Genomic DNA, 72,089 nt, shown 5'->3' with positions numbered 1-72,089 from the left:
TGGGTTAGAATTAGGGCTTTTACTATCTCTTTTTTATGGGCCTTTGTTACTCATGGGGAAAAAATTGTAATAAAATCATTTTGAATGGACCTGAAGCCAATAAAATTACAAAACTTTAGAGGCAAGAGGGCCCTTTAGAGCATTTTTACCAGTTAGTGGAGGACAATGACAATTGAAGAGAAAGAGTAACAAAATTTCCCTCACTATTCACTCAGGTCTACATGTTTGGAAGGAGGAAAGACAAGGGCAAGGGCGATTACTATTCATAAACATTTTTTTTTTTTAATATTCTCTTCGTCTTATCCCCACATATCATTATCGCCGTAGATTTTTGAGTAATTTTAGACGTTTAATTTGTAAGTGTGTTGGACTTTGTAAGAATTTTGAAGTGTGAACTTTGTAAGTTTTTTTAATTTTTTGGAGTTAGATTAATCCTAGCTGTTGAATTGAACAATTTTTTGAAATCAAAGGCTCACAAAGAGCCACGTGGGTGGAGAAGTGGGAGACGTGGTGAACATCTTACGAGTTGGAACAACTCTGGGCTTCACATGGGGTTGGAGGGAGGGGGCTCGCTTGCTGGGCTTCAAGTAGGGCACAAGCCTTTGCAATTGTTGAAGGGTAGCTACCCTTGAAGTTGCCTTCAACCCAATTGCTTCCTATTTTGTGGACTGGTGGAGGAGTTTTTTTTTTGGTGAAGGGCAACTTAACCTAATTGCTCTGGTGGAGGAGTTTTGTTTTTGGTGAAGGACAACTCAGCCCAATTGCCCGTGCAGTTGAGTGACTGGTGGAGATGCTCTTAACGCTGGGCTATAACTATCAGATAATTTCTATTGTTTGGGTGTAGGATTCAAAGATTTGTATTTGGCTGTCTTGTGTTTTTATAACCAAAGCAAGAGATATAGGTTTAGGGTTTACCATCAAAACGACCATACACCACCTAAATTTGAACTCTTGATGTCTTCCAAATATCATATGGCCATTGACAAATTTTTTTTATCATTTTTAATTTTACTATTATTAAGTAGTCCTACTTAGTAGGATAAGACTTTGTTATTATTGTTGTACTATTATTAAGCGGAGGAAGGAGAGTTCAAAACTATTACATTAATTTTGGGGAGGGGAGACTTCGAAACTATTACATGAGAAGGTTTTTCAGCCAATTATCTCAAGAGATGTTTGTTTGAATATGTAATATTTAGACAGGCCAGGGGTTTGCTATCCCCAATTTGTGTGTCTCATTGATGTCTCATTCTTAATTTTTTGACACATGTTCCTCTATTTAACTTTAAATTTAATATTGTTAAATTGCATAAAATTTAATTAAAAAAATAAAAAAAAACTAAAAAATAAATACCACATTGCTGAATAAACCTTTCAGTAACCTCCCCCAAATCTCGCACTGCAGCCACCAACCCCATCTTTCCAACTATGCATTTCGGCCATGGGGCTCTTCCTCATCGGGGTGAAGCTTTCTCTCTCTCTCTCTCTCTCTCTCTCTCTCTCTCTCTCTCTCGCTTTTCCAGCAAAGTTGTATCAACATTCTTCGCTGTCGTCACTTATCGATCGATTAGATATTCCTAAATTTTAAACTTCACTACCTATTTGCCGGCTGTGATGAGATGGATCGATCACATATCGATCAATTAGAAATTCCCAAATTTCAACTTCAAACTTCACACGTTTTGACGAGATCGATAGATCATCAGGAATTGAAGAGAGACAAAGGAAAGGAAATAAAGCATCGCCGACTGTGAGGAGCAACATGGCAGCGATGGGGTTGTGCTGTTGCAGTGATCGGCGGCGATGGGGTTGTGAAGTTGCAGTGGATGGTTATGAATAGGGGTGGGCACAGCCAGGTTCGTTCTGGTTCTACCCTCAAACTGGAATTGGAATTGGAACATTTCAACGGTTTGATTCAGTGCGATTCCGTTCAAATTTATTACTAAAATCGTACCGTTTGGTTCATAATGGTTCTTGTTCGGTTCGTGTTGATTTACGGTTCTAACCAAAATTATATATATATATTTATTTATTTCTTTTCTAATTTTCTACATTAAATACCAAACACATATTTCTACCACAAATTCAAGCAAATTTGAGTTTCTACCACTAAATCTACAAGATTTGTGATCGAAAAATAAATAGTGTATATATAAATATAAATCAAAAGATAGAAAGTCTCAGATTACGATCAAAGTGTATATCTTAAACTAAAACTGAAGTGTACATAATGCTTAATATAATGGAAAAGAATTGAGAAAAATAAAGTAGGGGGAGAGAGGGATAAAACAATAAGGATAAATTAGAATTAGATGCTTCATTTTAGATTTTTCTAAATTAAACATTTGTTACTTTTCAATTTTTGATTAAAGTGCTTTTACTTTTAATTAAACTTTATATTCAAGGTATATTCTTAATTTAAGTATTTTATAAATTCTTTTAAATACATTTCTATGTAAAAAAAAAATGTACTCAATAATATTAATTAATTTATTGCTATTTTTATGGAATCTCATCCCTTCCTCAATTTAAGGATTCAATTATATCTACTGGGGTTCAAGATTAATTGGATGAAATATAGTTTTTCAATTTCCAACTCAACATTTTATGTAGATTATAAAAAACAAGAGTTCGTTTATTTAAAATTGAGATATAGACTAGACTGCCTAATTTCATGCAACTAAAAATAAATTTGAATTTTTTAATAACTACTTATAGTGGAAACATGAACTAAGAGTTTTCACATTTTTATTTTTATTTAAAATGAGTCCTTATTCCAATAATTAATTATTAAGAGTTGAAAAAATATTTTTTAGTGCAATGTTTTAATATGAAAAGTTATTTATTTTTTTTTGGGTTACACAACTTACACATAACGTACCACAAGTGACACAATCCGACCTAGAATGTCCACTAGGACCCCAAATCGAGTTGTGTTCGCCGATACCTGGAAGGTGACGAAGCCATAAAGTGTGATAGTGTATAAAATGTGAATAAATTTGAACCTAAAAGTGTCTAAATACCAGAGTGCGCTACGAGTGGGAGGGAACCCATTTCACACGCGATGTCAGAGCATAAGTAAAGTACAGTAGTGTGGGTAAGAATCATACCCTTAAAAGTAGCCACCAATACTAAGATTAGCCATATATCCTTGTCGATACGAACTCAGCAGTTAAAACCTGAAGGGGTACAAAACAAAAAGTGTGAGTAAGCAGTAAAACCAAGCTTCCCAAAACTATTACCTTTCTATCAGTAATAACCCCTCACTATAATTCCCTTATCGTTTTCTATAGGACAGTACAACATATATATATATATATATATATATATATATATATATATATATCCATCTATGCTCAAAAATGGCCAAAACCACGAGTATGCCATGTCCATAGACTCTACAATGCATTAACAAGTAGGCCAAATGAACTTAATCGATATAAAATGATACATTAGCCGCAATCACCTAATGTGACCCGTACGACTGTACTTATATCTCATCAATCATCCCTGCACACGAGTCGGAACCACCTCTAGTGGTCTGTACGACAGGACTGAGTGTAAATAAGTACGCTCAAGTGCTACGATCACGTGAAGACTGTGCAAATAATCGCGGGTCACCTACGAGTCGAAACCACCTATAGTGGTCTGTACGACAGGCCTGTGCACCTACCTTGAGTCCAAGGTGAGCGTAAGGTGCGGGAGGTGAACATCACGTGAAGGAATGTGCCCTGATCGCGGGTGGGAGCACTAACACCGAGGTGCAAGTTTATGAGCTCTCAATGCATCTCAATATAACATATGCAACTCATGGCAACCAGTACGACAGTATCGGAGTTGCCTAACACATAAATGTAGTCATGCTATAACTCAATCGATTCAACTAATACCATAAACTCACCTGAACTTACCTAGGTGTCCTGCGTTCACCTTTGCACTTGAAAGCATTCCCAATAATTATATGCAAGTAATATACATATGGATATAATGAAGGGAAATCTATGAGATTCATGTGGGATTTCTAGTGACTAGCATGCATATACAATTCAAAATTTATATACGAAAGCAACGGAAGCATGTCATACATTTTATCAAAGCTATAGTCATGCAAATCCCCTTCAAGATGCATAGGTTTATATAAGATGCATCAAAACAAAATTTAGAAGAAGAACAAACTAGAGGTTTAGTTTTATACCTCTTGATCTAGATCTTAGACCAAGGATGGACCACCTTCAAGATCTTTGCTCCTCAAACTCCTTGAGCCTAGCCTCCCTCCTTGCTTCCTCCACTTTGTAAAGTAAGTGCTCCTAGGTTCTCTTCAAGTTTCCAAAGATATGAAAACCTCTAAAGATCCTCACCCACTTTGTAATGAGAAAGATGAAGGAATAACCAAACGGGTGTATAGATGATTAGTTAAATCACCCCCTTGGTGGCCGGCCCTTTGTGTTCAAGAGAGAGAGCTTTTCTTTTCTCTTTTGTTGTTTTAAAACACATCAAACCCTTATGAACTTTGTGTTATAAAGTTCCTTTTATAGACAAAAGAAACAAGTCAACATTTTAACCTATCTCTCCCTTGGTGGCCGGCCATATGTGTTTGGTTTGGGCTTTGGGCTTTTAATTATTTCAAGTCATCCAATGCTTGAATAAAAGCCCAATGGGTTTTGGCCCAATGGGCCTAATTAAACCCGAACGTTTCTTTAAGCCCAAAACGATCTTTATCGCTTTTATGATTTCTTTAGACTTTCTAAATTAATCAAAACACTTAATTAATCCAATTAATTATTTCCTTCATCCATTAGTTACTCACTACAAGAGTGTATTGGTGAACAATCTTTTAGGTTCTAATTAGCAAGGCAGTGAGGTGATTGGCACCAATCCAATTGATTATCCAATCACTTAGTGAATTAAAACTTACTTTTAATTCACCTTCCTTTTGATGACTACATTTAATCATCTAGAAGAACTCACAAGCCATGAGTGACATCTAACCATATATCATGGCTACCCAAGCTAATGTAGAAGTTATTCGGAGAACCTATTCAGTTGGAATTACAATGTAATTCGATCCTTCTCTAAAACAATACTCTCAATCACATTACTAGGGTATGGATTTACAATGTCAAACCCCTAATGTGATTATTCCTTCTTATACGATTCATTTGAGACGTATAGGAACGCTTTCCTTTATTACGCTCGATACTTCGGCCGAAGATTCCCGAATCATATCTTATATCTTAGAGTATTCATCCTCTCTTATCGAGGATTAGAGATTCCTTGTTGTGCATTCACTTGCCTTCATGGCTAAGTGGCTTAACCCCAACGATGCCTTGGACACTCGCGAACGGAATGACTTTAACATAATCAAAGATTAAGTACTTAACCACAAGACAACGACGATGCCTCAGGTCAAAGGATTACTTACATTATTCCAACCATTAGAGTTACTTGCTTGACATGTGAGTAGACCTCCATGCAAGTACTCTCGTTCGATTGTGTTCAGTGAACTCATTCCCTTAATGAGCACCTACATGCTTGTCTTAGTGTCGCTACACGAATGGGATGAGACTTTCCATCCTTCCAATTGAAGCGGACATAGTATGTACCGGTCTATGGATTGTCAGTATCCCTCCGACAATCCTTATGACCAGGAACCTTTTTGGACATGATGGTTATGAGAAGAAGGTCTCTGTAATCTAACATCATTAGGTTACTTCTTCCATCGATCCATTGTCCATGGATTCACTATTTAGGACATATTTTGTTCATTGAGATAGTCCTAATTAGTATCTTTGCCTTCCGATGTATAAGAGTCATATATACATCAATTCATTGTCCTGAAAGGTTTCTTCCAAAGATTGACTTTCAGGGCATATTTCCAACATATAAATGATGCAATCTAATACTCAACCACGTCGTAGCATTTTCAATTATATACAATACGGTGTGAAATGTACAATCAATAACGCCCTACTCCCGAACTACTTATTTTCAGGGATAATTATCCATGACAACCCAATTAACACTAATTTAACTAATTAATTCACAAAACTAAAACTTGCGTTTACCAATTTCCTTCGCATTACTCAATTTCCCAAATAAGGCTTTTGTCTCAAATATATTATGGCTGCATCTAACATCTTGTTAGACTGCCTACGTACCCTAAACAGGGATCAACCCATTCGTAGTTCATATAGTACTTTAAACATTCACAATAATTATATGATATGCCTAATCAATTTAAACGTGTCGATAGAACTCTCCACAATATGTACGATAAAAAGGAAAAGATCCACTCACTTGGAGTCCACGTTATGATTCTCTTGCGCACGCATCAAGGCGTCCTGAATGATTGGTGCCTGTGACCAATTATCGAATCACATCTCAGAACTCTTATCAGTAGAATACGTAATTCACATAAAACACAACCTCAAGGGCATTCTAAAATAGTTTGAGACCCATTGACCACAAGTCAACAGTCGATCAAAGATCGACAGTAGGGTCTACAACCCTATACAACTGGACCCAGAAGATCCGCATATCAGATTTCCAATCCGCAACTCCCAAAGATCCACAATATGCTTCTAGAATAACATATTAAAATTTCATTACGATCCAACGGTCGGATCTTTGCCAATTGCCTAAAACAAGTGGCCGTGAACATTTATTTTACTAACTTACAAATCCAATTCAGGAAGATCCATACATCGGATTCCTGATCGATAAATTTCTATGATCTTTAAATATTACGTATTATAATGTATCCACATTTTTATCAAGTAACGTATTGTAACGAATTTAGGTTCCAACAATTAACCTACGTCATTCAAATAACAAAACTGAATTCAAGACATTCGACATAGCCTAAAAATAGCATTGGCGGCCCACTGGCCACGCGCCACCGCGCCTCGCCGGAAAATCCAACTATTTCCAAAAATTCTCAAACTTCACAGAAACGAAGATCTCAGTGAGTAGAGTAACTTTCATACCTGCCATGAAGTCCAAAAGTGGACGGAAGATGGTTGATTTTGCCCACAAAGCCGGCGGGTGCCTAAAACTTCCCGGTGTCGATTCGTCTTCTACAGTGGTCCAACGGGGTCAAGGTTGGTTGGGTTTTTCTCCTGGGATGATGGGCTACAAAGCCCAAGTGGTGGCATCGGCCATCACTTTGCCGATTTGCCGGAAAATCAAAAAGCGTGCCCGGAGCACCGAGAGAACCGCCAACTTTCGTGGCCTCAAACCACCACATACCGTGGTTAATCAAGGTGGTCCTTGGGTGGGTTTTGTAGAGGGGAATGAGAGCTTCAAGATGGTGGTGGTGGCGTTGAAAAACTCCATCGGAGTTGGCCGGAATCGGCCTTGGAAAATGGGTAGTCACACAGGTCGGGCACGGGTGCACGAGAAGCTTTCCCATATTTTTTTTTTTCTTTCTTTTCTGATTGGGTCTCACCCTCTCCCTCTAATTTTAATTGGTTCCTTCCTAATTGTGCCTAAAATCTGATTGGCCACTTTCCCACAAGATGGGAATTCAAATAATTAATAACTAAACTTTAAATAACCATTTTCAAACGTCCATAACTATATCGTTATAATCCGGACTCGCAAACGGTTTTCGCCTATGCGTTCACACCAACGAGTACTACGATAATATGTTAAACGAATAAGTCATACGTCTCTCTAAATGATGATCAACATAAGTCAGAATATTTGTCTCTATGGCATTTTCGTAAATTCACGTTTTTAAAATAAAATAAAAACGTAAAATTTGGAACAGGTTGTCACAACAAGTTTTGTACGTACCAAAATAAGAATAATACAACGTACTAATAACTTGGTACGTACTAAATAAAGAATTGCATAACGTACCAAAAGCAATATTTTATAACGTACCAAAATACTAATACGTATCCAGATTAAATTTATATAACGTACCAATAACGTACCAAATAATTGGTACGTTATATTTAATATATCTGTTTGGTACGTTATATTTAATATATGTGCATGTTATATTTCATAATTGTATGTTAATAGGATGTTTATGTGTTTTTAGAATTTAAAACAGTAAATTATTTGAATAAGAAAAATTCATTTTGAACGAATTATGATAAGATAAGATAGGATGTTTGTGGTGATTTTAGAATATTTGTGATATTATTTTCTGAACTAGTTGGTTAATTAAATACAATAAAAATCATAATTTTTAATTAAAAATTAGTAGAAGAATGTTTGATCAAAATTTTAAAAGTTATAGATGTTTGATTAAAAAAATTCATATTTGAGGCATCTATATCAAAATGCCCCAAACAACAAAGGAGGGGAGACAAGTGAAGAAAAATATTGGGCTTATGCACATAGCCTTCTTGGAAAAATGTCTTATTTATCTCAAAAGTGGTTCGGTCTGGTTTCTCCTGCTTTTAATATTTCCACTTCGGAACCAGAACTAATTTGAGACGGTTTGGTTCGATTTTTGTTTTAGTTTTTTACTTTTCTGGTCAACGCAGTTTTTTACCCTTTTTTATCATGGTTTGATTCAGTTTTCCAGTTCGGCAGTTTTTATGCCCACCCCTGGTTATGGAGTGATGGTTTTTATTTTCTTTATTTTTTAGTTTTTTAATTAGTATATGCAAAGTTAATAGTGTTAAATTAATAGAAAATTTGATGTTAGATTACACATTGATTATAGTACTTAGACTATATATGTTTAACTTCTTTTAATTATAAATGAGAAAACATTTCAAAAAATATTAGTGGTACAAAAAAAATGCAAATACATAAATATATGAAAATTGATTGGTTTACCTAAATGTCTGTACCGAAATATACATCAAAAAGTTAAATGCATGTACCGAAATATATTAAATAAATTAATGTACCTAAATGAAGAATAGAATTAAATACATAACCATATGTGAACACATGGATATTTACTATTTTAGAAAGAAAAAAAAAAGTTCAATAAAACCTCAAAAAATAAGTTACATACGAAGTGATTAAATGTATGTTTACCTGAATATTGAGTCAAGAGACTATTTTTAGATTATAGTCTTACGCAAGGTTTTATTTAAAAGAAAGATTCTAAAAAATGCTATACGATAGTTGAGCGTGTCACATCCTGGCCCGGGGGGATCATTTCCCGGGCCCGCTCCACCACCGTAGCACGATATTGTCCACTTTGGGCTCCGACCACGCCCTCACGGTTTTGTTTCTGGGAACTCACACGAGAACTTCCCGATGGGTCACCTATCCTGGGAATGTTTTCGCACGCTACTTGCTTAACTTCGGAGTTCCAATGGAACCCGAAGTCTGTGAGCTCCCAAAAGACCTCGTGCTAGGTAAAGATGGGAATATACATTTAAGGATCACTCCCTTGGGCGATGTGGGATGTCACAATCCACCCCCCTTAGGGGCCCGACGTCCTCGTCGACACACCACGGCCAGGGTTAGGCTCTGAAACCAAATTGTCACGTCCCAGCAAGGGACGGATCACTTCCCGGGCCCACTCCACCACCGTAGCATGATATTGTCCGCTTTGGGCTCCGACCATGCCCTTACAGTTTTGTTTTTGGGAACTCATACGAGAACTTCCCAATGGGTCACCCATTTTGGGAGTGCTCTCGTGCACTACTCGCTTAACTTCGGAGTTCCCATGGAACCCAAAGCCAGTGAGCTCCCAAAAGGCCTCGTGCTAGGTAGAGATGAGAATATACATATAAGGATCACACCCCTGGGCGATGTGGGATGTCACAATCCACCCTCCTTAGGAGCCCGACGTCCTCGTCGACACACCACGACCAGGGTTAGGCTTTAATACCAAATTGTCACATCCCGACCCGGGCGGGACTACTTCTCGGGCCCGATTCCACTGTAGTACGATATTGTCCGCTTTGGGCCCCCAACACACCCTCACGGTTTTGTTTCTGGGAACTCACACGAGAACTTCCCAATGGGTCACCCATCATGAGAGTGCTCTCGCGCGCTACTCGCTTAACTTCGGAGTTCTAATGAAACCTGAAGCCAGTGAGCTCCCAAAAGGCTTCGTGCTAGGTAGGGATGAGAATATACATATAAGGATCACACCCTTAGGCGATATGGGATGTCACAATCCTAATTGTCACATCCCGGCCCTGGCTGGACCACTTCCGGGGCCCGACTCCACCGTAGCACGATATTGTTCGCTTTGGGCCCCTAGTACACCCTTACGGTTTTGTTTCTGGGAATTCACACGAGAACTTCCCAGTGGGTCACCCATCATGGGAGTGTTCTCGGGGGCTACTCGCTTAACTTTGAAGTTCCAACGGAACCCGAAGCCAGTGAGCTCCCAAAAGGCCTCGTGCTAGGTAGGGATGAGAATATACATATAAGGATCACATCCTTGGGCGATGTGGGATGTCACAATCCACCCCCCTTAGGGGCCCAACGTCCTTGTCAGCACACCAAGGCCAGGGTTAGGCTCTGATACCAAATTGTCACATCCTGGCCCAGGGCGGACCACTTCCCTGGCCCGCTCCACCACCGTAGCACGATATTGTCCGCTTTGAGCCCCGACCACGCCCTCACAGTTTTGTTTCTGGGAACTCACACGAGAACTTCCCGATGGGTCACCCATCCTGGGAATGCTTTCGCGCGCTACTAGCTTAACTTCGGAGTTCCCATGGAACCCGAAGCTAGTGAGCTCCCAAAAGGCCTCGTGCTACGTAAAGATGGGAATATACATTTAAGGATCACTCCCCTGGGTGATGTGGGATCTTACAATCCACCCCCTTAAGGGCCCAACGTCCTCGTCGGCACACCACGACCAGGGTTAGGCTCTGATACCAAATTGTCACATCCCGGCCCGAGGGGGACCATTTCCCGGGCCTGCTCCACCACCGTAGCACGATATTGTCTGCTTTGGGCCCCGACCACACTCTCACGGTTTTGTTTCTGGGAACTCACACGAGAACTTCCCGATGGGTCACCCATCCTGGGAATGCTCTCGCGCACTACTCTCTTAACTTCGGAGTTCCCATGGAATCCGAAGCCAGTGAGCTCCCAAAATGCCTTGTGCTAGGTAAAGATGGGAATATACATTTAAGGATCACTTCCTTGGGCGATGTGGGATCTTACAAAACGGGTGTCTAGGCGGGTTTAAGCAGGGCTAGGTGGGTGTTTGGGTAGGCAAGACGGACGCCTAAGCATGTATATGTGCTATTTTTTAATTTTCATATACCTAGGAATTAATCGGAGCGGTTGTTAGCTGCCTAGCACCTAGGCGAGAATTTTTAGAATAGTGTTTAAAAGTAATTTTTTTCCAAGAATTTAAATGAAGTGTTCTATATATTGTATTCAATCGGAGACTCAACACGATGTCACCGGTTTATTCATTTTCACAGGAATCCAACAGATTTGTCTCATATATTTTTGCATATATGGGCTATCTTCATCTGTCCCCATCATGTGGCTATCAATAAGGGATTCCATACTTTTACAATTTGGGACCCAATATTTCATACCTTTACGTGTAATGTTCAGTAAAGAGGATACATGTAGAGCTCCTTTGTTTCTCAGTCGGCTAGGTCTCAGTCATAACCTCCACTTCCTTTTTCCAGTTCTAATATCCTTCCTAGGTCGTCTCAAATTTCCATCAATACTTCATTACCTTATCTTTTTTCATCACTCACTCATAAGATTCCACAATCCATATACAACCGCATCAATTCCTTAATGCTTAAGGCCTAAAAGAAAACAAAAACCAGTTAAGTAATGGGGTCTTGAAACGAACCAACTTAATGGCTGTGTTATGTGGTGAGGCCAACATGTAGATAATGTTTCTGTTAATGGGCATATCTACAACTTGCTTGCATTACTTTAAAATATTAAAGGAAGTAGTTTCGAAACAAGTATTTCAATTTTCAGAAAACTAAAATAGTTATCAAAGGAACTAGTTTTTATTTTGTGTCTTTCCTTATGCAATTTTTCGACATCTCTACCACAATCCTTCCTTCATCTCTCATTAACTTTTGAAATCCCTCTATCACTAGTACAAAAGTGAAAACCAAAAATTAAAAACAAAATGTTTATCAAATAGGGTTTCTCTTATTATCTGCAATTTTCACACTGGTTGATCTAACATAGCACAGCACAACACCATCTTGAGTCCTTCACTCATGCATTTCACTTCATGCACTCCTCAGCACCTCCTTACATATACCAAAAAGTTTCGGTTCATTAATCCTGGCACACCATCTTATTCCATTTCTCCTTTAGTCCTTGACTCAAGCCTAGTAGTTTTCATGCAAAATTATGCATCAATAGTCAAACTTATTATAGTATTGAAAGTACCTGCTAGCTGTCATCAAATACGGATACTTTTTGCCCTAATTCTGCACCGATCTCATTTGTTCTATCAGGGCGGGACGAGAGAGAGAGAGAGAGAGAGAGAGAGAGAGAGTATAGCTGATGAAGAAATGATCTTGATGGCATTTCACTCAAAATAATTGATGTCCAAAACTAAAACAGATGACAGATACTACTGACCATCGAAGTACAAGTACAGATTTTTACAGGAATAACATAATTCATATTCGACTGAATGAGCGACGATACATTGGTTGACCATTATTATGTCACTTTGAGGGCCATATAGGGTATCATATTTTTCTCCAACAAACACTACTCAATGGCTGACAAGACCTCAACACATTAATTCATCACCACTTATATCTCAGCTACCAACTTTCTACGAATCAACTTATATTAGCAAACCTGTATACTTAATTCATACTATTACTTTTTGTTATTGATTAATTTGTTTGTAGATCCAACAAATTAAACCTCATATTATAATTATAATATTTTCTGTTCTTCTAACTTTGTAGAGTGCTAACAGTACTACTTAAGTTCTCATCTCAAAGAAAAACCTACCATCACTATCTTTTTGTTTTCTTTTAAGAATTTATCTGAATTGAACTGATTTTTTCTTCTTTTCCTTTGAATTACTTTTGTGAGCTAGAAGCCCAGAAATACAACTATTACTCTATGTATATATATGTCCATTTTCTGTTTTTCATATTCTATGCATAAATATATATATAGAGAGAGAGAGAGAGAGAGAACCCCCCCCCTTTATAGATGCTGATAGACTCATCCATGCACTATCATACTGATTTAACCCCAACTAAGATTGCTTTAGTTCTTAAAATAATGTGGTTTTCGGCAATTAGGCCCAACAATCACATGAACCTGTCGAGTGGGTGACTGTTAAATATATCATGGACTACAGTAAATCGAAACCCATATGATATAAATTCCACCTGCTTTTTGACAGTAATGAGGTAATTTATAACACTTTTGTACGATTCCAAACATGTTATTATTGATTAATATTGAGGGTTGCATATGATCTCTAGAGACATTATCAGATTCACAACTAATATAATTGCATACGATTTCAAACATTGTTTTATTAGATTAACTGAGAGTTGCATACGATTTCAAATATGGTTTTATTAGATTCACAACTAATATATCGCTTTATAGACATTGATGATTAATCCATAGCATTCGCTTTATTGTAGTAGTGATGCTAGCTCTTCCGGTGCGATTTCAAATATAGTTTATTGGTTTTGTTAAAATTGATTTTGTTAACTTATATATATATATATATATATATATATATATATATATATATGTATGTATGTATAATGATATATTTAAACTAAAGGGTGGGTGAATAAATTAGTTTCGAACTCATTATCCAAAATATTCGAACTTAAGTCCTATCATTTATAATTGAAGAGTAATATCAATAAATCTTAATACTAAATGACATTTTTAACCTGTTAATTAAATGCATATCTATCAATTTCAATCAAATGCGGGGGAAACTAAAGTTACTAAACAAGTCAAGTGATTAATTAAGTTTTTTCGTCGGAAAAAAAAAAAGTGATTAAGTTTCTATGTAATCATATACCACTAATTCCAAATTATGCTAAAGATTGATTTCAAAGGCTAATCAAGCCCACTTGATCTTGACATTCAACCAACTTAAGCAACTGTTTGTAAGTAATTTTTTGGGAATTGCTATTATTAGCATTCCAAAAATTTAATTATGTACTCTAAATTTTTTATATTCTGAAAAAAAAAATAAAAATAAAACTCTTACAAGGAGTGTACAATTAGATTTTTGGAATGGCAATAGTAGTTCTCTAATTTTTTTTTTCTGCTTTTCAATATGTTAACTACTTTTACTAATTACATGAAGATTACAAATTAACAAAATTTATATCGTGCTTGCTTATCTATCAACTTCGTTGAATGTGGTTTAGAAGTGTACAACATTTCATTTTTTTTCAAGCCAAATTATATGTGTGAATTGTTAAAAAAACTGAGGTCTAATTGCTATATTTAATTACACAAAAATTGAAGAAATACTCATGCAATATAATATCAAATTTATGCATACACATTTGACGTGTAAGAAAAACAATTACTTTCCCAAAGCGTTCATAATTAAGGTAACAATTTGAGGATAGTCCTACAATTACAAGTAAATAGTTCATCATTTATAAAAAATAAAAAAAAGGAAATAGTTCATCACTATTTTCCCTTCAACTTAAACATTTTTTTCCCCAAACCCTTAACAAAACAAATGCTAATAGCTGTGAGGATCTGAATTTCAAAGTCCCTCACGGAGGGTTAAAATTTTTGGATGGTCATATAAGGGAATGGATCACTCTCTCTAATGTCAAATAATTTTAGGGTTGAATCAACTTCATTCATCGTGTCAATTCATGGTATCAAGTCTATCCACATGTGAAGTCCAACATCCACTTTTGTTGTATATGAGAATATAAAGTTCAAAGTCCCACGTCAAAGAATTGAGAAACATTACATAAACTTATAAGTTCTTAGGTCACTACCTATTGAATGAATGCTTGAACAACTGTTTATTCATGATTGAGCGTTTCAATAAAAGAGCAATTAACTATGGATGGATCATGAAAGGTATTACATGGAAACTATTAGACAATCCCATACATATACCATCACCATGCAACAAGGGCAATTACTCAATCCATCGGAAGCCGTCCCTTTCTAACCTAAATTATTATGCACCATACGATTAAAGTAGATTTATACAAATCACTAAAGAAAACAAATGACAAATTAGGTATGATGCATCATCATCATCATCGTCAACATCCAAAAATATGCACAAAGATTTCACACATAATTTGTTTATATATATTAGCTAGGGTTCTCTTTCTTTCTCCTATATATCTCTAACTTTAGACAAGCAGATCTTGAAATTGTCAAACTAAGCTGCAGCCATGAGTAGAGGTGGGAGCTATGGTGGGGGACAAAGCTCATTGGGATATTTGTTCGGCTCAGATGATCAGCAACAAAGTCCACCTCCAACCGCTAAGCCGGTAATACCACCATATGGCATCGATAGATTCGATTCTAGCACTGAATTTAAGCCTCCAGATACGCCTGCTAACTCTTCAGAAAAACATAAAATTTCCAACAACTATCACAGAGCTGATGGCCAAAATTCTGGGAACTTCTTAACTGTAAGCTCTCATGTTTTATAACTTATTTTGGGAATTCAACTCTTTCCAGCTATAGCTTACATATTATAAATTTATAATGTATTTTTCTACCAAATGATATATATTCAGGATCGTCCGACAACAAAAGTTAAATCAGCTCCTGGTGGAGATTCATCACTTGGGTACTTGTTTGGAGATAAGTGATGTGGTTCTCTTTAATTTCTCCCACTTCTACCTAATATATATATTTGATTGTGAGTTGGGAGAAATTCAGAAAAAAAAAAACTTGTATAATAAGAGGGATTTATCAGTCCTCATAAGTGTGAGATTTGCAAGGGTTTCAATTTATCTGCTTTATATTTGGGGGCCGGAAACACGAAGACGAAGATGAAGTACTGGGTATACAACTACAAAAAATGTACGTTTGAATGATTTCCCCTTACGATGGAATTTATTAGCTAGGTTAGTCTATGTATATTTGAGTTTGCTAAGTTTGTCTACATATATATGAGAATATGATTTTATGTTTTCTTTGGGTGTTTGAATTCTGATATGGATTATATGTAGAATTGTTTATCTATCATACTTTGGCCAGATTTGGAAACATGAACATGACTCCGTTTGGGGTTTCGTTACCATATTTTCCGACCACTATTCTTACTAAAATCGAATTGGTACTCCTTTTTATTTTCTTTTCCTTAGTTTCTGTATTAACTGCTTTTTCCTTACCAACTGATGGAAATTTAGCTCATGATTTGGTCTCTCTGCGTCTTCCAATTATGGCTCTGAATTCTCATACTATAAAAAACTTCTAGTAATTTAATTTATATTGATTACTAATTTATGTGTGTTTTTGTTTAATTCATGGTCATGGAAACAAAAAATTATTTGTTTCCACATACATTAATTGAGTTACTCTCACGTCGATGGTTAAAACTTTTTTGCAGACAACTTATCTTGTCTTATTACAATTTGTGTTGAATCATGAAACTTGAATAAACTACTACGTACTGTTACTTATCTCTCCCTTGATTATTTTTTCGTTTCTTAATATTATCGTGGAAACTGAAAATTTGTGCCGGCAACCAACGTTCCCTTATATTCTGCATGTCCTTTGAATGTTCGACATAAACCAAACTCTTATAGATAAGTAGCATTTTGTCTATCGGATCATCATCATCTTATATTGTCATAAGTAGGTTAGGTAACGGTTATTTCTTTGTCTATGTACTTCTCACCCTCTCCATATGATTGAAGAAGATAGGTAACCCTACGAAGAAGGTTAAAAACAGTTTAAAAATTGTGCTTTAATTTGCCAAATTCTCTAACCAAAGTGATGCTTAATTTTATGTTTCATTTTCCAAATCGTGGAAAATGAATGTCTGCAATCACTTGCTTAGTTAAATCAAACTTGCTGGTACCGCTGCTATTTGCTAGGTAAGGAAACATAACTTTCAACCAGATTTCAATTTGTTATTGCATGAATATATCGTATATGTGGCTTCAAGCGTATTACCTGATTAACAAATAACATGTTCACATGTGATTGCTGTTTGTTCTTGTTTAACCCTTGATCTAACTTAATATTAATTCATATTCCAGCCTCCCTCGCCACTAGATACAAGGGCGAATTTGATGAAGGGCTACGTGCCCCCCTAAGTATTTTGGATTAAAGAAAAAAAAAAAATATATATATATATATATATATATATATATATAATTTTAAGTAATTTGTCAAAATAACTACCTTCAAAATATCGCTTTTTCAATTTTTTTTTTTTTGGTGAAACAGACGAGTTCGACAAAAACTAAGCAACATTGGCATTTTTCTAATGCAACTCTATCACTCAATCCTCATTGAAGACCACCAATAGAAAAATGTATATTTTTTTAGCGAAATAACACCGTTTTTCAATTAAGTTTAAAGTTAGTCGTTGTTTCTTAAAATAATAAAAGGGTCATCAATCCTCCCTTTTCCCAATTCTCTTATAAATTTGAGCTCCGGCCCTATACCTATATGATACAGTATTTGTTTGACCTATAACAGTATTGACCTAAAGACACAAGAGGACTAAAGAGCGGAATATACGCACACAATGGTATGGGTCAACCAAATGCTCGACGAAATGCCTCATCAAAAACATTGGAAATTTTTTTTTTGGGACGCAACGAAGAGAGTCATGCATAGGTCACTGCTTAATTAGTTATGTCTCCAGTGAGCTAACTTTCTAGATTCGCTCCTGACTAGATACGCAATTGTTGTTGTCTTTGCATGCTCAGTTTACAGGAATTCTGGTAGCAGAATGCCATGTTTCCTGACATTACAATAAAAAAGGAAAAAAAAGGGCTCTCCAAATACTTAAGCAAACAAATCCTGGGATCATTAGTAGGGCTGGGTTCGGTTTTTTTCGGTTCGGTTTTTTCTCAAAACCGAAACCGAACCGAAATTTCGGTTCGGTTCGGTTCGGTTCAAATTTTTTTCGGTTTTTTTCGGTTCGGTTTTTTTCGGTTCGGTTTCGGTTTTTTTCGGTTTTTTTTTTTTTTTTTTTTTTTTTCTTTCTCCCTCCAAAATTATTAAAAAAAAAAAGGAAATATAAAAGTTCACATTCATATTAATAGGCTAGGCGGAATGAAAAATAAGGAGGAGGAGGGTTAGGGTTGTTTTGTTAAAAAGATTAAAAAATTAAAAAAAATCTCACAAATCCTGGAGGCATGAGGGTTCGAACCCATGCCTCCATGCTTGTAAAGTTTCACTGAAACCAACTTGGCAACAGGTTCTGTTTTGTTATGATTGTATGACTAAACTATTTATAAATATTCAAAAAAATTATATATATATATATATCGGTTCGGTTCGGTTCGGTTCGGTTTCCGAGCCTCAAAAACCGAAACCGAACCGGTCAAATTCGGTTCGGTTCGGTTTGACAATTTCGGTTCGGTTTTTTTTTCGGTTCGGTTTTTTTCGGTCTCGGTCTGGTTCGGTTTTCGGTTTTTTTCGGTTTTCGGTTTTTTGAACCCACCCCTAATCATTAGCTACGTAAATGTACAATTATATGATTTATATTCATATGTTTTAAACTTAAAACTTCTTTAACAGAAATTGATTGTTTTATCTTCCAATATCTTCAATTCGCTCATATATACAATTAATCACTTCAATATCATATACAATTATAATCTTACTTTACAAGGCTCGATATTACTGATCTCTGATTGTAAAGTATCCTCAACTATATACCTTTCACTCTAAAACTGTTTACTAGGCATCATCTTGCCTTGTTACTGATCTCTGATTGGTTTCTAAGAAAAAAAGTTACTTAATTTTTTTAATTTGATCATGAATTATATGTTTGGCTTTGTAAGTTAAATTTCTAAGTTTTATTGTCTTACAATCAATTAAAAAATATTGAATATCAAAGGGTTATTCTATTATTCTTTTTATGATATAAGTAATATCTTACACTAAAATCATCTAAACTACAAAAAAAAAAAAAAAAAAAAAAAAAAAGGTTCTTTGGTTAAGCGCAAATCTGTAGACAATGAACTTTAGAATTAACATCCATTGCCTTTTTCGAGATATTTTTTTGAAATAGGCCACGAGCATTCAATTTTTTTAAAGAAGAATTTTAATATATAAAATTATACCAATTTTGTTGTAAAAATTGTGGAACTGTATGCCCACATGCTTTAGCTAATAGTGAGGAAGACTTGAGAATAGTTGTGTTGTTGTTGATATATGAGGTTTTTCAAAAGACAATCATTTCATTTTTGTAAACCTTCACGGATGTGGCTCTATATAAAGAGCACTCTGTGTGTGATCATAATACACAGCAAGAAAAGAAGTGAAAGCAATAATATCAGTATCCCTCCCTTCCTCTCTTTACCTGCAATCCTTTTGTGTTATAGTTACGAAACTAAACAGTGTGATATTTTGCATTTGCTTCGCCCCTGTCCCTAGAAAATGTTATCTCTCTAACTTTCGTCTATTTATAACACATTATCAGTACGACTCTCTAACCTTAACCAGTTCTCATCTCCCTTCGCCGAAAAAAGCTTCCTCCAAGGATTTTAATGTTCTTCTTCCTCATCTGCCTCACCTGCTTGATGTACCCTCACCAAGATCTGCTAGCACCATGTCTCCTCCTAGTTCTCAATGAAGGAAGATTTGTGAAAAACAAGTTCATTTGAGCAACATCAACAACATGCAAGTAACAATTAAAAGGCGGAATCATGTTTATATGCACTCAAAAACAAAACTTAACCCATGAACTTCAAAGCCTAGTAGATAGGTGAACCAAGACTCAACTCAAAACAAAGTGAGTTGAGAAATCAATACCTTTGTAGATTCCTCTTTGCATAAGCAAAGGCTAATCACCCAAAGAGAGGGCCTTCATTCCTTGCATCTTAGATCCATGGATTTGGATGGATGAAAAGGTTTCTCCAAGTTCCCAAAATTGAGAACCTCTAAGTCTCCACACCAAGGCATATATTGTAGAAGAAATGAGTGACCTAGAGGAAGTAAGATTGCTAGATGTTTTCCTCAAGGGTGGCCGGCCATTTCTAGAGAGAAAGGAGAGTTTGTGTTTCTCCAATTTCCCCAAAAAAAACCCTTAATGAATTTTGGCTATAAAGTCATACTTATTCCTTAATTCATTTGAGTGGCAAACTTGTAAATAAGTCCAAAACCACTCCTTCTTTAACATGAGATTTATTGGGCTATTTGGGCCTTTGTGAATCATTATTCATTAAGTTGTCACACAACTTAAGTCAATGGATTTGACGTTCGAAGCCCATTGGGCCTTAAGGTCCAAAACTATCCCGAGGTCTTTTAACGAACTTATTCGTTTGATTAATAATCATATTAATTAATCCTTGCCATAAATAATTAAACCATTTAATTATTCTTACTCATCTCCGTTGAATCTTCAATCTCTACCTTACACGGTGTACGATCCATTAGGTTCCTTTTAGCGAGGCAGTGGGCGATTCAAACTCTTTCAAATCGATTGTGAATTGGAACTTACTTTCAATTCTCCCGTTAGTGATAATACACTTTTAGGGCTTCCACAAATCATGGTTGACGCCTAGCAGCATGTCATGGTTACCCAAGCTAATCAGAAGAGGTGGAGAACCTATTCAGTTTTAGGATTACAAATGCAATACGGTCTTTCTCTAATACAATACTCTTGACCACATTGTTTGGTTTGATAGTTTATTCATGTCTACTATCCAATGTGAGTCTTGTGCTTATATGATTACCTTGAATGTGATTTGGAACACATTCCTAAATTTCATTCATACTTTGGCCAAAGATTCTTAATCATATCATAGAGTATTCTCCCTCAAACAGTTTGAAGGTTAGAGATCCCTTGTTGCGCATTCACTTGCCTCCATGGCTAAGTGGCTTAACCCCAACGATGCCGTGGACACCCTCCTGATGGAGTGACTTTGACATAATCAAAGATTAAGGACCTAACCACAAGACAACTGTGATGCCTCAGGTCAAAAGACTAATTTGCATTATCCCAACCATGAGTTCTCATGTGACATGAATATGAGAACTCTTCGTTGATCGTGTTCAGTGAACTCATTCTCTATTGAGCACCTACGTACTTGTCTTGATGTCACACACACCAATGACTCGAGACTAGTCACTCTCCCTGAGAGAAGACATAGCACGTACTGATCTTAACGGACTGTCAATGCCCAATTGACAATCCTATGATCAGGAACGTTTAGGATGTGTCAACGAAAGAATGGTCTCATGAATCTAACTTCTTTTAGATCGCATTCTTCCAATCACATATTCCTTGGACTTATCGTTTAAGCATATAACATTTATATGAGACGGCTCAAACAATAATCTTTGCCCTTTACATTTAAACTACATTAGTTTAACTTTGTGAAATGTCCGTAAAGTATCATCATATGATTGGTTTTAGGGCACATTTCCAACAATCTCCCACTTGCACTAGAGCCAATCAGCTTGGTTATCAGTGATGATACCTCTTCTGTAATTCATTTCATAAATGGCTGAGTAGTAGGCCTAAACAAGATGGATATCTATATGTTATCCATAGAAGCAACTTTGAGAATAACGACGTCACCATTATTCATGATTCCTAATCATGTGGTTCAGTCTCTCATTTGAGTTCGGACCTTGATGAGACCTTGATTCCCTGGCTTGAGCTATCGCCCCATTAGTGTCATACACTTTCTGGTTGGAACTGAATAGAGAGTTCATAAATGAACTTTCCCATCCAAACAACATTGTTGTAAACTTCTATATGGCAATATATTTTGCATTCATAATGGAACACACTAAGGTCATTACTTTAATGTTTCCATCCAAATACCTTTTAGTCATAATAAAGAGATATCTGTTTATCTCTTCATTCATAATGAAGAAATATCCAATGATGGATTAGATTCATAATCTAATACATTTACGCTTCCATTACGTTACTCTAATTCTTTCTCAATTATTGAGTAATATATCCTTTAGTATTTCTCAAATACTTAAGGACTCATGATGCGAGAATTATACGCACACAAATTAAACTCTCTTTTCGTCAAATTGTAGTATATGTATAAGTAGGGATCGTTCTGGACCGGGGATTAGGAGGGATTGTTAATCACTTGGATTTGACTCAAAAACGTAAAAACGTAATATAAAACACTAAACTAGACTCAAAGAATGTAAAACTAAACTTTAAAACACTAAAACAAACCAAAAGACTCAAACAGTACCCAAAGCACTCGAAACTGCCTTAAAATCACTTTCTGGGCAGTTTTGAGCACCTTGAGTACTTTGGACGAATTTGGGAAACAAAATGAAACAAAACACTTATAAACACAAACTAAATGTATTTCTAACTAATCTAACACTTTAAAATAAATGGGGGATTGGTTTTGGATGAATTTAAACTAAATGCACAGATTCTAATTAAAACAAATTATAAAAACGAAATTGATAAAATAGAATGATGAAAAACTAGTTAGAGGGTTCCTTCTCCACACATGAACATAAGCATATAATTTGACTCCCAGTTATGACTTCAACAAACGATGAATGACAATGCTCCAAGTTAATTAAGTTCCGCTTAAATTAACCTTCAGATTTCCCTAGATTCATTGGATTGAATGGGATACGCATTACAACCAAATTATTCCTAATCAAAGTCCCTAACCATGGAATACGCATGATAGAGACATTCAACAAAGATCATTGAGTTCAACGGAAATCATAAACATCGACTAGGCATTCATAACTATGGAATACGCATGTTAATCCAGCCTAGGGTTTACTAAACACAATCGTGACTAGCGATCTTTACTACTAATGAATATAAGTTCATAACGATTAGGTGAAATTTCCTTATATCCTAGCATCAAGTTTAGGCATGCAAATTAAGTGTCGACCCTCAACCCACATACATAAACAAGTTCTTAATCAAAATAGAAAAGTAAACCACATCTAAAGTTCATGAATTCATAACTGGAGTAAATCAAATCATAACCAACATATGTCCATGGCTTCAAATTCGCCTCTAACTAAAAAGAAATTAGTTCCACATGTTTAACATAATTGAACAACAAGTTAAATTAAACATGGAAACAGAAACAAAAGAAGAAAGAATAAATTGATGGAATTGAATGGATGGAAAGTTAGCTACGGGGTTCATCTCCACATATGTTATACTTGCATAATAAAACGATTTCCAATTGCGTTTCAATAAACCATTAATTCTCAATACTCCAAGTTAATTAGATCCGCTTAAATTAACTTTCAAATCTTCCTAACGTTATTGAATTGGATGATTGCATACGACAACCCAAAACATTCCCCACAAGTCCCCTACATGATTGCATAATAGAGATACAAGCAAAAATCATTACGCTCTATGAAAATTATAAGTGTTAACGAGGCATTCGTTACTATGGAATACGCATGAAACTTATGCCAAGAATTCGTTTAACGCGATTGTTTATAAGCAACCTCCACTACTTGTGAATATAAGTTCGTAACTATTAGGTGAAACTCACTTATATTCTAGCGTCATATTCATGCATGAAAATTAAGTGTGCACTCTCAATAAACATACATAAATAAGTTATCAATCAAACGGTTAAACGAATTGAATCCACAACTTACGAAACGCAATTAGAAGTAATCAAATCAAAATGCAAGCATAAACATATATTTCGAATTACCCCCTAGCCAAGGGGGTTTTAGTTCCTCATGGTACAAAACAAAGAGAATCAAAGAAACACCTAAACATTCCAACAACTCAAACTTGAATTGTATGAACGTTTAGGCCCTCTTCTCTTCCATTCCTCATTCGTACAAAACAAAGAGTATTGAAATTAAACATTGAAATCAAAGAAACACCTAAACATTCCAACAACTCAAACTTGAATTGTATGAACGTTTAGGCCCTCTTATCTTCCTCTTCGTTGTAGCACAAGGTCTAAGGATAGTTTGATGGTGTGAATGGTTTGGGGAGTGGTGGAGGAATGGAAGAGAAGTGGTGGAAATGGAAGGATGGTGTTTGGATTGTAAGGGAGACTCACGGCACAAAGGGGGAAGTGTTTGTGGTATGTACAATGGAATGGAAGTGTTTGTGACTGAAATGTGTATGAATCAGTATGAATGCAATGGATGCTTATTTATAGGTGAAATGGGGGGAACATGACAGCTAGGAGGGAATGTGGCTGCATGTTTGAATGATTAAAGGATGCATGTGGGTTGGAATTGCATGTGCAATGAATATGTGGCTGCATGTGCAAGGGGACAATCTGAAAATGCATGTGAAAGCATGTGTTAGCTGCAATGATGAAATGGATGGGAGTGCATGTGGCTTAATTAATTAAAGGGAGTGCATGTGCAATGTTTTAAAGGATGGAATGCATGTGAATATGATGGAAATCTGATGGGAACTCACGGCAATGATGGTGTTTGTTTGAATGATTAAAGGGACATGTGGGTTGGAAATGATCAAGGAAATGCATGTGAGTGACAACTAGATATGTTGATGAATGCATGTGGAATTTTTGTGGTGAGTGAATGTGCACGGCAATGAGTGAATGTGGTGGTGAATGTGGCTGATTTGATTTATGGAAGATGCATGTGGATTAAAGGTGAGTGAATGATTATGGAATGCAATCTGAAATGGGAGATGGAATGAAGGTGTTTTGCAAGTGAATTAAAGAGTAAATTCATGTGAATTAAAGAGTGAATGCATGTGCAATGACAGCTAGGTTGAATATGCATGTGGAATGGCTGATTTATTTGAAGATGCATGTGCAATGAAGTGGAATGACAGCTAGGTTATGATGATGAATGCATGTGGCTGATTTAATTGAATAGGAAAGCATGTGGATTTAATGGTTTAAAGGGTGAATGCATGTGGATGCATGTGTTGATGAATGGGATTGTGGAGATGCACGATTTTGGGAGAGAATGGTGTGAATGCATGGCATGATTGGGATTAGGAAAGGTTTAAATGTCCTAAAACTAAAGGGAACAAGGTTCCAACACTTTGGTCTTCAATTAGGTCTTCAATTTCGTCCAACACTTTGGCTCCAAGCATAAGCTATCCATCCTTAGCCCAAAAGTGCTCCAAAAGTCTCCAAAATGCATCTTTTTGCTCCTTTAGCCCTTTGGACCTACAAACACACGAAAATAGCTTAAAGTACTAAAATAACTAAAGAAACATAACGTAAATGCACGAGAACAAGCCATTTAAGTCGCATGAATATGCTCCTATCAACTCACTTGACAGTTGCCATGGTTCTGATCCTGGGCTTGCACTGATATTGTCTTGTACCTTTCTAGGTACATCTTATATCAATGTTTTTCATACAATATGAAATACATAAATCACCTTTCTGCTTATGCATAAAGGATTCTATTTACGCATTATTTCTTTGGGAGTGAAAGGGTACATTCCCTTTGAGAAGAACAACTTCCTAGTCTCACTAGAATTGTCATTCTAATTGCAGTTTATCATCAAATGAGAAACTTCCTAGCATCTCTTGTCTATTTTAGGGATTGATATAATCCAATTATATCTTGAAATATATCATTATAGATTTCCATTCCATTATATAGACTATATCTCCCATATACATTCTATCGTTATAGAATAACTTTAACGAAGAAGTACTCTTTTCATTTCCAAAAATTAATATATCATATATATATATATATATATATTTAAATTTAGGAATACGATTAACTCCCACTAATCTTTTGTAAACCTAGTAAACAAAAGATTCATTTACATCTTTATGAGAAATCAAACAATTGATCTTTTCTCATAAGACGCTTATAGCTCCCACTAGCTTGCTAAGATCCATGATAGATGGATCTCTACAACTAACCTGTCTTGTGATTTATAGTTTTAGACATATATTATCAAGACTATCTTAATAATGGTTTCGGAAACCCATATTATGTCCAAACATTAAATCACCATTTAGTTGTAGCTAGCAATCTTCGAATTAATTGAAACTAAGACTACGTCAAAGATGGTTTCTTCAAAGTCAACCATTCTCTTTGAGTGTAGTCACCTTAAGCTACCAATTAGCTGTGAAGGTTTCATTATTTCGGGTCAAATGGTACTTTACCATTTCCTTGAGTATATATCGTATATACACTCAATGTAGTCATAAGGATTTTCATTCTTATTTCTTTCGAATTAAGAGGTGCAACTCTATGACATAGTCATAAAGTTCAAACCATTCAACTGAGACGGTTTATAAATCCTTCTGGACTACCTTGGAGCTTGTGGTATAGGAACTAGGTTGTCTTAGATGTATATATCATATATATATGGGTAATTGATAATGTCCAACGAACTAAATCTTATTCATGTTCATTCTTCTCCTAATGGAGAAATTCATTATCTTACGATGCTACTTTCCTTGATATTTTTCAAGGAAATTAATCTAAAGTGTTACTTTTTCCTTGGATCAAATCTAAGGAGGTAAATACTTTAGACGTCTTACTCATCTACTTACATTTATTGAATTCTTTGAAACCTTTTGCAAAGTATTCGGACTTGTGTTTATTCAAAATAAACTATAGTCCAACCGAGAGTGATCTTCGGTGAATGTCATACAACATGAGTAGTATTATGTTGTGGACAAGTGCCACTAACATCTAAGTGAATTAACCTCAACAACTTTGTGATTCTTTCTTCTTTCCAAAAGAATAAAGATTCAAACATTTCGCCTCTATAAAATTTTAACAAGAAGGTATTGGATCCGGATCTAACGATCCAAAGCATCCATCTATGACCAACTCGTAACTTATGTTTTAGAGGTATCACAACTCAGTTGGGATTAGTCACTACCTTGCAACCTTTTGGGTTTTAAGCATCATCGTATTCTAAACAGTTAAACTACCACATCATCTCTACTATAGAGACAACCAATTAAATTACAATAATCTAATTATTGATTAATAAAGAACAATGTTTTGTCAAACAAAACATTTATCCATCTCTACTATAGTGACGGATTTAAGTTCCTTAAAATTGGAATGTAAAGACAATGTTTAGTATTTTCCAATTTCTTTGGTAGTTCATATGAGGAAGTAAGTACAATCCGCTTTCGCAGAGATCTATATTTTATTCACTTTCCGAATGTGAAGTACTTTCTCTTCTCTCATTAATCTTCTACTTTTTATTAGCACACTTTTACAACAATTGTAAAACATAGTTACTAATACGGAATCAAGCATTCAAGTAGAAGAACCAACTGTTTTGAACTATTTCAAGAACATATTACAACACCTTCGAAAGATGTGTTCTTGACACTTGCAAGACATTTCTTGCAAATACCCCTTCCAATGTCCATCCTTTCATAAAGAAAGTTTGTTCCCTTGGAGTTATTTTGCCTTCTTCATTTGACTTCTCCTTTGACTACAATAGTCATGGTCCCTAAACTCCCACTATCTCTTTTGAAACTTATTTCAATTGTGTTATACACATCAAACAATTTGGAGAGTGTGTGGTTATTGTTCACTATATAGTTTACAATAAACTTAGTGAACCATTAGGATAGGGACACAAAGGTGAAGTCCTTGCCTAATTTCCGTCTTGTTAAGTGGTTTAACACTTCAACACTCAATGATTCAAAATCATCATAAGTCCATGTTGATGGACTATTTTTGTCAACCAACCATTATGTTCTAAACATAATTTCAAACTTTCAAGAGTTGTTCAAGGCAACTCTCATTTCTTCATACAACAATTTGTATTTGAAGAATTATGACATTAAAAGTGTTGTCCTTCTCATGTTAGACTTATCTAACATATTCTTCCAATGATACATCATCAATAGGAAGATTGTGAGGATGAGACTACTTAGTTACATCTACAAGCCATTAAAGACAATCTATGGGATTGTAGAACTAAGTCCGGAAATTAAAGCATTCGGCTTTTCTTTGTCAAGTTTTAGATAGCATTTGCAAATATATTGGTAAACAAATACATAACGAATATAAATTGATTGATTTTAAGCCATCTGATTCGGGTATTTAAATCAAATAGCACCACCCACTATTTTTGGCAAATTCCATATCCCTCATCGGAATTCGAGAGTTTTGTTGAACTCTTAGCGGGGCATGGGAGACTCACCATTACCAAGCCCACCTCAGAATTATATCATGTTGGTTAGCAAAAATAATGATGAGAGAATAACACTTTAGTCATTTACAACTCTTGTAATTACCCATCTAGTTTGGCCTCTAGAGAATGAATGCCTCAGAATTATATCATGTTGGCACCATTGCACTTAGTTAAGTTATTCCCACCATGCTTAGTTTATGTAGAGGTTCAAGCATAACCTCAGAATTATATCATGTTGGTCATACTCGTTGTCTACACTGACCTCATCATATGTTTATGGACTCCTCCTGGATGTAAGCACATACTTTGAACTTCCCCATTATAGGGTGAAGCCGGTGTACAAGTCACAAACGATTGGAGCCCACCATGGTGGAAGGCCTACGAAGAAATGTTCAAAGCATCTCTCGCTTATCAACTTAATAATGGTTTGGTTGAGGGTTTTAGGTCTCATCACATAAATATACATTTTAATCCAATTAAAACATTTTGGTCCTATTACAACTATTGGTCTATATGATTGATTTAGTAGTATATAATACTCCCACTATGCTTTTAAAAGGGTTTTTAAAGCAAGACTATATGGTACTACTAACATAAGATTTGCATTCATTGATGGACTATATAGTTGCCTTAGGGCCTTAGGATGACTATGAACCTTTGATTCGATTCAACACGAGCCTAGTGTTGAATCTCGGTCTAGGGATGGTGATTGATTTTAGTTACGCGTTTAATCACATTAAGGCGTGTTGTCTTATTGGGCGTTGGACCCAACTACTCCAATTTCATGCATATCGAATAAAACAAGAAAGGAGTACTTCAAAGTAAATAAGAGCTTATGCTCTTTTACAACAATTGATCAAATCAAATTACTTTAAAGTAAAGAAGAGCTTATGCTCTTTTACAACAATTGATCAAATCAAATTACTTTAAAGTAAAGAAGAGCTTATGCTCTTTTACAACAATTGATCATATCAAATTACAACCAAAATTTAATCTACACATTCCCATGGTTCAAACAAATTTGAAACGGCCTTTCACATAGCTCAATTATAGTAGGCTTAGGTTCATAATCACCCTTTCTTTAATTAATTAACGCTTTAACTAATTAAACTTGAATGCAACATTTTCATTTGTTTTTTTGTATCCATAGAATTGATTTAAATGGAGCTAAATGAAATGAAAATCCAATTCTCATTTAAAGAGACAAAACAATTTTGTTCTCTACCTAATTTGGGCCAAAATGCTATGACCTCAACTTGTTTGGGCCATAGTGCAATTAACCTCAACTTTTGGGCTATTTTGCAAAAACTTAAACTTTTGGGGTCACTTTGTAAAAACACAAAAGTCCACTACTTCATGTAATTACAACTAGAACCCAAAAATTTCCACAAAAGCTAAAACTTCATTAAAGGAGCAAAACAATTTGTCCTTTTAGTGATTTTGGACCTTTACGTAAAAACGTAAACTTTTGGGTCAAAGTACAAATACACAAAAGTATCAAAACTTTATGTAATTGCATAAAAGCCCCACAAGGACCCTAATTGAGTAGGGTGGCCGGTTTTGAAGCAAAGTAATAAAAAAAAATTTCAAAGTTTTTGTAAGTGGGGTGTGTGAAATGGAATAAATCATTACACACCTACCCACTAAAATTTCTTTAATTTTTAAAAATAAATATCTAATATATTTAAACATAAGAAATATTTCAAAACAAAAACTTTATGAAATAAATCAAAACTTTGAATCAAAACACCAAACCTTTTGTTCTTGGCAAGAACATATCAAGAACAATGAAGAACATTCATGAAAAACCCATAAGAGCTCCATGAACATTCTTCACCCAAAAACATCCCAAAACCACTCAAACTTAAGGGAAATAACATACAACCATACTAGGGTATATAGGGGTTCCAAAAGTCACTTTAAAACACTTTTAACAAGTCAAACAAGAACCCAAAAATCCACCCTTTGGATTTGGCCGAATTTCCCCAAAAACATGGCACCAAAATTTAGCTCCAAAATTCATGCTCATATGAACTACATCTACAACATTTGAGATGGCAAATTTTCTAACAAAATTTACATTCAAAAAAGCAAGAATAAAGCTTGTAACAATTACAACATTCAAATCACAAACTATGAACTACAAAACCTAAAAGGATTCAGCAACTACTAGACTTAGGCTCTTGATACCACTTGAAGGAAGATTTGTGAAAAACAAGTTCATTTGAGCAACATCAACAACATGCAATTAACAATTAAAAGGCGGAATCATGTTTATATGCACTCAAAAACAAAACTTAACCCATGAACTTCAAAGCCTAGTAGATAGGTGAACCAAGACTCAACTCAAAACAAAGTGAGTTGAGAAATCAATACCTTTGTAGATTCCTCTTTGCATAAGCAAAGGCTAATCACCCAAAGAGAGGGCCTTCATTCCTTGCATCTTAGATCCATGGATTTGGATGGATGAAAAGGTTTCTCCAAGTTCCCAAAATTGAGAACCTCTAAGTCTCCACACCAAGGCATATATTGTAGAAAAAATGAGTGACCTAAAGGAAGTAAGATTGCTAGATGTTTTCCTCAAGGGTGGCCGGCCATTTCTAGAGAGAAAGGAGAGTTTGTGTTTCTCCAATTTCCCCAAAAACAACCCTTAATGAATTTTGGCTATAAAGTCATACTTATTCCTTAATTCATTTGAGTGGCAAACTTGTAAATAAGTCCAAAACCACTCCTTCTTTAACATGGGATTTATTGGGCTATTTGGGCCTTTGTGAATCATTATTCATTAAGTTGTCACACAACTTAAGTCAATGGATTTGACGTTCGAAGCCCATTGGGCCTTAAGGTCCAAAACTATCCCGAGGTCTTTTAACGAACTTATTCGTTTGATTAATAATCATATTAATTAATCCTTGCCATAAATAATTAAACCATTTAATTATTCTTACTCATCTCCGTTGAATCTTCAATCTCTACCTTACACGGTGTACGATCCATTAGGTTCCTTTTAGCGAGGCAGTGGGCGATTCAAACTCTTTCAAATCGATTGTGAATTGGAACTTACTTTCAATTCTCCCGTTAGTGATAATACACTTTTAGGGCTTCCACAAACCATGGTTGACGCCTAGCAGCATGTCATGGTTACCCAAGCTAATCAGAAGAGGTGGAGAACCTATTCAGTTTTAGGATTACAAATGCAATACGGTCTTTCTCTAATACAATACTCTTGACCACATTGTTTGGTTTGATAGTTTATTCATGTCTACTATCCAATGTGAGTCTTGTGCTTATATGATTACCTTGAATGTGATTTGGAACACATTCCTAAATCTCATTCATACTTTGGCCAAAGATTCTTAATCATATCATAGAGTATTCTCCCTCAAACAGTTTGAAGGTTAGAAGACTAATTTGCATTATCCCAACCATGAGTTCTCATGTGACATGAATATGAGAACTCTTCGTTGATCGTGTTCAGTGAACTCATTCTCTATTGAGCACCTACGTACTTGTCTTGATGTCACACACACCAATGACTCGAGACTAGTCACTCTCCTTGAGAGAAGACATAGCACGTACTGATCTTAACGGACTGTCAATGCCCAATTGACAATCCTATGATCAGGAACGTTTAGGATGTGTCAACGAAAGAATGGTCTCATGAATCTAACTTCTTTTAGATCGCATTCTTCCAATCACATATTCCTTGGACTTATCGTTTAAGCATATAACATTTATATGAGACGGCTCAAACAATAATCTTTGCCCTTTACATTTAAACTACATTAGTTTAACTTTGTGAAATGTCCGTAAAGTATCATCATATGATTGGTTTTAGGGCACATTTCCAACACTCAATATAACAATTACTTATATTTTTGATTTCTTGTTTGGTGTAGCTCGTGATTACTAACCCAGTGTTTATTTATGTTAATTTTACTGCGATCAAAGATGGTGCGATACAATCCCTCATCTTGAACTGCAAATTTAATTTTACTGCAATTTTAGGTGGTGCGATATAATCGCGCACGCTGCTCTGCATATTTAAATTTCTCTGCTGCTTAAGTGGTGCAGTATAATAGCTCATCATATGCTATATTGTTTCAATGAGAGTGGTGCGGTACAATCGCACTCCTCATTAATCATGTAAATTTCAAGTCTGAAGTTTCGAGTGTTTATCATTATGGCCTGAAGATCAAAATGAAAATTTTGTAACAGCCAGAAGTTCTAATACTATATTCCTCCAAAATACATATTATTGCAAGTTCTTATACATCTCATTTTTCTTTTAAAAAAGAAAATGACAAACTTAGCAAAGCTTGATTTTGTTGCCCTAGATATTACTAGGAAGAACTACCTTACCTGGGTAGTGGGATACCATCTGGAGGCAGGAAATCTTGAAGAAACCATCAAGGAGGAAAACAGTGCATCCTCTCAAGATTAGACGTAGGCCATGATCTTTATCCGTCGCCACCTTGATGAAGTACTAAAGAGCAAGTACGTAACGGTTGAAGATCTATCAGCCCTCTAGAAGGCATTGAGAAATAGATACAATCACCAGAAAACGATGATTCTTCCAAGGGCTTGTTATGAGTGGACACACCTGAGGTTCCATGATTTCAAGTCAATTGCTGAGTACAACTCTGCAATGTTTAGAATTAGCTCCCAGATGAAGCTTTGTGGGGAGACCATCACTGAGAAAGATATGCTGGAAAAGACTTTCAACACTTTTCATACCTCCAACATGCTCTTGCAGCAGCAATATAAAGAACGAGGCTTTACAGAGTACAACCAGTTGATATTGGTGATCCTTGTGGCTAAACAAAACAATGAGCTTCTGATGAAAAATCATCAATCTCGACTTATTGGATCGACGCCACTCCTGGAAGTGAATGCTACTTCCCTTGAAGTGAACACCACATCCTGTCGTGGCAATAATTACAAACAAAGACGTGGCCACAGATAGGCCTGGCAAACGGGTCATGTCTATCGTGTTCGTGTCATTTTCATGTAACACCTGTTATCTTAACGGGTTGTGTCGTGTGACACTCGTTATCTTAACGGATCCTTAACAGGTCAGGTCACTTTACCCAACGGGTAAAGTGACCTGACCTATTATGACACGTTAAGAAAAATATATATTGGGTAAAGTGACCTGACCTGTTATGACACGTTAAGAAAAATATATATTTTTTCTTAAATTTGCACATGTCACACATTGCCACATAAATATTACTTCAAAACATTAAAACACGTTTGTCGTTTAAGTACTACATCTACGCTCGAAAATAAGAGCCTAATAAAAAAACATCCATACACTACTAGTCTATTACAAAATATTATATGTGCAAGGATATGCAAAATGAAAGAGTTTTTTATTTCAAGGTTGTGAAACCTTTCTCAAAAATTTAAACCTTGCCAATGGAACTCAAAGTTTGCATGTTATTCCTTTTACAAAATCCTCAATTTTCATCGATCATCATGAGGAAATTGTATTGGAATTTTGGCTTGATCTATTGCCTTCAAGAGTTTGTTGATGATGTTTTCAGTAAGGTTTTCCACGTCATAACTCTCTTCCGCATAAACTAAGTATGGAAAAACCAAACATTAGAAACCATTCAAATTATGAGAAGTTTACCAAAATAATTATAAAAAGAAATAAAACAATAGTACTATACCATATAAAAATATATTAGCCTCAAACCTAATGCACAATGGACAGCTGAGATTAAATCTAAGCTGATCCAATGGTCACAATTTTTTTAAATTTACTTCAATATATATATATATATATAATTATTATAGTTTTTAGGGGTATAAAATTGTTAAATTAAAATATATAATTATTATAGTATTTTTTTAGAGTTATAAAATTATAAAATTAATATTTTGCTTATCGTGTATCGTGTTAGCCACGTGTATACCCGAACCAACCCGTCATCTTAATAGGTGCTTATCGAGTTACCCGATAACAACCCGATTCGCTATCATGTCGACCCGAACACCTGTTAATTTCGTGTCGTGTTATTGGGTCGTGTCAGGAATTCTCAGGCCTAGCCATAGGCGAGGCCGGTGGAACGAGAAAGGCAAGAATCATGGTGTCCAGTCTTACAACCTGGGTCCAAGACATAATTCAGGCCCAAGCTTCAAAAATGTAAATTGCCACAAAGGTAAAGCTCATATGAATAACACTCCCAGAAATCCTGAAATAGCCTGCCATAGGTGTGGTGGCAATGAGCACTAGGCGCGTACCTGTCGTACCCCAAAACATCTGGTGAACCTACATTAAACCTCCCTCAAGGAGTAGGGTGTCAAACTAATTTTCTCGACCAGGCTAAACCAATGGATATACTTGATCTAGTGTTTGATTTATTAGGGCAATTGAACACAACCCACATGGGTGTCTCTGATTTCATTATGGAAAGAGTGAATGAAGCATACAAAAATAAAGGTAACAACAATATCAGGCCAATTAGATGTAATTGAAGGCTCAAGAAAAGCCCAAATCATGTTACCAAATGGAACAATATTGTCCATACAAAATGTGTTGTACGCTACTTGATCTACTCGAAATTTGTTGAGTTTTAAAGACATACGTTTAAATGGATACCACATTGAAACGAAAAATGCAGAAAATGTGGAATATTTATGCATTACCTCCAATGATGCCCAGAAGCGTACATTGGAGAACGTGCGTGGTTTATCAAGTGGATTGTTTTATACATACAGAAAGACAATTGAAGCACATACTATCATGAACCAGAAGTTCATTGATCCAAAAATTTACATGCTTTGGCATGACCGTCTGGGTCATATGGGATCCACCATGATGTGTAGAATCATTACCAACTCTGATGGACATCCATTATTGAGCTGACACATTATTATCTCAAATGATAACCTTTGCAAGGCTTATTCTCAAGGGAAGTTTAATTAGACCATCACAATTAAAGATTGATGCTGAATCCCCATCAATTTTGCTAAGAATTCAAGGGGATATTTATGGGCCTATTCAACCACCTTGTGGACCATTTTGATATTTTATGGTTTTTGTTGATGTATCTACCCGATGGTCTCATGTTTGCCTCTTGTCTACTCTAAATGTAGGTTTTGTGAGACTTCTTTCTTAGATAATTAAGTTGCGAGCACAGTTCCCAGATTACCCTATTAAGTCAATCCGACTTGATAACGCTGGTGAATTTACGTCTCAAACCTTTGATGATTACTGCATGACACTAGGCATTGATGTTGAAGACCCTGTTCCTCATGTCCATACTCAAAATGGTTTAGCAGAAGCATTTATCAAGTGGCTTCAATTAATAGCTCGCACTATGCTCATGAAAACAAAATTGCTAGTTTCTACATGGGGACATGCCGTTTTACATGCTGCATCATTGGTTTGATTAAGACTTATAGTCAACCATCAATACTCCTCAGTACAACTCGTGTTTGGATATTAACCAAAAATTTCACATTTATGAGTTTATGGTTGTACTATTTATGTCCTATTGCACCGTCGTAACGCACTAAAATGAGACCTCAGCACAGACTGAGAATTTATGTGGGTTTTGATTCACCAACTATCATTAGACCCTTGACAGGTGATATGTTTACAGCTCATTTTGCGGATTGTCACTTTGATGAGACAGTCTTCTTGTCGTGAGGGAGAGAAAAAACCGTTCTAGAAGAATGGCAAAAGCTGACATGGGTTATGCCCACCTTATCTTATTTTGATCCGTGAAACACATAATGTGAAAATGAAGTGAAAATGATCGTTCATCTTCAAAGTATTGCTAATCAAATGCCAGATGCATTTAATGATGTCCTTGTTGGACAAAATGAAGTGGCAGTGAATGATTCATCTGGTGTACGCCTGAAGCGTGGTAGACCCCTAGATTAAAAAGATTCAGCCCCTCGAAAGAGAAGATGAGGGCACAGCTGAATCCAAATGAAATCATTCAGGAAAGGAAAATGAATGACAAATCCACAATTCAGGATTCTGTACTTTCAGAAAAAGAAAATGTTCTTGGTGAGACACATATCCTTAAAGAGACAGAAGTACATGAAAGCAAAGCAATCTCCATAAATTATGCATGTACTAATGAATTGTTGGATCAAAATGAAATAATCATAAATGACATGTTCACATTTGCAGTAGTCATTGAAATCATATTAAGCAATGATATTGAGCCCTGCTCGGTTGATGAATGCAAACAAAGACAAGATTGGCCTAAGTGGAAAATTGCAATATAGGTAGAATTAAATTCCTTAGAAAGGCAAAGTGTTTTTAGGTCGTTAGTCCAAACTTCGCCTGGTGTAAACCCCGTGGGTTACAAATGGGTATTCACAAGAAAACGCAATGAGAAAAACGAGATTGCAAGATATTAAGCACTACTCGTTGCACAAGGTTTTTCACAAAGACTTGGAATTGATTATGAGGAGATATACTCTCCTGTAATGGATGCAATTATGTTTAGTTACTTAATAAGTTAGGTGGTTTCAGAAAAACTTGACATACGACTTATGGATGTCATCACTGCGTATCTATATGGAAAATTAGATACTGACATATATATGAAGGTCCCAGAAGGACTTAAGTTGCCTGAAATGACTAACAAACCTGCTCTCAATTAAATTATGGCGATCATATGGGCTGAAACAATTTGGATGAATGTGGTATAATCGTCATCTCAGTGAGTATTTGATCTAAGAATGATATACCAACAATGTCATTTGCCCTTGTGTGTTCATTAAGAAATCAAATTCTGGATTTTCTATAGTGGCAGTATATGTCGATGATATGAACTTAGTTGGAACCCTTGAAGAGCTTAATAAAACTGTTGAATATCTAAAAAGCGAATTTGAAATGGAAGACCTTGGAAAAACAAAATATTGTCTCGGACTGTAGATCGAGCATTGTGCTAATGGAATTTTAGTCCATCAATTAGCTTACATTGAAAAAATCTTGAAGCAATTTGGTATGGACAAGGCTTTTTCACTTAGCACGCCAATGATTGTTCGTTCTCTAGACATTAAGAAAGATCCATTTCGTCCAAAAGCAGATGATGAAATGATTCTTGCTCCATAAGTACCATATCTAAGTGCAATAGGTGCTTTATTGTATTTAGCATAATGTACTAGACCATATATAGTTTTTTTAGTCAACTTGTTATCAAGGTATACTTCTGCTCCAACAATTCGTCATTGGAAGAGAGTCAAAGATGTTTTACGATACCTTCGTTGGACAACAGTTATAGGTCTCTTCTACTTAGAGAAATCTTCAAATGACCAGATCCTTGTTGAATATACAGATGCTGGTTTTCTCTCTGATCCGCATAAAGCCCACTCATAAACTGGATATGTGTTCACTAATGGAGATACAATGATCTCATAGCGCTCAACAAAGCAAACATTAGTTGTTACATCTTCCAATCACTCGGAAATACTTGCTTTACATGAAGCAAGTCGTGAATGTTCTTTGTTAAGATCAATGATCCATCATATCCGGAATTCATATGATCTACCTTCAAAGACAGACACTCCAACTATCATTCATGAAGATAATGCAACTTGTGTTACCCAAAGGAAGGAAAGATATATCAAGGGCGATAAGACTAAACACATATCTCCAAAGTTTATTAGTGCACATGAGCTTGAAGGCTAAAGTTATTGAAGTCAGACAAATCCGTTCCAATGAAAATCTGGTAGACCTATTAACAAAATCTCTACCAAAGTGCACGTTTCAGAAGCTAGTGCATGGTATCGGATTAGGACGGCTTACCAATTAGTTAAATTTGAAGAATGTGGAATCAAGGGGAGATACATGTCAGAGGGAGTATCCATGATACATGCATGTTGTACTCTTTTTCCTTTGATTAGGATTTTTCCCACTAGATTTTTTTTATCAAGGTTTTAACAAGGCAACTGATGCTGATATGTGGGCATCTAAGGGGGAGTGTTGTAAAAATTGTGGAAATGTATGTCCACATGCTTTAGCTAATAGTGAGGAAAGACTTGAGAATAGTTGTGTTGTTCTTGATATGTGAGGTTTTTCAAAAGAAAAGGCAATCATTTCATTTTTGTAAACCGTTACGGATGTGGCTCTATATAAAAGCACTCCGTGTGTGAACACAATACACTGCAAAAAAAAAAAGTGAAATCAATAATATCAATGTCTCGCCCTTTCTCTCTTTACCTACAATCTTTTTGTGTTATAATTACGAAACTAAATAATGTGATATTTTGTACCCGTTTCGCTCCTGTTCCAAGTAAAGATTATCTCTCTAACTTTTGCCTATTTATAACAAATTTTTATTTTTCGTCTATTCAACTGATTCCATTAAAATAATAACGTGGTCGACGTGGAACTGACATTGCAAAGAAGCCAAGCAACAGTTTCCACTTGTCCCTTTATTTGGGATTCGACCCAACTGGGTCTCTCAATTGAGCTTCCTTTGACCATTGGGTTTGTCAAGTCTCTTCACAAAATTAGCCCAATATTTTCTTCTCACATTTCGGTCCATGTGAATGTGAAGAATGGAAGAAGGTATTGTTTTTTAGCAGCACCATAATCTTTGGGGTGTGATATTTATATATCTCATTTTACTTTTCACACATCTTTCTAATTTTTGGTCGTCGAATCGGATGAATTGAAGAAAATCAACAGATAGAAATTAATAAAGGGTGTATAAGAAGTAAAATGAGGTGTGTGGATAGCACACCCCTAATCTTTTATCACAAGTGAAGTGTAGAAAGTTAAGAGAATTACTAGCCATATTTTCTTGCATTGCACAACATAGTGAGAACACATTCAAGGCTTTTAGTCTGTTTTAGAAATACAGCCACTCTAGAATCCCCATAACAATACCACTAGATCAAGCACTAGTAATTTCATATTCAGTCAAAAGTTTGGCTAATTCATTGTTTCTTTGGATCATCATAGCATACTTTCACATATCCACTAAGAGAAAGATCTTTTCATAATGGATGACCCTCGAAGCCATAATCTGTTGAGCCCGTTTGGAGCAGTGCTTGAACACTTATGAGACCACTTGAGAAGTGTTTGAAAACCTCTTTAATATGTTCGAACTCTCCTCAAGTGGCAAATATTCTATAAATCTAAAACTACTAAGCAGGTAAGATTCAGCCACTAGTCTAGTGTAATCCACTAAGAATTTGAGAGTTAGTGTATACTTAAATATAAATACTATAATCATCAATATTAAAAATATATAATTTTTCTGGTCATGAGATTTTGGACTGCGATCAAGCTTAGGAACAGAGAAAAGTTGGTGCATGTGCAGATACTTGCAGATAAGTTGGCTTCCCAGCACTCCGCTCCAGTCCACTACTTGAGCAGTGCCCGTGAAGAGCTGGCCATTGCTCAAGTCACGGGTATACATAATGCGGTGCATATGCCATAAAAATAAATGCAAGTTGTGACGACAAGGTACTATATATAAAATTATGGACCCCAATCAAACACGTCAGCCAAATATCCCCATGATTACGTTGTTTTCTTTACTTTTTTAATTGGTGGTCTTATAACAAACCCATTTGTTTTTCTACTCCACCAAGCACTAACCGCCCAACATGACCTCACCATTACCACTTTCATTTTGGGATACCAAATTTCTCACATGAACCTTTACATGGAATGTACTGGTGTTCGAACGACCAAACTAAGACTGTCAAAATTCAATCATTCAATGCACTGCCGGTAAATTGAGACTATCAAAATCCAGTCACGCAATGCACCCTTACATCACATAAGCCATGCACTATAGAATTTTCAAAGCAATTATGAGAGAGGAAAAGATTGTTTGATATTGGAGTATCAATAGAACGATTTGTATAATTTGGTAAATTATTAACACTTGATTACTCTTTTTTTGTCAATACTATTCTATAATCTCATTCGAAAAAACATTGACCAAATGTAGTTCTAGCAACCATTTACACAATAATCAAATCAAAGTTATGTTTCGATCAATTGTTCATACATGAGTAAATGACTTTCAAGTTAGCAGGATTAAGGAACCACAATACGTGTGAGTCACGCACTTACACGTCACGTGAGCAATTATCGTTAGCATTTCTCAAACAAATGGAGGAAGTAGTGCACTACTTTTTACCGTGTGCGGTTATAATACCGCTAGTGTTTTAGGGTTCTCTCCATTCTCAGGTCTATAACAAGGTGGGGACTGAAGTGAACCAACTTTGAGGGAGAAGAGGATGAATCTCATCCACAAATAACAAGTAAAAAATGAGAACGCTTTCTATAGTGCGCACTGGCATTCAGTTTATGGTGAGTGTGTTCGGCATCGTCACCATCATTAGGTTATCATAATAATATCTTCTAGGACCCCCTATATCGGCCTTTCTTCAACTTCCAGTTTTAGAAGTCTATGAAGCAAATGTGCTTCAACTTTTTCTATATGGATGGAAACTGATCACGTGAATAATGATGACCTCAAACAACTAAAACGGAGCACAATCATATTCTATTTAGGGTTTTTATCACAAATTGTTCCTCAAATTGAAAATTAATCAATGTAATTCATGAAAATAGGTATCGCAAATCAATGTGGTCATTCCATCACAATTCTGTTAAAAATTCTGTTAAGTGTTGATGTGACACATAAATGGGTTCCATAAGTCTTTTTTTTCTTTCACAAATAGTCCTTGAAATTGACCCGCAACATCAAAATAGTCCCTGAAATTAACTTGTGACATCTAAATAGTCTCTGGAATTGAAAAACGATCAATGTAGTCCCGCAAGTAAGTGTTGCAAATCAATGTAGTCCTTCCATCACAATTTTGTCAAATATTTTGTTATGTGCTTTGTTGACCTTAAAAATTACAAAGCCTACGTGGCGCGCAGGCCGAGTAACTAATAAGCTAACTATGTCCTTCGGTTGAATGCGGGGCGTGCCAACTAGTCGGCCGAGCTCGACCGAGGAGTAAAATTTCTTGATGTTGCGTTGAGTGCGTTGCTGACTTCTTTATCTTGCGACTGCGGCTGAGGAAGGAACAAATCTCAGCCTTTGGATTCTCGAGCCTGAAGACAAGGTTGCTAGTTCTGCGAAGTTCAATATCAAATTCGGCTCTCAGGGTGCCAAATGTAGTAACCTGGTAACACCTCACTTCGCCGAGAGGCTAATAAGATGACCTCTGCCAATAAGGATTCGAAAATCCTTCTCGACCAAGACTTGGATAGATAACCAGTCGGCCTCAACGCAGTGCTGTTTATCCAAATTGAAGGTGCTTCGGGAACGGCTGATTCTACGGCAACAATGTTGTTTATTCAAACTGAAGGTGCTTCGGGAACAGCTGATTCTACGGCAACAATGTTGTTCGCCGGTTGCTTTCATAGTACTGTTTATCCAAACTGAAGGTGTGTCGGTGAAAAAAGAAAATAAAAAAATCTCAAGTTGTTTGAGAGGTTTGCGCAGGGCAATTGTGGGTTGAATTAGAGGTCCTTTTTGTCGTTGCCACTGCCTCTATTTATAGATTTTGTAATGCTCAGCCATTGAAATAAAGTATTCCAGTTCCATCCTAACTCTCAGCGTCCATATATTGTGATAAAGAACCTTTTTGATAATATCCCTCAAAGTCAAGATTCCTCGGGTCAATGTTGTGTGCTCCTTTCATCTTTGCAGAACACCAATCTAATCCAAAGATTGGTTATAATATTTAAATGTCGTGGATCTCTGTCATCCAAATTCCATGTACCAATGACATTCCAATTTGCATCATTATCTTGACTTCAACAATATCCTAAAACCATGGATCTTGACTATTCAAACCTCATCTTAATGTACCATCCCTATGCTGCTGCTCAATTTGATAATAAGAGTCCCAAGTCCATTTGAATTGTACTGCTTGCTCGGAAACTTACTTTGCATCTTATTATCCTGTATAAGAAAATATCAAGATAATTTTTTAAACGATAATTATTATGATAAAAATCATAATATTATCTTTCAATAATAACAAAATTATCTTCACTTTTCATTCGATGGTTGAGAGCTATGCTCACTCAATGGCCTTGATTGCACAGGCCGATGGTGCAAATTTGGGTCCAAACATTGCCCTCCAATTTCCTTGAACTTCAGCTTGTAGGCCGAATGGTTAAGGAAATTAGCACAGTCGAAGAACTCTCGTATCGCTGATAATGAAACTTTTCACTCGGCAACAACATCTCTGTACTGCCAACGCTATGGTCTTCCTCGGCTGCCACAATTCTATACAAGGCTCGGCCACCTCAATAAATAACCTCTTCGACCATCTCGAAAAAATTTGGACTGAGGAAAATTGAACGCTGTCGAGGGCCGAGATATATAGGTAACCTGATTACCTAATATAATTTGTCGGTCATGCCTATATATATATATAAAACCTGTACCAAGCAATAGTTCGCCGAGCTCGGCATGCATGATACAGGTCGAGAACAATTGGGGGTGAAGGCCTGAGGGAAAAATCTTCCTTGACAACTCGTTCCTCGGCCACGCCCAGGCATATACATACATACACACACAACCCATTGTCAGCAATCATGACTAAATAGGTAGCCTGATTGATGTGATGCTACTATATATCCAATGTCAGCAACGCATGTGATTTTTGTTCCTGTGGCCAAAAGCATTCTTTTGGTCACTTTGGTCAAAAGCATTCCTTCTGAGCCGGCTAAATGGGTTAATATCCTCGGCCTCTTTTGCGTTTTTTTTTTTTTTTTTACACCTTCGGCCAACAGTCGAATGACATTTTTATACTCATTCAGCCCTTCCATTCCTTCGGCCAAAAGTTTCTCCCCTTTTTATTTTTTTTATTTTTTATTTTACATATATATATATATATATATATATATATATATATAGTTTTGTAAAGTGGGCCGAGGCCAAGACCGAGAAGAATTGGGTGTAGAGCATATATATATATTTGGATTGCCACACTCTTGTTGCCCCCTTTATTTTCTTATGCATCGGCCTAAAAGGCCGAATGGGTAAAAAAAATAATTTATTCATTATATATATATATATATATATTTTAGCAAACGAAAAATAAAAGTGGCCGAACCATAAAGTGGAGGAGGCCAATGATGTTTTATTCCGAGCCGAGATCTTTTTACATCAAAATTCTCAAATTGATTTCGCTCTAGGCCGAGAAAAGATTTTTCTCCAAATATTTTTGACTCAGCGGAATATTTTTCATTTCGACCGCCGAATGTGATGGACAATTATTATGCCCCCTAGGCATAATAATTTCGCCAATTTCGGCTTTTAATCCGAACAACTGAGCCGAACGGGATTGCTCCATAACGGCTTTATCACCAATAATCATATCGATTGGCGTGGTTTGTTCAACTGAAACCATGAATTGGTCTTGTTCGTCATTGGAACACTTTTCTGACGAATTATTTTCTGAGTCAATTTTTGACTCAGAAACTTGAACATTTTCTTCTAGGCCTACCACACTTTCAGCCTTGACCGAAAAAATAGGTGGCCTAGGTTTTTCTTCTTGGCCGACCATATTTTTAGTCTCGATCGAAAAAATAGGTGGCCTTTGTTCTTCGGCCAAATTAACAATTTTTTTAGGCCAATGTCTTATTATGGCTGAAGCGGAAAATTGCCCCCCGGTCTTTTCAACCAACCATTCCTCAAATGGAATCGATTTGTAGTCGAAAACGTAAGGAAAATATTTTCCATCTAGCCAAGTATTAAATCAAGCCCTGTCTTCATTTACCTATTGCTCTTGCAGGGTAATAGGGGTTTTTATTCTCAACATGTAAGCAAATGGCTTTTTCATCTCTGTATGGCCACGAAGAATTTTTCCACTTCCAAAGATCTTTTTCGTTCCTCATTGTGTTTTTTCAATTCCTCTAGGAGCTCGTACAATCGGCTATGTGGAGCCAAATTGGAATCTTGATATATCATATGAACTTCGTAGTTTTAGCACTGGGTCCTACTGGGCATGCCAAAATTTTGACCCTAAAAATTACAAAGCCTATGTGGCACGTAGGCTAAGTAACTAATAAGCTAACTACGTCCTTCGGTTAAATGTGGGGCGTGCCAACTCGTCGGCCGAGCTCGGCCGAGGAGTAAAATTTTTTGATGTTGCATTGAGTGCGTTGCTGACTTCTTTATCTTGCGATTGCGTCCGAGGAAGGAACAAATCTCAGCCTTTGGATTCTCAAGCCTGAAGACAAGGCTGCTAGTTCTGCGAAGTTCAATATCAAATTCGGCTCTCAATGTGCCAAATGTAGTAACCTGCTAATACCTCACTTCGCCGAGAACACTAATGAGATGATCTCTGCCAATAAGGATTCGAAAATCCTTCTCGGCTGAGACTTAGATAGATAACCAGTCGGCCTCGACGCAGTGCTGTTTATCTAAACTGAAGGTGCTTCGAGAACGGCTGATTCTACGGCAACAGTGTTGTTTATCCAAACTGAAGATGTTCGCCAATTGCCTTCACAGTACTGTTTATCCAAACTGAAAGTGCTTCGGGAATGGCTGATTCTACGGCAACGGTGTTGTTTATCCAAACTGAAGATGTTCGCCGGTTGCCTTCACAGTGCTGTTTATCCAAACTGAAGGTGTGTCGGCGAAAAAAGAAAATAAAAAAATCTCAAGTTGTTTGAGAGGTTTGTGCAGGGCAATTGTGGGTTGAATTAGAGGTCATTTTTGTCGTTGCCACTGCCTCTATTTATAGATTTTGTAATGCTCAGCCACTGAAATAAAGTATTCCAGTTCCATTCTAACTCTCAGCGTCCATATATTGTGATAAAGAACCTTTTTGATAATATCCCTCAAAGTCAAGATTCCTCGGGTCAATGTCGTGTGCTCCTTTCATCTTTGCAGAACACCAATCTAATCCAAAGATTGGTTATAATATTTAAATGTCGTGGATCTCTTTGATCCAAATTCCATGTACCATTGACATTCCAATTTGCATCATTATCTTGACTTCAACATTATCCCAAAACCATGGATCTTGACTATTCAAACCTCATCTTAATGCACCATCCCCATGTTGCTACTCAATCTGATAATAGGAGTCCCAAGTCCATTTGAATTGTACTGCTTGCTCGAAAACTTACTTTGCATCTTATTATCCCGTATAAGAAAATATCAAGATAATTTGTTAACGCACTCAACACAATACACCCATCTTTACACACTTTGACACCATTCACCGAATTGAACCTAGATCTAGATCACCTTTGGAGACGACTTGGCTGATTGGCAATGACTTCTAGGACATCATCGTTAACATTTAGGCAATCAACATCCTCACAACCTTAATCTTGGAGAGCTTGTTTGGTAGTTCTTTGGTGATCTTGTGACTCAAAGAACAGTGAAGTCTGCCTTGAGATAATGAGGTTATAACCGAGGTGCGTCTATTGTTGGTTGAAAGCTATTTCCAAACCCTCTTAGGCCTTGGTTAAACCTTGTGCCTTTAAGAATTTATGGAAAGGATCTCTCTTCGAAGTGGGTCCTACTATAAGAAAAAAATTCTATTGTGCAAAAAGGTATTTAGACAACTTTTTTAATTAATTATTAAACTTACATCAGCACATAACAAAAAATTTTACAAAATTGTGGCGAAAGGAATTATATTGATTTACGACATCTATTTTTAAGGACACATTCATCGATTTTTAGGGACCATCTTGATGGTTTGAGCCAATTTCAAAGACCATCTTGATGGTGTGAGTCAATTTTAGAGACCATCTTGATGGTGTGAGACCATTTGTGATAAGAACTCATAAATCTTATGGGGCCCATTTAGGAATTTTTAACGGAATTGTGATGAAATGATTACATAAATTTGCAACACCTATTTTCAGGAACTAAATTGATTGATTTTCAATTTCAGGAGGCCATCTTAATAGTAAGGATAAATTTCAGAAATCATTTATGATAAAAACTCTATTTTTTATATATTGACATCGCATTCTCAAAGAATGATGCTTTTTGGGTGAAAAGGTCACTAACTTTATGATCTCCATCTATTTTGCTCTGCAGATCAAACTAAAAACAATAGAAAATAAATACAGTACACAACAAACTGCAGACTCTATATATACACATACTTCATTTCGCAAGAAACTAAACTACAGACGACAAAGTTTGAATAACCATCATTTTTTTTGTACCATGAGGAGGAGGACTTCCATGAATACTCAGGTAATTAATCAATCTTCCATTAATTCTACAAATTATTTTTATCCACCAAATTTTTGCTCTATATAGTTTTTCTTCCTTTTTGTTGTGGGTTCCTCATATTGTTGAATTTACAATATTGGCTCTCATTGCTTTCGATTTCATCCAAAAATAAAAATAATAAAATAACAACAAAAATTACAGAAATTCCATCATTTTTTTTTTCAATGTCGCAGTTATCTGAGATGTTGATGGCAGTAGTATTTGTTGTTTTATTGGCCACAACAAAAGGAGTTGAAAGCCGCAAGGCTCGGAGGGAGAATGCAGGAGGAGAATACTTCGAGTACTGCGCCATAAGTTGCAGAGCCAAAAGTGCTTCTCTGACAGATTATGGAGGAGTTGGCGATGGAACGACATCAAACACTAAGGCTTTTCAAGAAGCAATCACTCATCTGAGTCAGTACGAGTCAGAAGGCGGGTCACAACTCGTTGTCCCTCCTGGTAAATGGTTAACTGGCAGCTTCAACCTCACCAGCCATTTCACGCTTTATCTCCATAAGGATGCAGTTCTTCTTGCTTCTCAGGTAATTACACAAAATTTCCCCTAAAAGTTCCCCTTTTTTTTTCTCTCTTATTACTGTGCTTACCAACGCATACGAAATGAACAAAAAGGAACATATGTGGGTCAATATGTAAACATTAGGAATTTTTTTTTTTTTTTTTTTAACAAACAATATTATCTACCTAAGAGACATGGGTTAGGCTTAATCTCAGAATAAGCTAACAATAATGTAGTTCAAATTCGCCTAACATTAAGAATTGTATTGAAGGAGAGAGCAGTTGATCTCGTTCTCATTTCTTCTCTTTCTTTATTACAATGTTCCAATTTATGATTTCTCTCATTTCAAGTAAGCAAGCATGTCGTTAATATTATTTAAAATGAAGTCCTGTAAAATAAACTAAATACAAAAGGGTGGAAGAAAAAGCGTTCTTGTTGTAAATCACATTCCTTTGTGGTTCTGAAAATTAGTTTTACATCTGTTATTATGTGGGAAAAAGTAAAAAAGAACAAGAAAAACAGAGCAAATCCGTGGCAGGCATGCAGGGCGAATGTGGCGAGAGGGAGAGAGTCAAAGCCCAAAATAACCTTCAGATTTTTATAAGATTTTTGTGAAGACTTCAGGCAACTGCTATTCACACGTTCGAGTTTGTTGTGCTATTCACACTTTTATTCCGTCGTCCTGCATTTTAAGCGCAACATTTTATTGTCATTGGGTGGTGATTTTACTTTGCACAACCCTTATATCCTTTTGCACTCATACTTTTGTTTCAATCGTTTGATTTATTCAAAATAAAAGAGGGGGAGGAGTGCCGAGTGCATAGGGAGAAAAAAGAAAGTACGAAAGTACGAAAGTCTCCTCTCTTATTTAAAATCCCCTCAAAGAAAACGTGCAAGATGAGATCCTGAGAGTGAGGACACATTGCATTTTGTGTATCATCATTTTTGGTTCACACATAATATGGTCTAGGCATTCCAGGGCCTTCAGAATTTGACAATAATTGTCGTAGGACGAGAGCGAATGGCCGGTGATTGAACCCCTTCCGTCTTATGGCCGAGGAAGGGACAACACAGATGGTGGAAGATTCATCAGTCTGATATTTGGAACCAATCTCACTGACGTTGTAATAACAGGTAAAACAACCACGAAATTTAATCAAATTATGAATTATACTGTACAGAAAGTCGTTGAACATTTTGATACCAGGTGACAATGGCACCATCGATGGCCAAGGTGAAGTATGGTGGCAGAAATTCAAAAAGGGACAGTTAAATTACACGCGACCGTACCTGATCGAAATCATGTACTCCGAAAAAATCCAGATTTCCAACCTCACCTTGGTTAATTCTCCTTCATGGAATGTTCATCCCATTTACAGCAGGTTTTTTCCTCCATCTCTCCAAATTTTTATTCTTTTTGTTAATGTTTCATGTGGTAAGAACTGGTGAAAGAGGTGAAAAGCACCCTTTTAAGATTTTTCTAATCAAAGAAGTTGAAAATGCAGCAATGTTCTTGTTCAAGGCATTACAATCCTTGCACCAGTGACATCTCCAAACACAGATGGGATCAACCCCGGTAAGCACTTTTCTTAAAAGCAAAATTTTGTTACACTACTATAAGTGCTTATGAAGTTGCCATTGTTTTTGTGCAGATTCTTGCACAAATACTCGAATTGAGGACTGCTACATTGTCTCTGGGGATGATTGCATAGCAGTAAAGAGCGGTTGGGATGAGTATGGAATTGCTTTCGGGATGCCTACGAAACAGCTTGTGATCAGACGGCTGACATGCATTTCTCCATTCAGTGCAGTGATTGCACTTGGGAGCGAGATGTCAGGTGGAATCCAAGATGTGAGGGCGGAGGATATTTTTGCCATTGACTCGGAATCAGGAGTTCGAATCAAAACTGCTGTGGGAAGAGGAGGGTTTGTGAAAGACATATACGTGAGAGGAATGACTATGAAAACAATGAAATGGGCGTTTTGGATGACAGGAAACTACGGATCCCATGCAGATAATGGCTACGATCCGAATGCCCTTCCTGTGATTCAGAATATAAATTATCATGACATGGTTGCTGAGAATGTGACAATGGCAGCTAAGTTGGAGGGGATTCCTGGCGATCCGTTTACAGGGATTTGCATATCGAACGTTACGATTACACTGGCAAAGAAGGCGAAGAAATTACCGTGGAATTGCACTGATATTGCCGGGATTTCAAGCGGCGTGGTTCCTCAGCCATGTCAGGCTCTGGCAGACCAGGGTCCAGGCAATGTTACAGCATGCAATTTTCCAGAAGAGAGCCTGCCAATTGATAATGTTCAAGTTCAGGTGTGCTCTTACAGGAGGGAGCACTGGTGATAAATTGAAATATCATATTCCCTACCAGGGAATCTGTTTCTTATGAAGATTGATGGACTATATTACAAAACTATATTAAACGTTTAAATTGAAAAGTTGGATCGATTACTTGGTGTGCAAGGCATGGTTTACTTTTAGGAACCCTAGAGAATGAAGGGAAGTGATTTTAACATTCCCCTTTCTCCCCTGCACTCATTATATTAAACGTTTGAATCGAAAACTTGGATTGGTTACTTGGTGTGCAAGGCATGCCATACTTTTAGGAACCCTAGAGAATGAAGGGAAGCGAGACAACAATAAGGGGAAGTGTAGAAAGAGAACACGAGAGGAAAAGCACCACCCTAAATTTATCGGCCAGTAATCTATTAATGCAAGTTTTACCATAGCAATCTGTGCATCAAGCACCCTGAAGTGAAGCGTTGTAAAGGGAAATGCCGACGCATAACAGCTAAACCTGCGTCAAGTTCTCAAAACTAGGTGCAACCGAACCATCATCACAGTAAACAGAATAACAAATCCAGGAAAGAAGCAATAATCTGAAATGTGCAAGATCTGAACAAGAAGAAACACGAAACAGCTCTTCAAATCTTTTGATTTTATATGATTAGTGAATAGAAAGAAATTTCACATCCCAATTCCAAATCAGTACAACATTTAGAATCTTTCTGCCAAGCTCGAAATCGTTTTCAAACACACTTCAATACTGCTTTAGAGTCTTCACCGATATTCATAGGACACTAATTCCCTCGAGTATTTAGGCTCCTTGCAAATAACTTGACCCTAAGTTATAAGCAAAAGTTCTCCGGAGCTAGTCCTCTTAGGGCAAATGGTGATCGATTATACGTTGTTAAAAGATGGTAAGTTCTTCATAATACATATATCTACAGCCCTAGCCGACATGTTCCTTTAATGGGTTGGGTCTGGATTGAACTTCACTGCTTCTTGCCAGATGAGATCTTTGATGTGCTCTTCAGTGCATAATGGTTGCTCAAAATCAAAATGGAACGGCCTTGCGCAGATGGGCTCATCATTGTTGTCGTGAAGGGACGACAAGTATGGGTGACAAAGTGCCTCATCAACTGCAGACAGATATAGACCTATAAGTCAGGAAAAGCGTGGACTAAATGAAATCCTTTACTTTGAAAATTTGGACTCATTTCTCATACCAGTAATGCGTCTACTAGGATCGAACACAAGCATTTTTTCCAGCAGATCCACAGCCCCAGGAGACATGTTAGGGAATATAGCAGCGAATTGTTGCCTCCGGAATTGTGGAAGCTGTTTTGCATATCTTCGGGCATTATCACTTCGAAGAAATCCGAGGCTCGCATCATCAGGTGAACCTATCAACTTTACACAGAAACAATAGAAACACACTATGTTTCATTTACATCATACAAGCATGAATATATAAGGACTGTCGAATAAAAAAATAAAAAAGGAGAACGAAGCATTATTCCGAAAGAAAATGATAGGATAGAAGAGTGATATGAACCCAAAAGCATGTCATATTGTTACGACCATGAACAATTTGCATAACAATATTTGGAACATATCACAAATCTATCTTTTTCCTTTTATGTCCAGCTAATCTAACAAACTTCAACCGCAGATCAAAACTAGAAAGCATGCTTAACTAGCGTTTAAGTTCATTTGGAAGTTCCACTAGTACCTCCGTAATAAGCCTCAGCTGATGGACATAATCTTTCCCAGGAAACAAAGGTTCTCTCGTCATGATTTCACCAAGTATGCAACCAACAGACCAGATATCAATTGCAGCAGTGTACTCTGAACAATTAAGTAGCAACTCTGGTGCTCGGTACCAACGAGTGACAACATACTCGGTCATGAAATCTGTCTCAGATGTTGTTCTTGCTAGTCCAAAATCTCCGATTTTAAGGTCACAGTTAGCATTCAGAAGCAGATTACTTGGCTTCAGATCACGGTGCAAGACATTTGCCGAGTGCACATATTTTAGTCCTCGTAACAGCTGATACAGAAAGTACTGCACACGATTCACAAAACATTAATCCCATGTATAACTTTGAACCCCAAAAAGCAAACAAGCCAGATCGCAATACCATACTATGATACTAAACAATGTCCAAAACAGAGAGTCGCATTTGATAAGCGAAGAAATTTTTGATAATTACTAACATTCTGATCAGATTTTATTGATTTGTAACAGTTAAACAGTACTAAAAAACCCATTCTGATCAGATTTATTATTAACAGTAGTCACAAATACTTAGTACTGCGTGAATTCTCTTCAATCAACATCTATCTCTTTCCTATGTCATGTGATCTCGGATTTGAAGGAGTCCGCGTCTAAGTTTCCATCTACATTTTTCATTACACTTAAAAATGTCCAGATTCATTTAGCATCAAACTTACAGAAAGTGTCAATTAGAAGCCTCTAGAGACGGAGAAAAAAAAGTAATAAATCCACTATGCAATCAAAGTATGCAACAAAAAAAGCAATGAACATATAATATATTTAAGAGTTTGAACTATCTGACTGTAACGACAAGGTAAGCGAGTATTGATTCCAAACCTGACAATGATCATCTGTTAGTGGTTGGTCAGAACGAATGATCTGATGAAGATCAGTGTCCATTAGTTCATAAACAATGTAGACATCATTGAAGGTCTCTGTTTTTGGTGGTCGTACAATGTCCTTGATAGAAATAACCTGTGGAGTGACTGAACTGTAATTCTGAGCAGACCCAAATAGAAAGAGTGATGCATGTAGTCCAAAAGGCACATAGAAATGAAACCAGGTCTGGCATATGGCTGTCAAACTTATACCTTCTATGCGTAAAGCATATTTTCATTCACTAATATATAGCCATTAAAGATAAACAAAACTGTTTGCCACAAGTAACTCTTGGTGGGGGCCTAGTACGATATATGCTGTAGACCGCCACTCAATTTACAGGGTTACCATGGGAAACGGAAGAAAAGAAACGAACCAGACTGCTGAAGTTCCACACAGAAAACCCAGCAAGACAACAATAAGATGTTAGACCCACTAAACATTGAAGACGCTGTAAAGCATCCTCCAGAGTCTTTAGCAACATACGACCATACACACGTCTTAAGACTTGTTTTCAAGTTTTGTTATTTCTCTTAAAAATAAAACTTACATTTTCATGGTCCATGTGGCGAAGAAGCTTGATTTCTCTTAATGTCCTTTTGGCGTCTATTATATTGTCAAAAGCATTACCAATCTTCTTAATTGCAACTTCCTCATGGGTCTCTGAATTGACAGCCGCACTGAAAAGCAAGAAATTGTGTTATCCACCACTCTTTAGCCAAAGATTATACTTGTAAAAAGAACAATAGGGAAAAGCTTTCCCCTTCCTCAATAAGCAGTCTTCTACGCCTAAACTGCTGCTCACAGTACATGATGAGCAGAAGCTAGGCGTGAAACAACGCTTACCAGCTTCATTGTATGTTAGCAGTTAGCCGAACTGATATTAAAATACGCATAGAGGGAGAGAAATAAAAGTACTACAATGCATTATTGAAACTATATGTTCTCTATCTGAAAATCGAAATAAAATACTCCTCGAATTTGTTCTCATGGGAATCCTGTTCTATGCCATCACCAATAAAACCTCTTGAGATATCACATAATTTTGACAACAAAGTGGCTCGAAATAAATCGATCATGTCGTCTGATTTACAATATATCAAACATTTTGTCTGCATAATACTCCTGAACATCATTAATAGCACTCAAACTATTCAACAGACCAAACTCATCTTGAAAAATTAAAACCAAATATAGCAAAACTATCAGGATTTCATGTGGACGTATTGGCTAAATATTATCCAACTGATATTGTCCCCAACTTGGTCAACAGGAGTGTCAGTTTTATTACAAAAGGTCTCGTCTCGATATAGTAAGAATGAAACAACTCAATATACGTCATGTTTAATTTTGTCAATTTTTCGAAGTGAGATTCTGGATTCTTCAACAAAAACATCGAACGATAACAAGTAAACGTACAAATTTAATTTAAACATCAAACCAAAGGTACCCCAGATAGCAAAAGAAGCCAAAGATCAAAACTTTGAAAGCAGAAAGCTTACCAGACAATGCCATAAGAACCTCTCCCAATAGGCCTAATGGGGGGCACGTACTTGCTGGAGACTTCGAACAAGTTACCAAACACATTGTACTGCGCATATCTACCGCCATGGGTGAGCACCCTTTTGATTTTTCCGTCCGACGAAGCAGCAGCAGCTGCAGAGCTCGACTCCTTGGCAGCCATTTTCCAAACTTCCAACTTGTGAAAAAAGCGCTTTTCTCAAAAGGGTTCAAAAACCCCCGAATGGGTTGTTTGGGGCTTTAATGGCGCTCGTGAATCAGCACAGCAGCGAGGGAATCAGCATAGTAGGTGGATTTTTTGGATAACAAGTAATGGGTTTTGTGTGAAACTCTTCAGTGAAATCCAAGGCAATGCAAAAAGCCAACTGCTTTTGCTTTTACAGGAAGTGCTTTTGATGATCGTGAGTGAGAATAGTTTGCAAAATCCGTGACTTTTGAACGGGACTTTTCTTGGTTCAAAATTTTGAACACGAAATTGGGAGAGTAACAATACAAGGAAGTTTGGAAGTATAGTCATTTTAGAGCATTTTTAGCAGATGTCAAAAAGTTTACTTCAACAATAACGGTAAAAAGAAGAAGGTAATAATAGTGTTTTTCAACTGAAATATCAATTCCTATATGGCATGATATAGAATAACAGCAGAAGAAAATCTATATTTATTGAGTAGTAAAAGCTTTTATTAATTTTTATTATTATCCTTTGTTTTAAAAATACTAATTACACTTATGAAAAGTAAATAATAGTATAAATTTAACATATCGGGTTGACAACAAAATTTAAAAAAAAATCAATATGCCACATAAGCCTTCAAATTTAATTTTATGTTTAAAATTGAACATCTCCTTTAGAGAACACTAGCAATTGAGCCGCACCATGCCGCGGGTTTTAAAAATGTATTAACCGTGTGAAATATATTAAATTTATTTACATCCATATTAAAATCTATTGACTTACATATTTATGTTCAATAAGGAACAAAAGGTAGTGTTTATATAATATGTTACATAGCTGTTCGTATAGATATAACACAACGGGTTAAGGTGACAGATTAGATATCAAATGAATCCATTGTGATGCTTTTCAATATCCCACACTCTTTAAGTTCTTATTAGTAAATAACCCTACATGAGATCCGAAATCACGCACCAATCAAAACAGAAGCAAAAGCTTCCCAATAAAAAAATGTGGGAGGTCTCGGGTTGGATGCTCTGAACTGATAAGTTTGTTTGACTTCAACCATGGGTGTTAACAGAGCTAAGAAATCTTAGAGAGAGAGAGTATATCCGAGAGAGAAGAGAGAGAGATGGAAACAATCTTTCATTTACTACTGTATGAAATGAGTACCATCCTTTTTACAGTATAAATACCTCACACTATAACTAACTTCTAACATCAAGACCTCAATAACAAGCGGACACATGACACTCTTTTACAATTGACACTTGTCACAATCTAATCAACATTTCCACTCTAACCATGGGCAAAGTAAAATTCTCCATAACATTTCCAAGCCTGTAAGGAATGGATAATCGTGATTTGCCACCACATATCTCCTTTTTAAGAGAGAGAGGAAAATAAATAAATAAATAACCAAAAGCAAAAGCAAAAGCAGAATAGTCCACTCACCTAGGTGAATTTCAAAAAAACTTATTTCCTTTGTTTGCTGATTCTGTTCATTTCGGATTGCACAACAACTTTATAACGATGATGATTAAGTAAGAACGCTATTAAGTTAGCGGCAAAACTAACAACATACCAAATGGAAGTAATGGATTGAATCGGGAATCAATGCATATATACTTGAAATGTTGACATAAGTAATAGACATAAGTAAGTAAAGCAGACATAATAAGTAAAATAGACATACATAACAGATTGTCGCACAGGGAAAAATACATAGAGAGGCAGTAATTGTTCTGCTTGTGAGCCTAAGATAAAATAGATTTACACATTAATCAAAATACAATATCACATATTAATGAGATTGATTGAATTGAACATGCAGAATACATGACGAAGAAAACAGAAGCCAAAAAAAAAAACCAAAATCGAAATGCTTTTTCATGTACACAACTATTACAGTAAGCCAAAATCATTCATAGTCAATGGATTTTTTTCTCGATAGACAGAAAAAACGTAATGAGTATCATATATAAAGTCCAGACATTTTTAAAGAGTTTAAAAAGATGTAAACTTTTAAAAGAAGCGTGTGTGTATTAGAACCAAGTCAGCAACTTACAACAATTGAAACACACTTCGTAGATAATTAGAATACCTTAAGAATATAATCAGTTTGAAGTGTATTTTTCAGTCCCTCAACACCTGCAACAGACAACTTCAATCAAAATGATACGTGAGAAGCAAAAATGATTGTGTGGATAACAATACTCTTTGATAAAATATGTAACGTATATACTAGATGCAATGAATTCGTAAGTTTGCATATAACAATGTGTAAAAGATTAGGTATAAGATTGTAATGTCACCCAAACTTAAGAGAATAAAATGTACTTAACCAAGATTGTAATATCAAATTAACTTAAGAGGATAAAGTGTAATTTAACCTAGTTGTAGTGCTTATGTACACTGTGTCGTATATAATTCATGCATTAAGCTTCAGAATGCCACTTACAGCAGCATAACACAGGTGTAGCAACATAAGCCCCCCAACAAGTGTCACCAAAATTGATCCACTTCATTCATGCACAACCGACTCAGTACTTTCAAACCCCTTCTGGAACTTTTCGGGTCGGTAAACAAGGCACCAGAACCTCCAAACACTAAACCTACAAAACTGCAAGTTTGACATTAACTCTTGTGTGCGCCTGTAATATTTCAGGGCTGAAGAAGTTGCAATGGAAGATACTGAGACCTTTGCTTTCCAAGTGGAGATCAACCAGCTGCTGAGTCTGATCATCAACACGTTTTACAGCAACAAGGAGATCTTCCTCCGCGAGCTCATCAGCAACGCCTCGGATGCTCTGGACAAGATCCGGTTCGAGAGCTTGACTGACAAGAGCAAGCTCGATTCTCAGCCGGAGCTCGTCATTTGGATTGTCCCTGACAAGGCCAACAGGATCCTCTCCATCATCGACACTAGTGTTGGCATGACCAAATCAGGTACAAATATATATTACACATATTCTAATCAATCAAACATTAGCAGAGTCGCCAAATTGATTTACCAAATGACGTGTCAGTATATGCGTTGTAGTTATACTACACATCCAAACTATGTACTTAATGATGTGCGCATGTTGCCACTTAGTACTACGGTCTAGTGGTATTCTTCTTCATTTGTAAGTGAGATGTCTTAAGTTCGATTTTAGCCAAAGGTTACGAGCTTCTTATATTTAATTTATTACCCAAAGTTGTCTAATTTGAAACTAGCAGAGTTTTTTTTTTTTTTTCCTTAAATTAGCCTACCTGGAACAGAAAAAGAAAATTAGTCCATTACTATAAACTTTTCTAGCTCCGCCCTTGAATATAATGACATGTCTGTATTCATGTAACTTTGAACAATAAAATTTGGGAGACTAAATAATTTATTTTGAAATGATTGATGTTTTTTTTTTTTTTTCCTTGGGCTTAATTTGTGAAAGATTTGGTGAACAATTTGGGGACAATCGCAAAGTCTGGGACAAAGGAGTTTGGAGGCATTGCAGGCAGGGGTAGATGTGACCATGATTGGGCAGTTTGGTGTGGGATTCTACTCTGCTTACTTGGTGGCTGAGAGGGTCGTTGTCACAACAAAGCACAATGACGATGACCAGTATGTCTGGGAGTCTCATGCCGGAGGCTCTTTCACTATCAGAAAGGATGTCGAGGGGGAGCCCCTCGGTAGAGGGACAAAAGTCACTCTCTTCCTCAAGGAAGACCAGTTGGATTTCTTGGAAGAGTGGAAGTTAAAGGAGCTTGTGAAGAAGCACTCCGAGTTCATAAGCTATCCTATTTACCTGTGGACTGAAAAAACTGCCGAGAAAGAGATTAGTGATCATGAGAGTGAGGACGGAGAGGGAGCGGAGAAGGAAGAGGAGGGCAAAGTCGAGGAGGTGGACGAGGACAAGGACAAAGAAGGGAAGTCCAAGAAGAAGGTTAAGGAGGTGAGGCATGAGTGGGAGCTGATCAATAAGCAGAAGCCGATTTGGCTGAGGAAGCCCAAGGAGGTTTCGAAGGAGGAATATTGTTCCTTCTACAAGAGTCTCACTAATGATTGGGAGGACCCTCTTGCTTGGAAGCACTTTTCTGTTGAAGGGCAGCTCGAATTCACCGCCATTATATTTGTTCCAAAACGAGCTCCATTTGATCTTTTCGACACGAGGAAGAAGATGAGCAACATCAAGCCCTATGTCAGGAGGGTGTTTATCATGGACAACTGTGAGGAGCTCATGCCCGAGTACCTCGGATTTGTGAAGGGTGTTGTGGATTCTGACGATCTGCCACTTAACATTTCTCGAGAAATGCTGCAGCAGAACAAGATTCTCAAGGTTATTAGGAAGAATCTGGTCAAGAAGTGCATTGAGCTGTTCAATGAGATTGTTGAGAATAAAGAGGATTATATGAAGTTTTACAAGGGTTTCTCTAAGAATATCAAGTTGGGAATCCATGAGGACAGCCAGAACAGGCGTAAGTTGGCTGATTTGCTCAGGCACCACTCCACGAAGAGCGGTGATGAGATGACAAGCTTGAAGGATTATGTTACAAGGATGAAGGAGGGCCAAAAGCACATTTACTACACCGGTAAGAGTAGGAAGGCAGTGGAGAACTCACCCTTCTTGGAAAGGCTCAAGCGGAAGGGGTATGAAGTGATCTTTATGGTTGATGCCATTGACGAATATGTTGTTAGGCAGTTGAAAGAGTACGACGGGAAGAAGCTCGTGTCCACAACCAAGGAAAGGCTTAAGCTCGAGGACGAATCAGAGGAAGATAAGCAGAAAAAGGAGGAGAAGAAACAGTCGTTCGAGAACCTGTGCAAGATGATCAAGAACATTCTTGGGGAGAGAGTAGAGAAGGTGGTGGTGTCTGACAGAATTGTGGACTCGCCTTGCTGCTTGGTGACCGGAGAATACAGGTGGACAGCCAAAATGGAAAGGATCATGAGGGCTCAGGCTTTGAGGGACAACGCCATGAGCGGTTACATGGCCAGCAAGAAGATTATGGAGATTAACCCTGACCAAGGCATAGTGGGGGAGCTAAGGAAGAGGGCTGACGCTGATCAGAGCGACAAGTCAGTGAGGGACCTTGTGCTGCTGCTCTATGACACTGCTCTTCAGACTATGGTTTCAGAACAGCTTTGCCGGGAGAATTCACAGGATGCTGAAATTGGGTATGAGCATGGACGAGGATGACACCGAGCTAGTCGATGACATTGACGTGCCTCCGGCGGAGGAGAATAAGATTGAGGAGAGTCAGATGGAGGAAGTCGACTGAGCTTTCATTAATAATCTGAAGCCTACGTGTAGATATCGAATGTTACTAGTGTGTTTTTGTTCATGTTTCTTGTAGAGCACGTCTTAAGATCTTTTAGGATCTGTCTAATGTTGGTAACCTTCTGTTTAAATATTAATGATCTTTCTTTTTCTCGAGTCGGAGTCATTCCTGTTGCTTTTCTGTGTAAATCGAACTGCAAACCTCCAACCAAGTCTCCAACCAACTGAAGACCGAATACTGTTAAACCTAACCAACTAATCAAAATACTCTTCCCTCAAGGAAGAGTAAATTGTAACTATTGTCCCTCAACTTTAATCAAATTGGAGCAATGATCTGCCAACTAAAAATCTATTACTATTGGTCCCTCAGCTCATCAAAATGTGTAGCTATGGTCTGTTTTGTCAACTTCGTCAGAATTTTGTCAAAATAAGTTATGTTGGAAAGACCATTGTTACAATTGGGGTTTTTCAACTCATCAAAATGTGTAGCTATGGTTCTTTCCATCAACTTCGTTAGAAATTTGTCAAAATGTGTTACGTTGGAATGACCATTACTACAATTAAGTTAAAGTTGAGAGATCATTGCTCCAATTGGGTTAAAGTTGAGGGACCAATGGTAATAGATTTTTAGTTGAGATACTACAGCTGCCCATTTTGATGAGTTGAGAGACCAATGGTAATGAATTTAATGTTGAGAGATCATTGCTCCTACTGAGTTAAAATTAAAAGATCATTACTACAATTTACTCCTCAAGTAACAAAATATGGAGCTCGTTAAGTGCATTTAAAATTGACTAAAAACACTTTTGATTAGAGTTGCTTTTGGAACTAATTCTTATTAATGTAAGCGAATCCTGAAAGCACATGAATGATGCTTTTTCCAAGAAACATTTTAAGTGCTTTTAAAACCTAAAAGCAATTTTACCTAAAACGTTTTCAATAATTTTAAAAGCATTTCCAAACAAAACCATATTCTCTAAGTAAAAATCAACCAATCGATACATGATGCCCTCGCGAAATCAACTAATCAAAGTATATTCTGCACCGACCATTTGGGGTCCAAACTCCACAGGTGTATAAACCAAGGACTTCACAGACCTTCGGAAACTCTGATCTATAACTCATGTTTGAAGCAAATAATTATAAATCATTCATAGAGAAACTGATCCAAGATTTATATAGATAGGTGAGCAAAAGAAACCATTTTGCAGAGTGCGATTCAAAGACCGAGAAGAACAAAGTAAACATCTAATACAATCCCGCGACTATTTCAAATGTGACCGATTTAACAAAAACTGCTACAATCTCCTAATATAGAATGTCATCTTGTTCTCAAAATCCACCCTCAGGAAACCGAGCACTGATCAAGTAACAGCTCCCTTAAGAAAGGTTAGAGCCGCTAGCCGGGCCTGCACCGAAACCACCAGCTCCACGACCGAAGCCAGGCCTTCCACCAGGACCCTGCAATTCAGAAGCAATAAGCACAGATAAGTATTAAGGGTTTTCATACGATGCTCTGCAATATCGACCAAGCCATGGCAAATAATAAGAAAGGAAGATAAACGGGACTATTTCTACACCATGACTAAACAGCAAAACTGTAGAAATAATTCCAAGTTCACAACGAGAACTATTGCAGCCAATTTGATGAGTCAAATTTCAAGCAAGCAAATGGATCGTATTCCTAAAGTGAGTAAATCATCATTTATGAAACACAAATGGGCAGTTTAAATGTAAATTTATTGAGGTATCAGTAAAAAATGTAGATAGTAAACAATTCAAAACTTTCAAGAATAGCAAACTCCGTGGCCATTGAAAGGCAATTACTCTACAGCCTTGTAAACAGTAAAACATGAGACAAATTATTTGGCAACAAAAAAGTTACCCCGAAAGCAGGCTTGTAATCAGCAGGAGCTCCACCCTTATCGCCAAAGTCACCCCCAGGCGCACGGGGTCCTCCACGGTACCCATCCCTGTCACCACCGAATCTACGCTCTCCATCAAAGCGAGATGGGCCACTGGAACAGATAATCAACAAACCCAAATTTTATTCCAAAAAATCATAGGAGTTAAACAAGTAACTAAACAAAGAGTTTAAAACCATGTCGAAATATATCGGCAGAATAAAAATAACTATTGCTAATCGGACAAAGCAACTTCTACTTACATGACCAAAATTATATCTACTAACTCGCCTGTTAGTTAAAACGCAAAACAAAGATCAACCGAGTTGATAAGCATTTCAAATATCCATTATGCCCAAATTAAGTAACAATCAATTGCAGTACTCTCTGTGAACTAATTAACTATTGCAAACCTTCTGCAGCTTTTTGCAGTATTCCAAACTAAACGATTTAGTCCTAGAGTATCAAATTCAATCAATCAAACAAACTTCCTACACAAAATACTTGTATATAACAACTTATCAGCAACCTAAGAACACAACCCAATAAATTCAAATAACCATTAAGAATTAAAATGCGAACAATATACAAATCAACAGACACAATCACCAACAATGAATAGGAAACGAATGGATTACCGTGGGCGATCACCAGACGGGCCCATTGGGCGGCCAGCCGGCTTGGCCTGCTTCTTCAAAGTTGCAGGGACAATCTCAGAAGGAAGATTGAGGTAGTTCCTCAAAAACTCGATACCGTCATTGGTAAGGTACCAGTAGTAATGCATCCAAGCAAAAGTTTCTCTCACATACTCCTTCGACTTAAAGCTCTGCATCAGCTTAATCACCTGCAGGTTCGGCACATCGATATCGGGATGCTTCGCCAAGTTATAGTCCTTCTTTGCATAGCAAACTCCCTCTGCTCAAATTAAATTCAACAAAAAATTGAAAAAAAATAATAATTAAAACCTAATCTTCGCATTGCAAACTCCCTCTGATCAAATTAAATTCAACAAAGTTAAAAAAAAAAAAAAAATCGAAACAAAAATTAGCAACTCTAATTAGAAAAATTAACAAAAATCTAATCTTTATTGGGCACCTTGAAAGAGGTACTTGGAGATCTCGCGACGGTTCTTCTCTGAAATTATCTACGATAGAAAAATAAAAAGCCACAGAAACAGATCAGAGAAATAAGCAGAAAAAAATTCTCTTCTCTTATCATTTCAGTTTCTGGGGAACCAAACAGAGGATAAGAGAAAATTGGTCTGAGAAAATACCATGGGTTCGGATGAGCTGACGACGAAGAGAGGAAGAGACGGCGGCGAAGGTCTGGGGTCTCTGAAACTCTTATCGTCTGCTGTGTGGAGAAAACCCTAAAACTCTGATGCGTGCGATTTGTAGTAGGTTTTCGGGTAGCAAGATATGGGCTTTGAATGTAGTGCGCTAGTGGGCTTTGGGCTTTGCATTTGGTGCTCTAGTGGGCTTTGAGGAACTTATGTTCTTGCAACTTACTCATGAGCTTGGCCCGTTACTTCCTTTTCTTTCTTGTTTGGTTTCTTTTTAGGATAAATTACACTTTATCATCTTAAATTTGAAGTATATTCCAACATCATATAACATCTTTAAAATATTTCATACATCTCAAGTACTATTTTATTTCAATATAATACATCCGTTACATTTTCCATTCATTTATTCTTTAAAAGTTGACATGTTTGCCACATTTGTACCACGTGGTCAAAAAAATAAAAAAATAAATAACTCATCCCCCGACCACCTCCACTCCCTCCCCCAAGCCACTCCTCCTTCTTCACCTTCCAGACCCACCTTCTCCCTCTCCTCCACTCTCTTCACCTCCCCTCCCCTAGCCGAAGGAAATTTTCGCTCAAATGCCTCATTTTGAAATTAATCAATTCACGGGAGATCCATTTTTTCTTGAAAAAATGAAAATCCAGTTTTCCTTTTTCCCTGTACTTTCCTAGCTACTAAACAAATAATCTCACTATGAAAAAACGGCCCCACACAATAATTTCTTCCCATTTTCTTCCATGATTTCTCACTAACCAAACAGCATTTAGCATCATGAAATTCAAAAAATCACACTGTTCAACAAGAAAAAGGAAACCCACAATGCACCTATCGAACCCAAATTCAAAACCCACAACTTTCGAAACCAAAACACCAAAAACAAACACACCTAGATCTACAAATCGCACAGAAACCAAAAAATAAAATAAAAAATCAGACAACAGAGAGCAATGGGTTACCTATTGAGAACCCGGGTCGGATCCAACGCAAGAGAACGACGGAACACGACCACCCTTTGTTCCTCTCTCCCTCTAAAATATGAACCACCAGCACCACCACTAGAAGAGGTTTCAACGTTGAGGGTCAAGTGGTGCAGGGAGGAGTGGTCTGGGGGCTACAATGGTGATGGGGAAGGGCTGTGGTGGTGATGGGGAAGGGTTGTGGTGGTGATGGGGAAGGGGGTGGAGGTGGTCGGGGAATGGGTTTCTGGGTTTTCTGGTTTTTTTTTAGGGTAATAAAAATTATTTTTTTGTCATGCGGCATAAATTTGGCAGCCACGTGGCATAAATATGGCAACCACATCAGCTTTTAACTGATCAATGGATGAAAAATGTAACGGATGTATTATATTGAAATAAAATAGTACTTGAGGTATGAAAGTGAAATGTTTTGAAGATGTTGTATGAGGTTGCAATAGATCTCAAACATGAGGTGATAAAGTGTAATTTACCCTTCTTTAAAAAAAAAAATTAGCAAAATTAAATTCCTATTCTCCGTTTATTTTCATTTTGTTTCCATTGAAAAATTGACTTCTTCTTTTTTCATACTAGTATATGCCTACATACTTTCTGTGTGAACATTTTTTATTTTTGTTTTTAAAATAGAAATGAGAGAGGGAGAAGGAGCGTGGGAGTGGGAGTGGAGAGAGAGGCTTTTGTTTATTGTTTATTATTTTTAATATTAGATATATGTTAAAGTCATTTGTATGTGAGACTTAAATTAAAAAAAGTGCTACTATACTCACACCACTCTTTATTAAATTTTGAATGACTAATTTATCCTCACATAAAATGACATATAAGGACAGTAAAAAAGGAAGCATCGTTCCCTTGTCCCTAGCAATTTAGCACACCCGTCGCATCCCTGTTTTATTGTCTCCTCCAACCTCTTTTAGTCTTTTCCAAAACTCCAACCTCCAGAATGGACAACACGATTAAGCATGCTATTGTGATCAAGGTTATGTGATGGATTGGATCTCGTGGACAGATGACACAAGTGAGGCTCATGTTTTCGTTACCTTCGATGAATGGCGAGGAGAGAGAGGAATGGGATGAGGCATTTGGAGGGAAGGCAATTATTGCGGATTGAGATGCCACTGCCAAACCCATTAGCCAGGCACCAACAAAGCATGCAAATTGCAATGGAGGTCAAGAGTGTGTATGGTTGTATCAAGTGAGATTGGCATTTTCCTTTCTATTTTGTTCAAAATTGTTAAACAATAGTCCCATGTTGATTAAAAGTATATTGTAATCTGTCAAAGGATGTGATAATTGTAATCTTGTGTATTCGATATTGATGGGAACTCAGTATCACAGTAGGACTCTTGTAACTCAAACTAATTATTTATACCGACGTAAGCAGCAATGAAAGCCAACGCTTCCATCATATTTGGAAATATCATTCAAAGAATTGAAAATATAATGGAGAACATGTTACAGGAGAAGGAAATCAAGCATTGATATTATAGGACCTAGACTTTAAGCGGCCAATACTGATCGGAATAAAAGGCCAATGAGCAAGGTGTTGAGGGGAAGGGTGCTTTGGGAATAACGGTGGGTGGGAAAATGATATAGATTTCTTTTTTACTTTTTATGGTGGGTGGAAATATAAGGTGTGTGACAAGATAGGACAATTGGGTGGGTTTATCAACACTCAATAAAAAACATTAAAATTTAGTTTTGTGAAATTACATTGATGTCCATAATTTTTTGTTGTGATAGAAGACTGAATAGTCTTTTCACCCTCTTTTGGTTGACAAAGAGAATTTTGTTTTTCAGATACAGGGAGGGGAGATATCCAACAATTTACAATATTATCACAAAACCAACAACTATGGTAAAATTTTACAATTTTTTGTGCATTAGGAACATAATTAAGGTGGTATATCAAGTATTATAATATAAGTGACAATGTGGTTTAATATGTCTTTGAGGGCATATTTTTCAATATCTCCGCACTAATATTGTGACACGTGGTGTATCGACTTATGTTCTAATACATTGAAAAAAAATGTTTACAACGCTAGTAAAAAAATTCACATATATATGTTTGAATTTACGGTTTTGATACATTGAAAAAAAAAAAAAGTTCATTAACGTGCTTATTTCTTATTGGTGATATATCATTTAATTTTAAAATTTAATTTAAAATTTTAGTATCACTAGCATTACCCTTTAAGAAAAAAATGAAGTAATAAATGCGCAAATAAGGAGGGCCTTCTCTAGTTCATCTTTGTTTCTCTTATTGTAGCAAATCAAAGACCCAGAAATCTCAGATGAGTTGGGAATCTTTTTTTTGGGTTGGGGGGGGGGGGTGGGGGGTGGGTGGTGGGTGGTGGGTGGTGGTCCGTGAACCAATTTGAGCACATATTTGTGTGTGTTTTAGAAGTCATAACAAAACTAATACCATCATAATAAAACTAAGAAAACAGGAAATGAAGAACAACTAGAGAATCGAAGAAGAATGGAAGCAATGAATTGAGAGAGAGGGTTTGTGACACACCCCGACCGAGATCAGGGCGTGTTGGCCGTCACGCGGAGGTGACGTAACCATGTGCACGGTGCGGAAGCTAATAGAATAGTAATATAATTAGTACGAATAAATAAAAACTAGCATACAAAGTAATAAAAACAAGTGCTAGCGTAAGTGAGACACAAGTTCAGAGCATAAGCCTACAACAGTCCAAAAGAAAATGATATTACAACAGTACACCCGAAGGTGACCTTACGCTGGTGATCCTCTGTCAGAAATGCCGGGAAAGCCCTCTGGGAAACCACCGAACCTGCTAGACAACTAGAACCTGGAGGGGCGCAAAACAAAAGCGTGAGTGGGCAAAAACAAAGCTTTTCGAAAACCATTTAATAAATAAGTTCTAACCCCTCGCCGTAAAACCTGTATACTTCCCAGAAAATAACCATATGTACATGTATATAGATATACCAATTATGCTCAAGAAATATGCCATGTCGGAACCTCATAATGAAATGCAAGTGCTCAGGTATAAATCATATCAATAACATGTAGTCTGGTAGCCGGAGTCACCTAACGTGACCTGTACGGCTGCATCTAGAGCTCAAATCTCAATATCAATAACTAAACCTGCCCACGAGTCGGAACCACCTAAAGTGGTCTGTACGACAGGCCTGGATGTAATACATATAAACGCTCTAGTGCTACGATCACGTGAAGGTTGTGCGAATAATCGCGGGTCACCTACGAGTCGGAACCACCTAATGTGGTCTGTACGACAGGACTGTGCACCTAACTTGGATCCAAGCTGAGCGTATGGTGCGGGAGGTGAACATCACGTGAAGGACTGTGCCCTACTCTGGGCGGGAGCACTAACACTGGGGGTGCAGGTTATGAGCTCTCTAAGCATCTCGAATCGCTACTGAATGTAAACATGAATAACACTTACCTAGCACTTACCTGTGCGTCCACAGCACCCAATATTCATATGTATATGTATGCAACTAATAATGTGACTAATGGTGTATAAACCACGATAATATAATGCATGGCATGAAACAGATAACCCTTTCAATCAATTTCTGGGAAAATAAATGTATATAGGTATATACGGAAAACCAAAAGCCCACTCACTGGTATGTGGAAGGGTCGTAGCCTCCCTGCCTCGAGTGACCACGCTCATCCTCGGGATACGTATCACCTATATGCGAAACAACTACAAAAACGTTAATTTTAAAGCACATAACCAACCTTTCGTAATAACTTCTCATACATTGCTCAAATGGCCCAAATGAATATACCAACGTGCTCTACTCAACCTCAGGATCACACCCAAATTTTTAGAAAAATTTTCCACCGCCGCACGCGCCGGCCACGCGCAGGCACGTGCCTGGCACGCTGACGGCGTCAATATTCCGTCAGACTTGACGAAATATTCCGTCTCCTTCTCCGGCGAGCCTCCGGCGCCGTCGCCGGCGCCGGAAAACTGGAAAATTTTCAAACTTCAATATCTCCTTCGTTTTTCACCCAAATTTGACAAAATTGGTACCAAAATGAAGCTTAGAACTAGAGGAACACAATTATACTACTTTCAAGGGTTAAAAACCACAAAATCTCACCTGTCAAAACAACCCAACTCCGGCCAACTTCGAAACCAGTGATCCCGACGTCCAACTCCTTCAAACGAACCACTCCGAGCCTCCTTGGGACCTCACCAAGCTACCTACGAGCTTCAAATTCCCTAAAACGTGAGAAATCACGTGTGCATGAACAGTACTCGAAATCGGACATCTTGGAATCGACGTGAAAACGTTGATGTTCTTACCTGAAAATGGTATAGCTGCACTCATCCCAGCCTCACGAGCTCGAATATGGTATTGGTTTCCTCGATCTGTAAAGGTTTAGTGTGCTTGTGTGTATGTCCGTACGTTTCGAAGGAAATGGGAAGGGAAAGGGGACTCGGGACAGTAGCAGGAAACAGAGGAAAGGTGGTGGAGTGTGGGGGTGTGTGTGTGTGGCCCAAAACATGCCAACATAACACAAAAACAACCAATAAACGTAAAGAAAACGAACTAGGGGCAAAAATGTTTTTTTCACACGTACGTTAAAAATGTTTCTGGGACGGGCTGTCACAACCTACCCACCTTAATAGAATTTCGTCCCGAAATTCAAAACAACCAAATAACAACCCCTAGTGGTCAAAGAACAACCGAGGATACAAATCCCTCATCCGATCTTTTGTTTCCCACGTAGCTTCCTCGACTGAATGATTCCTCCACAAAACTTTCACTAACATCACTGACTTGTTCTTCAGAACTTTTTCCTTCCAATCGATGATCGTCACCGGTTCTTCGTCATAAGTCAAATCTGGATTTATTTCCAACGGTTGAGGAGGTATCACGTGAGACGGATCAACAACATAATGTCGAAGCATAGACACGTGAAAAACGTTATGCACTCTAGCCAACTCCGGAGGCAACTCCAACCTATAAGCTACCTCACCAACTCGCTCTGTGACCATGTATGGTTCGATGTACCTGGGACTCAACTTACCCTTCTTTCCAAACCGCACGACACCTCTCCACGGTGAAAGCTTCAGAAATACCCAATCGCCAACCTCATACACTTTGTCCGTAACATGCCGATCTGCTAAACTCTTCTGCCTGTCCTGGGCTGCTTTCAGGTTAGACTTAATCACCTGAACATTCTGAGTAGTCTCCTCAACAATCTCCGGACCCACTAAGACTCTTTCTCCAACCTCTGACCAACACAACGGTGTGCGACATGATCTACCATACAATGCCTCAAATGGCGCCATGCCGATACTCGAATGAAAGCTGTTGTTGTAGGCAAATTCCATCAAATCCAACCGCTGGTGCCAAGCATCACCAAACTGTAACACCGAAGCTCGCAACATATCCTCCAAAGTCTGAATAGTTCTTTCTGACTGTCCGTCCGTCTGAGGATGATACGCCGTACTGTAAAGTAGTCTCGTGCCCAAAGCTTCCTGAAAAGCCACCCAAAACTTAGACGTAAATCGTGGATCACGATCCGAAACAATACTCACAGGGACACCATGGTACTTCACAATCTTCGAGATAAACAGCTCCGCTAAACGGCCCAAAGAATACTTCTCCCTCACTGGAATAAAATGTGCCGACTTAGTGAGCCGATCTACGATCACCCAAATGCCGTCAAAACCATTATGTGTACGCGGGAGCTTGTACACAAAATCCATAGTGATATTTTCCCATTTCCACTCTGGAACGGGAAGCGACTGCAACAACCCAAACGGCTTCTTCCTTTCCGCTTTGACCTGCTGACAAACAGCACACCTACTCACATACTCAGCTATCTCCCTCTTCATACCCGGCCAATAATAAAATGGTCGAATGGTATGATACATTTTAGTAGCTCCTGGATGCATAGCGTAAGCCGAGATATGTGCTTCATCGAGAATTTCCTTCTTTAACTCCAAATTATTAGGCACGAACATTCTACCCTTTTGCATCAACATGCCATCCGAATCACGAACTCTGAGGTCTCTCCTCCTTCCACGATCTCGAGCTTGAATTAGTTCTTGAGTCTCCCTATCATATACCTGAGCTTCAAGCACCCGATCAATTAGAATTGGTCTAACTTGAAAATTAGCAAGTAACGCCACTTCTCGATCTTCTACTTCTAACCTCACTCCCGTAGCACGTAAGTCTGCCAAAAGAGGGATACGACTAGCGTACAACGCATTGATACGGCCTTGAGACTTCCTGCTAAGTGCATCAGCCACTACGTTTGCACGACCAGGGTGATAATCAATCGTGCAGTCGTAATCGCTGAGCAACTCCATCCACCTCCGTTGACGAAGATTAAGTTCCTTCTGAGTAAAAAGATACTGAAGACTCTTGTGATCCGTAAAGATCCTACATTTCTCCCCATAAAGGTAGTGTCTCCACAACTTCAACGCAAAGATAATAGCGGCTAACTCCAAATCATGTGTAGAGTAATTCAACTCATGAGGTTTCAACTGTCGTGAAGCATAAGCAATCACCCTACCATGCTGCATCAACACACATCCCATACCATTCAAGGAAGCATCACTATAGACCTCGAAATCACCACTATCGTCCGAGAGTGCCAACACAAGTGCATGAGTGAGACAATGCTTCAACTGCTGGAAACTCTGCTCACACTTATCATCCCACTCAAATTTAACATCCTTCCTCGTTAATCTCGTCAGTGGTAAAGCAATCACAGAAAAATCCTTAACAAATCGTCGATAATACCTCGCCAAACCAAGGAAACTCCTCACCTCAGTGACGGTTCGCGGTTGCTCCCAACTCTCCACAGCTGCGACCTTCTGAGGGTCCACTAAAATACCCTGAGCTGAAATGATGTGCCCCAAAAACGCAACTTGATCTAACCAAAACTGGCACTTGCTAAACTTAGCATACAATTGGTGTTCCCTCAACCTTTTCAACACCAAAGTAAGATGTCGAACATGCTCCGCTTTCGACTTCGAATACACCAAAATGTCATCGATGAAAACAATAACAAACCTATCCAAATACGGTTGGAACACCCGGTTCATTAAATCCATAAAAGCAGCTCGTGCGTTCGTCAACCCAAATGGCATAACCAGAAACTCGTAATGACCGTAACGAGTCCTGAACGCCGTCTTAGGAATGTCATCCCTACTAATCTTCAGCTGATAATATCCAGATCTCAAGTCAATCTTGGAGAATACACAAGCACCTCGAAGTTGATCAAACAAATCATTGATACGAGGCAATGGATAACGGTTCTTAATCGTCACCCGATTCAATTGCCTGTAATCAATACACAGCCTCAAAGTTCCATCTTTCTTTCTCACAAACAATACTGGAGCTCCCCACAGTGAAGTACTAGGCTGAATGAAACCCTTATCCACTAATTCCTGCAACTGAACTTTCAATTCCCTTAACTCAGCGGGAGCCATACGATAAGGAGTCAAGGAAATAGGATTAGTACCTGGAAGCAACTTGATAGTAAACTCCACGTCTCGATTTGGGGGTAAACCAGGTAAATCCTCGGGGAACACTTCGGGAAAGTGTCTGACTACTCTCACATCCTCAACTCTACCAGGAGCGGCCTCATCCAACACCACATAAGCTAGGTACCCCTGGCAACCCTTAGACAACAACCTTTTCGCTCGCAAAGCCGAAATAACACCATGTCTCACCCCACTCTGCTCACCCACAAAAGTAACCACAGGTAGTCCAGGACGGTGAAACGTAACTATTTTCCCGTAACAATCAATATTGGCACGATAGAAATGCAACCAATCTGTGCCCAGAATCACATCAAAGTCAACAATATCCAACGGGATAAGATCAGCTGGCAAAACAACACCCTCAACTATCACTGGACATCCTGGGTACACACGATCTACAATACATCTCTCTCCTCTAGGCATAGCGAACTCTAAATCGTACCCTAGAGGTGTGGGGCGAGGTTGCGTCACTTGAGCAAATGTATGAGAGATCACAGAATGTGTAGCTCCACAATCAATTAATACTCTAGCAAAATAACCAAGGATATTTAACGTACCCATAATCAAATCCGGATTGTTCTGAGCATCCTGCAGAGAAATATTATGAATACGCCCCTGGGTCTGCTGTCGTCCGCTGCGACCTCTGCTCACCTGACCACCGCGACTCTGAGTACCACGCCCCTGACTGGGCTGACCAGACTGTCTCGAAGACCCCGCACTACTAGTAGCAATCTCTCCTGGCTGAAACTGTCCTCCCTGAAACCACTGAGAACCACCTGCTGAAGCTGGAGGATACGGCATATAGCCGCCAGGATACGGAGGATAACCACCCTGAGAATACGGGTCCTGGGGATACTGATATTGTAATGGGGCATAAGGAACAGCATCACCCTGGTAGTGGTAGGCACCACCTCGACCTGCCTGTCCATAACTACTCAGACCCAGAATCTGCTGAATCGGTGTAGGTGGTGGCATGAAAGTCTGATGCGGCTTCTGCTGCTGACTCTGGGGACAATTCGCAGCCCGATGTCCCATCTGCCCACACGTAAAGCAACCACTGCTGCCACGCCTGCACTCACCAAAATGCCGATTATTACACCTGCGGCAAACTGGAGCTCTGCCTCTACCACCATCACCCTGTCTCTGCCCTCTGGCACCACCAGCAAACCTACCTCCTCGTCCCTGACCAATGGCGCTGAGACCACCGCTAGAGGAGCTAGAGCTAAAGCCACCCCTCTTAAAGTTCTGTGTCCTACGAGGCCCGAGCGACGCTTGACCTTTACCCTTGTCATCTTTCTTCTGATTACCATCTTTTTCTTCTTCCTCACTCTTGCTCGGCATGTTCTCAGAATCCTCAATCCTCAACAATATCTCGTAGAAATCCTGGTAGGTATCACAGTGGGTAGTAGTCGCCATCGAACGCCACTTCTTCTTAGTACCTAGGCGGAAACGACGAAGCATCTCTGCCGGATTACCAGCAACGTCTGGATGGTAGCGAGACAGATCAGTGAATCTTCGATAGTACTCATTCGCCGTCATCTTCCCCTGTCTCAGCTCGGTGAACTCCTGCTTCTTACGATC

At 37.5% G+C, this 72,089-nt stretch overlaps 4 protein-coding genes and 1 pseudogene across 5 annotated transcripts; 3 read left to right on the top strand and 2 right to left on the bottom strand.

The window, feature by feature from the left end:
- Window positions 1-15,246: 15,246 nt before the first annotated feature.
- Window positions 15,247-15,882, top strand: LOC137713950 (protein SPIRAL1-like 5). The gene is made up of 2 exons (XM_068453312.2): window positions 15,247-15,554; window positions 15,663-15,882. Exons 1-2 carry the CDS (start codon window positions 15,312-15,314, stop codon window positions 15,735-15,737), a joined length of 318 nt encoding a protein of 105 aa, XP_068309413.2. The 5' UTR covers window positions 15,247-15,311; the 3' UTR covers window positions 15,738-15,882.
- Window positions 15,883-46,149: 30,267 nt separating this feature from the next.
- On the top strand, window positions 46,150-49,367 carry LOC137710076 (putative polygalacturonase). 2 transcript variants are annotated; one of them, XM_088684138.1, is made up of 6 exons: window positions 46,150-46,362; window positions 46,575-46,922; window positions 47,908-48,031; window positions 48,105-48,279; window positions 48,403-48,473; window positions 48,550-49,367. In XM_088684138.1, the coding sequence occupies exons 1-6, from the start codon at window positions 46,174-46,176 to the stop codon at window positions 49,257-49,259; spliced, it is 1,617 nt and encodes a 538-aa protein (XP_088540264.1). In that variant the 5' UTR covers window positions 46,150-46,173; the 3' UTR covers window positions 49,260-49,367. The 2 variants fall into 2 exon arrangements, with proteins under 2 accessions (XP_088540264.1, XP_088540265.1); XM_088684139.1 differs by lacking the exon at window positions 46,150-46,362 and having other exon boundaries at window positions 46,566-46,922.
- Window positions 49,368-49,837: 470 nt separating this feature from the next.
- LOC137713163 (mitogen-activated protein kinase homolog MMK2) lies at window positions 49,838-53,783 on the bottom strand. The gene is made up of 6 exons (XM_068452429.2): window positions 53,358-53,783; window positions 52,406-52,535; window positions 51,814-51,951; window positions 50,932-51,264; window positions 50,426-50,609; window positions 49,838-50,338 (listed from the first exon to the last, which is right to left on the bottom strand). Exons 1-6 carry the CDS (start codon window positions 53,537-53,539, stop codon window positions 50,166-50,168), a joined length of 1,140 nt encoding a protein of 379 aa, XP_068308530.2. The 5' UTR covers window positions 53,540-53,783; the 3' UTR covers window positions 49,838-50,165.
- Window positions 53,784-56,229: 2,446 nt separating this feature from the next.
- On the top strand, window positions 56,230-58,807 carry LOC137711851 (heat shock protein 90-1-like; annotated as a pseudogene).
- Window positions 58,808-59,960: 1,153 nt separating this feature from the next.
- On the bottom strand, window positions 59,961-62,123 carry LOC137712797 (small ribosomal subunit protein eS10z). The gene is made up of 5 exons (XM_068451959.2): window positions 61,984-62,123; window positions 61,806-61,854; window positions 61,349-61,625; window positions 60,692-60,824; window positions 59,961-60,267 (listed from the first exon to the last, which is right to left on the bottom strand). The coding sequence occupies exons 1-5, from the start codon at window positions 61,984-61,986 to the stop codon at window positions 60,187-60,189; spliced, it is 543 nt and encodes a 180-aa protein (XP_068308060.1). The 5' UTR covers window positions 61,987-62,123; the 3' UTR covers window positions 59,961-60,186.
- Between the last annotated feature and the right edge of the window lie 9,966 nt (window positions 62,124-72,089).

The sequence above is a fragment of the Pyrus communis genome, chromosome 14 (assembly GCF_041283825.1).
Source record: "Pyrus communis isolate YQ-2024b chromosome 14, ASM4128382v1, whole genome shotgun sequence".
Taxonomy (NCBI): domain Eukaryota; kingdom Viridiplantae; phylum Streptophyta; class Magnoliopsida; order Rosales; family Rosaceae; genus Pyrus; species Pyrus communis.
This window is presented reverse-complemented; position numbering and strand designations above follow the sequence as displayed.

What these genes read in the sequence shown, in the direction of transcription:
- LOC137713950 (XM_068453312.2), top strand. Translation starts at nt 15,312, where the DNA reads ATGAGTAGAGGTGGGAGCTATGGTGGGGGACAAAGCTCATTGGGATAT. An exon ending in ATTCTGGGAACTTCTTAACT is followed by an intron (nt 15,555 to 15,662) that starts GTAAGCTCTCAT and finishes ATATATATTCAG; the next exon opens with GATCGTCCGACAACAAAAGT.
- LOC137710076 (XM_088684138.1), top strand. Translation starts at nt 46,174, where the DNA reads ATGATCTCCATCTATTTTGCTCTGCAGATCAAACTAAAAACAATAGAA. An exon ending in GGACTTCCATGAATACTCAG is followed by an intron (nt 46,363 to 46,574) that starts GTAATTAATCAA and finishes TCAATGTCGCAG; the next exon opens with TTATCTGAGATGTTGATGGC. An exon ending in CACTGACGTTGTAATAACAG is followed by an intron (nt 48,032 to 48,104) that starts GTAAAACAACCA and finishes TTTTGATACCAG; the next exon opens with GTGACAATGGCACCATCGAT.
- LOC137713163 (XM_068452429.2), bottom strand. Translation starts at nt 53,539, where the DNA reads ATGGCTGCCAAGGAGTCGAGCTCTGCAGCTGCTGCTGCTTCGTCGGAC. An exon ending in GGTTCTTATGGCATTGTCTG is followed by an intron (nt 52,536 to 53,357) that starts GTAAGCTTTCTG and finishes CTTGCTTTTCAG; the next exon opens with TGCGGCTGTCAATTCAGAGA. An exon ending in AGCTGAGGCTTATTACGGAG is followed by an intron (nt 50,610 to 50,931) that starts GTACTAGTGGAA and finishes TTCTGTGTAAAG; the next exon opens with TTGATAGGTTCACCTGATGA.
- LOC137712797 (XM_068451959.2), bottom strand. An exon ending in CCGTCTGGTGATCGCCCACG is followed by an intron (nt 60,825 to 61,348) that starts GTAATCCATTCG and finishes TATCTGTTCCAG; the next exon opens with TGGCCCATCTCGCTTTGATG. An exon ending in ATTACAAGCCTGCTTTCGGG is followed by an intron (nt 60,268 to 60,691) that starts GTAACTTTTTTG and finishes TCTGAATTGCAG; the next exon opens with GGTCCTGGTGGAAGGCCTGG.